Here is a 72,089-nt window from a genome sequence, read left to right as displayed (position 1 = left end):
CCAACACACCTTTTTATCTTCCCAATTTGTATGGACAATGGAAGGTGGTGAAGTTGTAGGGTTTGACATCTCTATACAAGTCCCAGGATCGCAAGAAACTTCATATATTCATAATTGGGTGCTTGGGTTTTCTTCTCATGGCTCGTACATCACACTCCATCGTGGAACTCGAGGGTAAGTTCTTTTTAATGGGGAAATTTGATACAGAAAAAGGACTCCTGGGATTCTGATCATATTCCTCATCTACATCAATATTGGTTAATTTAGGGTTCTTAAGATATTTTCCATAGTTTTATTACTTTTTTTATTTGTTTTGTTAATTAGGATATTTATTATTATTGATAGTGTGATGGTGCGAAAAACAGTTGAAAAAGGCAGCAAGAGAGATTAAGGTTAATTGCCGAGTTGAAAGGTTGCATGGGCATGCCTTATAATGTAGAAGTCTTCTGTCCATGCAATGTTATATGGACTGTAGTGCTTTTGTTTCTTTTCAGATTAGGACTTGTCTCCTATATGTAGGGACATGATATGATAGGACTATTGTCATAAGACTTTTGACATTATTCTTGAAATTTAAAACACTTGATGTGTCTTGGATTCTATACCTAGATTGGATTCTTGTTGAATCTAGACAAGATTTGGGTTGAATTTTGGAATTTCTTTTGGAGTTTGGTTGTGAATCAACCCTTGCTTTTTTCTATGAATTTCGTACGTGAAACAAATCCTATTTTTACATTTTCACTGCCGTGTCATACATAGTGTGTTCACCAAGGCATAATTTGAGATTGAAGGAAATGAACGAAATACTCTAATGGAAAAGAAAATAAGAATAGGGTTTTCTGTCTATCATGTTTGGTTTAAATCTGGAAAGAAAATAAAAGATACACAAAACAAATTGTTTGATCGGGGAAATAATACAAAGGAAAGAATAGGATCATGTGTCAGATACATTTTTGTCCATAACTTAACAAAGTCAAATTGTGAACATATTTTAACAATTTAACTCTTTTTTTTCTTTTCTTTTGGCATTTATCCTTTGATTCTCATGAAAATTGTATCAAATAATGATATGCCAAAATGAATCAAACATTTTTTTATCTTTCTAATTAGACAAGATGAAGAACTAAAAAAACTATTAAAATTTTTAAAAAATCCTAGAATAACAAATATTTTATATCCAATAGTTTCATGTATTGCTTAGTAAGGTTTAGTGTAGTATGGAGATTGTGTTAAATAAAGTTACATGAATCATAAATAAAGAAAAAAGGAACTTCTAAGGAATCATAAATAATATTATTCGTCTCTGACTCTTTTCATTTCATTTTTGCTCATTATACATGGAAATACTATATAATTAAAGCTAATCCTTCTTTCCCAAATCCAATCGCTTCATTTTTCTCCTAAAAATTGAATTAAACAACAAACATCTTTTCTTTTCTTCTCTTCCTTTATAGTCAATTACAATTTATTAGCCTCCTACATAAAAGAAATCTTTTATTTGCTCAGACAACAAAGCATAAATCAATCATAACTACCGTAAAAAATTACGGCGGCTTACATTTTTGTACGCCAGTTTCGTTAGTTACCTCCTTGCATTTTCTTGCATGTTGACATTCACCGTCAATTTCGAACACATACATATACTGCTCTGAAATTTTGAAAGGTATAATAGGTAATCACTTGCAACCATATTTACAGCGTCCACTTTCTTAGAAATCACAAATTCTAATTAAGAAGAACCCAATTTTTGGCAGATATAACTTTACATACAGCTAAGGATACATACATATATAATAATCTAGTATGTATAGGAATTCATAAACAAATGGTCTTAGAAATCACAACAGTCATTTCAAGAGTACAAAATGTGATTTTTTTTTTTGTTTGGAAGAAAAGCAACAAAAGTAGAAGAAGTTGGTTGGAGACCTACAATGACAATCTCTACCAAGATATAGAGACCAACAGCACAACTGGCCTGCACAGGGTGCTCATGAAGAACTATAAGCTCCAACGCATCAGAACCAGAATAAATCCATATGGATTCAACCACCACAACAAAATCCTCAGCGGTAGCAAAAAACCCCAGAAAACTCATCTCACAAAGTACGCAGCATGATAAAAAGGCAACAAGTTTCATTTAGTTCAGGGAACAAGACAAATAGAATCTCTTCATCATATGATTCGATGAAATATCTTGAAATTTATGTCGAATTGGTAGGTGTACATATAAGTGAACTTTTTTTTGGTGGGAATCGCTTCATTCAAAAAAAAGAAAAATAATGGGGTTCGGTCTTGAAACAATCCATTGCATTTTACCCTAGACTTGCTAAGTAAATACATTTTGTTATTCGAGAATGAGTCACTAACTAAGTCTCCTGCATGGACTTATATAATATATGGACATATAGACATTTTATCTACATAGTGACCTATTCAGGAATTCATCAAAAAGCCCTTTTAACTCAGCGGTAGAGTAACGCCATGGTAAGGCGTAAGTCATCGGTTCAAATCCGATAAGGGGCTCTGGTTTTTTCATAAAACTCCAGTTTCCAATTGTACACTCATCTTCACAAACAACAACAATACGGCCATAGGCAAACATAGCCACGTACCCTGCCTGACATGCTAACCTCGTCTAACGCAGCCAGCCAATGAAATGTATAAACACTCAACATAACAATCAAAACCAGGAACATCACAAATGGCACAATGATAGCTAGCAAAAGCAGCATGATCTGTGGATCAAGGCGAAGTACTAGCAGACATGGCCAAATGCAAACTGAGGAGAGGAACACAAAGGCAATAATATGTCTAATAACGTCCTGGAAAGCCTGCAAAAAGAGATGAAGAATAATTAAGGATAAAATAAAGAAGATAATATATATATATATATAGGATCACATAATACACCTTGTACTTCGAGAATATCCCTCCTTCGACCTTACCCAAAATTCAAGTTTCCAAAAAGACCAAAAAAAAAAAGGGCCCGGGATTTGCGCTTTCATTTCATCAGCAAAGTTTGATCTCAAGTATCCATACGCTTCTTAGGTACTTGTACATGCCTTCAAGCCAACACCCACAGCAATCTGAGCTTCCCAAAGTATTTATCCTAGCTAGTTCTTCTTTTGAAAGCCATCAAGTGTAATACTAGTTGCCCACGCTCTGGAATTGATTTTGCCACAACAAATACACTAGCATGCAAGTCAACAACTAAATTTCTCAGGACTAAATCTCTTATTGAGTCCAGAGGAGGATGTTAGGGGCCGCTTGGTTTGAGGGGTTTGGCGTGTGGAATGACGACAATTCCAATACTTAGTGCTTGGTACACTGTAATGGCAATTGAAATATTGGAATCATGTCCAATTCATGATTCCTGGCTAAATTGGAAGGTTTTGTGAAATCCCACGTTTGATTCCGAAGCTAATAGATAGTATTTTTTTTTAAATTTCATCTTACTCATTGTTTCACTATCTCTCTTCTATTTCCATCACATTCTCCTATTTGCTTCCTTCCCCATATCAAACCGCCCTTCCCCTTTCCTCTATCCCACTTATTCCAATCTTCTAATTTCTCTCCTACCGGTGTAGCAGGCCTCTTTTTTTTCCAATCTTCCACAGCTGACGACGGCTCTTGAAATGTGAGAGTAATTTTTGTTGGCCAAAGAATCTCATCTTGATTGGTTTTTCAAATTAAGACAAAATTGTTCTCTTTTCTAGTTATAATCTCCATATAACAGTTGTTGTTCATTTTTTTCTTTGGGGGTTGTATGGCTGCAATGGAGGACGAGTTAAGGTGGTGGAGTGAGGGGCTGCAAAAACCCACTCTCTCTTTCTTTCTTTCTTTCTTTTTTTTTTTAAGTTGTTTAGAAACTAGATCTAATGATCTTCAAGTTACAAGTGGAGTTTATGAAAATAGATTTTGTGATCTTGAAGTCCAAGAAAAATACCAGTTGATCCATTAATGGTTACTATGAAGTTCTGCAATTCGGTTAAGAAGGATGTTCTGCAATTGGATTAAGAACAAAAAGGAGAGAACAAAAAGAAATTAAAAAATGATAAAATATTTAAATTTTAATGTAATATCCATTCCTGACAAATATCTACAAGCGCTTGTTATTGTATTGATATCTTGACCAAAACCCAATCAAAATTCATACTAATTTTTTATATATGATTCCAATTACAATTCCGATTCCTAAACATGAACCAAGCGGTCCCTTAGATTTGCTATTGATTCATACCCTCGTCAAAGTTCATTTTCATTAATTCATGAATATCATCTAAGAAACAATGAACCTGTATGTAATAAAGGATTATTATTATACTAAAAGTGTATATAAGATGTTATGAAGGAGTTAATGAAGCATTAATTAGAAGAAGAAGAGGAAGAAAGCAAAGGTACCATGGAAGTTGATGCTCTGTAAAATCTGCTGCGAAGGCGAGAGAGAGAGAGCGCGTGTCAGAGTATATGTGAGAGGAAAAGTGTGTGTGTTGGGGGTTAATAGAATATAACGAGAAGATTTAAGTGATGCAGAGGTATTTCCAAATAGTACGTGTGCGCGGCTCGAACGGTTAAAATGTTGGTTTAATAGCACTTTGCCCCCTGAAAATGGGGTAATAATAATTTAACCCTAAGTTCAGAGAAATGGGGATTATGCAGTTGCCGGGTACATAATTCATTATCAATAATAAATTATAATTGATACTAGATCTTCCCCATAGACTAGTTACTCAATCAATAATAAATTATCATTAATTGATTTTTCACTAATAATAAATTGGCATTACTTTATCTTTCCGGGTAAACTTATTCTACCATAGGTCTTTTGTAGAAAAATAGATTTAACTTCTTCTTCTTCTTTTTTCTTTCAATGTAAGTGGGAGGTCTTGAGTCTTGAAACCAGCAGGATCTGGATCTCTCATTTACACGTACTACTCAACTCATTCATTTCCTAAGAAAATAGATTTAACTTATTATAAATAAAAACATAAATATATTGACAATAAGTCTCCTTAATTCCTCTAATTATATATTTTCTTTAGAACTTTATAATTATTTATCCCTTTAATTAGTTAGAAAATATCTTATTATTAATGTTATGTGGTCATGTGGGCACATAGAATTCTAACATTCTCTCACTTGCATCATAGTACAAAATTAACTTTGTGGATAAATGATCACATAAACAATACTAAATTAATGAATAGTGTAAGGTGACAATAAATTATGTCTATCCTACACAGTCTCATTAGAATGGATCATAGAGCTTATGTATCAATTTGATGAGGATATTTCCTTTCATACCTCACAATTCTAAACACTTTAATGTAAATAAACGAGGAAAAAATGGACAGAACAAAAGTTACATATAGACCAAATAAATTTACTGTCGCCAATTTAGATGAAAATTGATTCACTAATATTTTTTTTTCTTCTGATCAAAATGTGATTAGTAAAAATATATTAATAAGATAACAAGCTGTTATACATCACCTTCAATTTGCAATCAATATGCTAATTTGATGTATGTTTTTTATTTGGAGTAGAAAAATGCTGGAACGGTGATTATGCCCTTGAAACATAACTAGGGGGCTCAAAGAGCATCCTACTATTTAGAACGGTGTCTGTGTTTAATCAAAAACTATTTACTCTTGACCATTAAATCATTATAAATCAGGGTAGGAAAATTGTACAAAACGTCTTCCACATTTTTATTGTTTGAATTTTTTGCTCCCCAGAATTAAGAACGATCCAATTTCTATCCTCCACAAAATTAAAACCCATCAAAACAGTCCTAAATCCAAATTTGCTCCACGCAAAAAAGGGTAAATACTAAATAGTAATAGAAGTACCAGAATCAAACGGACCCTACCTAGTATACGCAATTAGTCCTGCACTAGGAGGCGGTGTTAATGCCCAAGATTTGCTTAAGTCGAGAACTTGGTTTTAGGTGGGAATAATAATTAATACAGCAGTTAAAATGGTCTTCCCAAATAATGTTTATTAAATACTATGAATTAGGAAACACATTATAGAATATATATAAATTACATTCCAAAGTACATATAGTCCAATTTTACTAAAAATAGAAAAAGAACGAAAGAACTTAGTGCCAAGATTGGAACAAAATCAGCTTTCAAGGCTCCAATAACTAACTACTCAAAAGAAGAATAGGCTAAGCTGCATCCATATCTGCCAATCCTATTTGCAGCCTTCTCTCAATCATTGATCGCTTAACGTAGACATGCGAGACGGTTGTACAAGTACTTGATACGCTTTGTAGCACAATGCTTTTTCAAGAGACGTACGTGTTTGGGATCCACCAGTAGTTGTGAGATAGAGTCATGAGCGAGCAACGAGTTTGTGATAAGTATATAATTGGGAGATTCGCTCTTGATGAACCTGTTATTCATGTCGGCCCTCCATGCTCTCATAGTTATCAGATCTAGGAGAGTAGTACGTGCTCGGATCTAGGGGTGCTGTCGAGTCGAGTCGAACTCGAGTAGTGCACTACTCGAGCTTGACTCGAGGCAAAATAACTAAGCTCGAGCTCGAGCTCGAGCTCGACATCAATTTATGGAACTCGAGCTCGAGCTCGACATCAATTTATGGAACTCGAGCTCGAACTCGAGCTCGAGTTTAATTAAATGTAATTAATTCAAATCAAGCTCAATCGAGCTTATTCAAGCTCAATCGAGCCTAATCCAAAAATTAATATTTTATATATAATTTTAAATAAAGGATATTATTGACATTTCACAATAATAAAAATTAAAATATATATTATAAAAAGCTCGATAGAGCTCGTCGAGCTCTCGAGTATTATATTTCCAAGATCGAGCTCGACTCGATAGTTCTAACGAGCAGCTTGAGATCGAGATTGGTCAACCGAGTTCGAGCTTGAGCTGCTGACCAAGTAGCTCGCGAGCTCGAGCCGAGCTACTTGGTTCAGCTCCAGCCCTACTCGGATCAATCAATATAAATATCAACTCCATCAGACTACGTACAACACCACTTATTGTGAAAAATTTTGAACCTACGTACTAAAGTATTGGAGCTCCAGATCGAGGACGAGTAGAAATATATCTGTGAGCCTGATCGAGGTCAACAAAGAGGAATTCGTCTATGATCCCAACCAACTAGGAAGAAGAGCCCATATATGGCATTGGCTCCGCCAAATTCATCTCCTATCAAATTAGAGGTTTCGCAAGTTATCCTCCTAGGACGAGAAATAATAATTTTGATGAGACTATTATTGTTGAAAATGTTTCCCCGTGAATATTTTTCATCAATTTAGTCGTTTTTGTTTGGACAGGAGATTATTTGCCCAAATTTATTTGCTTACATCATCATTACGATTTCCAATACACATTTTTATCTTTCCAATTACCTTTTTATCTCACATACATCACATCACAAAAAGTGCTACAGTAATTATTTCAAATAATATTTCAAATAATCTCCTATCCAAACAATTGTTTTTCTACAGCAAGAAAATATTATTATTAGTCTTCATGGGAAAATTATTTTTAATAAATTTTCTCACATTGACAATTTAATTTCCTGTGAAGACTGAGAAAGTTGAATACCTTATCAACCCGATTGGAAGAATTGTGCCTGTTTCTTCTCATCATGCATGACTCGTACATCACACTCCTTCGTGGAACTCGAGGGTAAGTTCTTTTTAATGGGGAAATTTGATACAGAAAAAGGACGTACTCCTGGGATTCTCATATTCCTCATCTACATCAATATTGGTTAATTTAGGGTTCTTAAGATATTTTCCATAGTTTTATTACTTTTTTTATTTGTTTTGTTAGGATATTTATTCTTATTGTAAGTGTGATGGTGCGAAAAATAGTTGAAAAAGGAAGCAAGAGAGATTGAGGTTAATTGCCGAGTTGAAAGGTTGCATGGGCATGTCTTATAATGTAGAAGTCTTCTGTCCATGCGATGTTATAGGGACTGTAGTGTGGCATAAGACATGGCCACGTTTTATGGAGCAAAGTTCTCTAATTAGAAGCAAAAGATCCTGTGACTGCTACAAAGTATTTTTATTTTTCTTTTAGGGTTTTGGTGTGCTTTTGTTTCCTTTCAGATTAGGACTTGTCTCCTATATGTAGGGATATGATAGGACTATTGTTATAAGACTTTGACATTATTCTTGAAATTTAAAACACTTGATGTGTCTTGGATTCTATACCTAGATTGGATTCTTGTTGAATCTAGACAAGATTTGGGTTGAATTTTGGAATTTCTTTTGGAGTTTGGTTGTGAATCAACCCTTGCTTTTTTCTATGAATTTCGTACGTGAAACAAATCCTATTTTTACATTTCCACTACCGTGTCATATATAGTGTGTTCACCAAGGCATAATTTGAGATTGAAGGAAATGAACGAAATACTCTAATGGAAAAGAAAATAAGAATAGGGTTTTCTGTCTATCATGTTTGGTTTAAATCTGGAAAGAAAATAAAAGATACACAAAACAAATTGTTTGATCGGGGAAACAATACAAAGGAAAGAATAGGATCATGTGTCAGATACATTTTTGTCCATAACTTAACAAAGTCAAATTGTGAACATATTTTAACAATTTAACTTTTTTTTTCTTTCTTTTGGTGTTTATCCTTTGATTCTCATGAAAATTGTATCAAATAATGATATGCCAAAATGAATCAAACATTTTTTTGTCTTTCTAATTAGACAAGACGAAGAACTAAAAAAACTATTAAAATTTTTAAAAAAATCCTAAAATAACAAATATTTTATATCCAATAGTTTCATGTATTGCTTAGTAAGGTTTAGTGTAGTATGGAGATTGTGTTAAATAAAGTTACATGAATCATAAATAAAGAAAAAAGGAACTTCTAAGGAAATCATAAATAATATTATTCGTCTCTGACTCCTTTCATTTCATTTTTGCTCATTATACATGGAAATACTATATAATTAAAGCTAATCCTTCCTTCCCAAATTCAATCGCTTCATTTTTCTCCTAAAAAATGAATTAAACAACAAACATCTTTTCTTTGCTTCTCTTCCTTTATAGTCAATTACAGTTTATTAGCCTCCTACATAAAAGAAATCTTTTATTTGCTCAGACAACAAAGCACAAATCAATCATAACTACCCTAAAAAATTACGGCTGCTTACATTTTTGTACGCCGGTTTCGTTAGTTACCTCCTTGCATTTTCTTGCATGTTGACATTCACCGTCAATTTCGAACACATACATATACTGCTCTGAAATTTCGAAAGGTATAATAGGTAATCACTTGCAAACATATTTACAGCGTCCACTTTCTTCTATGCATACCTATAAATAATATTGTATATTTATAATACATCAAAATTGTCGTTGCCTTCAGTCTGGTTCATATTTGTTTCAATCAGTTCTAGATCACTTGAAATTAAAAGATGAACTTAAGAAAGATCATTGAAAATAGTATAGGAAGACAGAGATTTGAAACAGCATTACATTCGGATTAAACTGATAAAGTTGTCATACTTTTGCAAACGGTTATCCATAGTATAATTGGATGCAACACTCGGTAACCAGCAGGTAAGAAATAAGAACAGATCAAGGTACTATTTGCTAGTCCAAAAAATAGTAGTAAACAGTTGACTATTATCCACCAACAGTAACCGGAGCAATTAACAGTTGAGTGCTAAAATATTCGGCAACTTTCCAGCCAGCCAAGGGTTTGGAATTAACCTCGCATCATCGCCATGCCGATCCACCAGTTGTCCTCCTTCTATCAGTAGCCGCCTCCAGTAGTTCACCAATGATGGGAGGGGTTGAGCAAAGGCCAAGCATCCACGAAACGCAGTGGGATCAGTACCAACACACTGCGAAAAGCCAACAATCTCACATTTAAAGTCAAATCACAAATTCTAATTAAGAAGAACCTAGTTTTTGGCAGATATAATTTTACATGCAGCTAAGGATACATACATGTATAATAACCTAGTATGTATAGGAATTCATAAACAAATGGTCTTAGAAATCACAACAGCCATTTCAAGAGTAGAAAATGTGATTTTTTTTTTGTTTGGGAGAAAAGCAACAAAAGTAGAAGAAGTTGGTTGGAGACCTACAATGACAGTCTCTACCAAGATATAGAGACCAGCAACACAACTGGCCTGCACAGGGTGCTCATGAAGAACTATAAGCTCCAACGCAACAGAACCAGAATAAATCCATATGGATTCAACCTCAACACCAAAATCCTCAACAAGTTGCATGAATCATAAATAAAGAAAAAAGGAACTTCTAAGGATATCATAAATAATATTATTCGTCTTTGACTCCTTTCATTTTATTTTTGCTCATTATACATGGAAATACTATATAATTAAAGCTAATCCTTCCTTCCCAAATCCAATCGCTTCATTTTTCTCCTAAAAAATGAATTAAACAACAAACATCTTTTCTTTTCTTCTCTTCCTTTATAGTCAATTACAATTTATTAGCCTTCTACATAAATGAAATCTTTTATTTGCTCGGACAACAAAGCACAAATCAATCTTGAAGAGAGATACTATGAAAGTCAAGATGACTATGAGTACCATTAATAAGATAAGCCTAATCAAAATATTACAAGAGAACATGAAAGCAATTGAGTTTACGAGCATTGATAAAGCAATTGAGTTTAGATAAAGCAATTGATTGATGAATTATTAAAACTCAGTCTGACAGAGAAAACTGATTAAATGCCTCGATACATTGGCTGTGACATAGAAGAAGATGAAGAGAATAAATGCAAGCAGAGTTAGGAAAATCCAAAGCAAAAGCCAATCGAAGAAGAAGATGGAGAGAATAAATGCAGTTAGAGATGGGGAAATCCAAAATAAGAGCCAATCCAAGGTTTGATTATGCTCCAAAAATCTCAAAAATCTAAGAGAAGCAATCACAACACGAATCACAGAAAATGCCTAAAACACCTCAGTACATGGGGACGTAACATAAAAGAAAATGAGGAGAATAAAAGCAAACACGGCTAGGAAAACCCAAAGCAAAAGTCAACCAGGGTTTGATTATACTCCAAAAATCTCATAAATCCAAGAGAAGCAATCACAACATCAAGAACCACGATCATAGTACATTTTAATCTCCATATTGCCTACAGAAACATAATATTACTTTAGACCCAAATTTGTAGATACAAAACAAAAATCAAAACAACAAAAGAGTATTTTTTAGTGGTACAGTTATAAGACCAAAAAAAATTCACGTTAATGAGATAACAAGAAAAACTAGGAAAATTTATCGATTTGATGATGAATTTGGTAGGTAGTAATAATACTAGCTAGCATGAGTGAGTGTACTTGTGTGTGAGTTGGAATATGTGAGTCTACGATAGGTGTATGGGCATAGATTTGTTTGATGTCAACCGTTGATCGGGAAGCTTTAAGATCATGAGGCTGTTTTTTCTGTTAATTCTTTCTCTTTAGGGGCCTCTTTTGTTTTTCCCATCCCTTTCATGGATTTTTGTGTCCTTTCACCTAATTTGCATAGATTTTTTGAGCATTTCATTCGTTTTTTCTTGTGCCCCAATTATATGAGCGCATATTCATCATGCTATTAAAAGTAGAAAATACATGTGAACAATACCATAAGTTTTAGGGATAATTATAGAAATTTCTCTTGAGGTTTTTAATAATTTCATCTAGTACCCTCTTGTTTTAAATATTACACTTATCTTCTCTATTACTGGCAAATTATCACACTAAGCCTCACTTAAGACTCAGTTTACACTAAGCCTCTTGTTTTGAAGCTTTTTCTTTTCTTTCTTTTTTCTTTTAGTGCCTTATTGTCTTGTATAGTCTTCTTTTCTAATCAATAAAAAAGTTAATTATTGCTCAAAACAAAAAAGAAAGTTTAAGTACCATGCAAATTTATTCATTACATTTTGTTTTTCTTTTTTTTTTCTTTCTCTTCTGATTTTTGGCTAGTAGCTTGTGATTATTGTGGTGGTAATACAGATGGCAAAAATGGGTATTATGGTGTTGGTGGTGGTAATAGTTCTAACATTTAAACGAAAGGCATTGAGGTAGTTCTTCTCTTCTCTTCTCTTCCTTTGTGTAGCAAAACCGTACTTGAAATTTGAGCTATTCATAGGGTTGTTACCCAAACAACAATAATAGGGAAGGTAATTCTAATATTCAAAATTGAAGGGGTGTTATGCAAAATTCACATAAACATTAAGGGAAGTTTCTAAAATCATCACTTAAAAAATTTTGAAGCACACTATTGCATTTGAGAAGTTATGTTTTTGGAAATATGAAAACAGATTCATCCAATAACCTTAAACACTTGAATTCTCATTTTGGTTTCTAAATTGTAAGTTGGGATACTTTAGTTTCTAAACTATTTCTTGATTTCCTTTTGGTCCCTAAACTATAAATTAGGGCATTTTAGTCTCTAAATTATGCTCCAATTCTTATTTTGATTCCTAAACTCCTTTTTTCTTTCTAAATTTGGAATTCTTTTTTTTTTTGCTACAGTTGCTTCTCACTTGACTAGTCTTCCATTAATTTTGGGTATTTCATTAGTGATTGTACTTAAATGGCACGAGTTTTACAGTTTAGAGACTAAAATGCCTAAATGTATAGTTTAGGAATTGAAGTGAGCATTGGGGTATAGTTAAAGGGTGCAAAATAAAATTTATCCCTTATTATTGGGTACAAATGAATATGCAAGTAAGACACTGAATAAGAAAATCTAGTGCGGGTTAGAATGATAAATATTAGTATCTCAGTTAAAGGCAAGCTTCTTCCAGGGGAACATTCTTACGTTGGCCCGAGGACCCTGCCGCTGAATTGTGACACAAAGCATGCGTAAGGCCATAGCCGAGTATCTATTGCCACATCCACAAACATTTTTTGCACGAGCTCAAACCCATTGCCGACAATTTCAATCAAAAGAACTGGAAGCATACATAGAAGTAATAAAGATTGAAACAACTCAACTAATATCATAAAATTAAGCAAGCAGAAGGAAATTATAACTGATTCTAATTATCATCGTGCCATGTATTAATGAATTTTAATAGACACAGCAATGCCAAGACGAAGTTATATCAAAGAATAACACTATGACATCAATCCTTTTCTTTTTTTTTTCTCTCTTTTTTTGGTCAACTGTTAAGCTTTTATCTGTAGGTTCAAGGGACAATTACAAAAGTAATCAATGAACTGAAAACTGTCCAAGTATCATTTTATGCTGCTTTTGTTAACCTACAATGAGAGCACTACGTATCATTATATCACTTACGTATCATTATATCACTTAGAGTCCCTTCTTCCGTGATGAACTGTTGGCACCCGTCCTACATTTTGTCTCTGGGGACCGAGGAGAAAGGAGGCTCGGCGGGAAGAGGGGTGTGCCATGAGAGAAGCAAGGGTGCGTTTAATAAAACTGAAATTTGAAAATTGAAGTGTGAAATCTGAAATTTGAAATTTGAATCAATTAAATTATTAAATATTAAATCTAATACATTTGAGTGCATATTACATTCAATAATAAGTGAATAGTTTATCATTTAATGCTGTCGTCGTGTCGAGTGAACTGAAAACTGTCGAGTATCATTTTATGCTGCTTTTATTAAGCTACAGTGAGAGCACTGTAGGAAAACTACGTACCATTATATCACTTAGAGTGAGTTTAATAAAACTGAAATCTGAAAATTGAAGTATGAAATCTGAAATTTGAAATTTGAATCCATTAAATTATTGAATTGTTAAATATTTAGTTTAATACATTTGAGTGTATATCACATTCAGTATAAAGTAAATAGTTTATTATTTAATTTTGGGAGCAAATTTTGTTTAGAAAATTCAGTGCCACTTAATTAATTCAAATGTTCAATTTTTGGTTATCAAACTGAATATGTTAAGATCTGAATCCATTAAATTTAAGTGCTAAATTGAGTTATCAAACAGGGTCTTAGTTTCATTAATAAGGTGAATAACTACCTCAAAAAAAAAAAAGGTTAATAAGTAATTTAGCCAAATCATGACTATAGAAATTCTTACCCTTTTAACAAAAGAGAACGTACAAAGCCAAAAGGACTTGTGCAAAAGTTTGATGGTCTTCAATTATAACATTAATGGTATACAATAGACATATCACTAATGCCTTTGTTTCTCTTGTCAATCACCAATTTACAATCAGATAGCATTTTTTCAACCCATACCTACATAAAATACATGCATTAAACCATAAAGCAACAAAATAGCTCATCTTCCCAAAATCAAATCAAATTCTTACCTCGGCTCACAAATAGCTAGCTCATCTTCCCGATTTATTTCCACATCCCAGCCCAATTAGAAAACCTCTAAGGTTTGAAGGCCGGCCCAATAATTTAAAAAAAAAAACCACACCCACAAAAATAAATAAATAAATAAAAGCAATCAAAAATTTTTTTCTCCTCTATCTTTGTTGGCTAAATCCAGTATAATTTTTCTGCAAAAAAAAAAAAAAAACCCAGTATAAATTTATGAAATTTCCAGACCAGCCTAATAGGAGAGGTCCACTACTGGAATATACTTGTATGTTTTTAGGCCTTGCCCATTATCTATATCTATATAAATTTGAGAAGGGATTTTTAGCAACAAGCATTCACAAACCTTCCCACTCTCAACTCTATTTTTCTAGCATTTTATATTTAATTTATTTCGTAAAAAATATCATAGGCACATTACACCCCCACGTTTCCCTCAAACAAGAAGTTAACTCCAACTAACACTCCCACGTTTCCCTCAAACAAGAAGTTAACTCCCACTAACACTTCTTACACACCTTACTCCAACTAACACTCCCCACCCACCTTCCTACTACAATAAACATTTTCGCAGATCATCTCCATGAAGGCAAGGTATACTGGTTTCAAAATCTATATCTATATGTATTCAGGAAGGGATTTTTAGCAGAAACCCTCTCAATGCCTTCTAAACTTGTCATACTTTTTTCTAGATTTGTGTATTTATTTTAATACATAAAAAAAGTAGTGGGTTATAACCCACCTTATCACCAATCAATATTCTCACTATCCCACTATCACCTTATCACCAATCAATATTCCCACTATCTCACTCTCACTATCCCACTATCTTAACTCATATTTTTGTATTTATTTTAATACATAAAACAGTAGTGGGTTATAACCCACCTTATCACCAATCAATATTCCCACTATCCCACTATCTTAACTCATCCTACAATTACTCATACAAATTCTTCTTTTACTGATCGACTTAATTAACTTATCGAGTTAAATCCCTCACCCTCTCTCTCAGTTTCTTATTTGTTTTGGGTTCTCTATTGATTTTGTAAATGTATTGATTTTGTTTCTTTTGTGAGCAGTAGTTGAAGATATTATGTGCAGAGACTCCAGCAGAAATCAACCTTCTTGCGGCCAGCTTAATTTTCCAGGTCAGTCCCCTCTGCCTTTTAAGTATGTTTTGCTTTTGCTTTATTTTTTGTCATGAATGATATTGCATTGATTTTCTGATCATCCATTATTTCTGAAAACTTTTTACAAAATCTTATGAACGGTTGTTTGCTTATTGTTACACTGTAAAGCAAAGATAAAAAGGTATTACTTGCTTATATAATTACGGATGGTATAGGTTCATAATTGAGAGTTCTACTATTTCTAACATAAATTGTATATTATAAAAATTTATTTGTTTGTATTACTGAAATTTTTTAAATTATTTTTTATTGCACATTTATCACATAAAATAGGTGTTACGATAGTTATTTTCATAATTTTATTACAAAAATGATCGTGCATGAAATAAAAAAAGATTTTTTTATAATTTTAAAAAATAATTAAAAATGGTTTATAATTGAACAAAAATAATTCAGATACTACTAATAACTAAGGCACTATACGCCCATTATTAAAATTGGATTAATTTTTAATTTCGTCAGAAATCCTTTTGGCAAAATTGCATTCTAGCCTTTCTTTTCTTTATCAATAATGACAATTACAACTACGTGATTCATCTATCTAGCAACAGCACAATTTAACTCATGGAATAAATAGTTCATTGCTTAAAGTATTTAAACGAAAGGTTAGAGTCAAGTCCTACTTAACACTTGCAAGTAATATATTACAATTAGAAAAAAGAAAATGATTCAAGAGAAGCAAAAAACTCACCAAGCCCCTGACATATGTGCAATCGTCAAGGCACTTTTGAGCATTTAAAACTGCATTCCTTAATTCAGGTAACCACTTCTCTGTAATTGTTTTCATTTGATTACAATGCAATTCTATTAAATTCTATTGATGCTATTTCTATATTAATTATTGTATTTTTTCGGTTAACAGTTCTCATACAATATATCACTATTTACACATAAAATAAATACATAAACTATTGATTTTTAATTTAATATATATTTTATTTCTAGATCAAAGAAATGAAAAATCTAACTGTACTCAAGATCGCCAGGCATCCACATCACCAATGATTTTGCGTGATCATGGTAAATATACAACTTCTTATATCGTCATACTCATCTTACATACACATTTTTTGGCTGCACTATTTTGCTAAATCAACTATAGATATAATACAATACAATTGTATTACAATTGTTCGATTACAATACAATTGTATTACATTCTATTGATGCTATTTATAGACAACTTAGCAATTTTATAGATTAGCAATTTATTTTATTTTATAGATTACCAATTACTACATGTACCAAAATATTTTTATATAGGGATTACTTCATTAACTATGGGTGCTAATAACAATTTAATTGGTGCGTATTTTTCATTTGATTACAACACAATTGTATTAAATTCTATTGATGCTATTCTATATTAATTATTGTATTTTTTTGTTAATAATTCTCATACAATGATAAAAAAAATTCTCATACAACCGAAAAAAGACGGTTCTTGAATGATATATACATTATATTATATTTCAAACTATTGTTAAACAGATATTATATTTTAATTTTATTAGTAAAGTTTTTTCACCTTTATTTGTTCACCATTTTATTTTTTTTCAATAATGTCAACACTGTGCATAGCACGGGTATTCCCACTAGTTGTAAATTAACTGCAAAGATAAGACTAATAATCAGTCACATACTACAACATAAAAGACAAATTTTAAAATAAAAATAGAGAATCGTAACCACTCCAATAATAAGATAAGAATAAGATGATGAAAACTTAGCAGTGGCGAAAGCGGCTGTGCAAAGCCAATGGGCATACTGAAAGCGGTGGCTGTAATCTCCGGCGGTGACACCAACAACAACGTAAGGGGCTCTATCCAATTCCTCCAAGACTTCAATGGTATCCCCCCCCCCTCTCTCTCTGTGCCTCTTCTTCTTCACTTTCAGAATCTATTAAGTACAGTAGTATTATTCTGTCTACATAGCCTCGGTTGATTGATTGATTATATGTAAGTCGTAACTAAACCATGAAGCAGGGGGCGCGGCGACCCTTGTGAAAGGAAGAATAACAGGCCTGACTCCAGGCCTCCATGGCTTCCATATTCATGCTCTTGGTGACACCACCAATGGCTGCAATTCCACTGGTACGTACCACTCCCTTCTTACTATGCTACTGCTATCTCCCCTCTCCCCCTATTTCACTATCTCCTTATATGGGTCCCCACCCCCTAATTCAAACGGGGCGTATGCAATATATGTAGAAGAGTTGAATACTTCGTTTGTCTAAAGCTAATTTCTGATTTGAAGTTAAACCATCTGATTTTTCACATGTTACTCTGCAGCTTTAGTTCATTTTATTATGAAAGACTGCACCTTTCTCTCTCTTTTTTTTTTTCGGTAGCTAAATATATTTACTCAGCATTCCTGCATAGCATATAGGATTAAGTTGTGTAGAGTAGCTAAGCCTTAGGTACAGTGTGAGGCAGTCACCTGGGATATCTGAAATGGTTGCTTTCCCCCTTATTGCTGAGGATTCCCAGCCTTTCTTAATTTCACAAAAAGTTGTCTTGAAAATCTGACCATTTTGTGCTCAAGTTCCAAGGTTTTTAATTTGGGCCCTTGCTCCCGGATATGTTTACAGAATAAGGTTCTCATTCTGCAAGGTTCTACGTGTGATAACGATATTATAGGTGACAAAAGATTCATGGGATTAAGGGCCTGGAATAAGTTTGCTTCAGAGATTTGTAATAAGTTTTTCTTCTGTTGCTCTTACGTTTCAAAGAGCCATAATACTTGATTGAGAGAAAGGACAAACAGATACACTGTTTAGAAGGATGCTTAGTCACCCCCAAATAAAGGTATCCTTTCTATTAATTAGTTATGTTTGAGGCTGTTGGCGCAGTTGGCTTGACAAGGAGTATGGTTGCTTTGTGACTGAATATGTAGTGTATGAGTTTAGAATTCTCCTGTTTTATGTATGGCTATCTTTTTGTGCAACTAAAGCTGCTAAATAACCAGAAAGAGATGTAATGTGGAGCTGGTTATTATGTTCTCTCATCAGGTTTGTTTAGCTGCTAAATAGCGACTCTTTAAAAGTCTGATATCTGCCCATTTTGTAATGTCAGGGCCTCATTTTAACCCACTGAAAAAGGATCATGGAGCACCATCTGATCAAAATCGTCATGCCGGTGATTTGGGGAATATTATTGCTGGTGCAGATGGTGTGTCATGAAAGACTTGTATCTTTGGAAATGGTATTAGCTAGTCAAACAGGTTTCCTTTTCTTTCTTTCTTTTTTTAAATTTATTTTCTTGCTTTGCAGGGGTTGCTGAGATCTCAATCAAAGACATTCAGGTATAGTATTAGCAAGTTGTTCTGCTGTTTAACAAAATATGAACTTGTTTCCTTTATCTATCTTTAGATATCTGTGGCTCATCTCCTAGTTTTCAAGTGATGCTAAGAGTTGAAATGTATCAGTTAACTTACATAGTGAGGTCTTATTGATGTTAAGTAGGGAACTTGTCATATAATCCTTTAAAAGCAATGTATAAGAAATGGTTGTCTCTAGTTCAGGATTGTTCTCTTTTTTTCTTTTGTCCTTTAATTTTAATATCTTTTAGCTTTTCTTGTTGATAGATTCCACTTAGTGGTCCACACTCCATCTTGGGGCGGGGGGTTGTTGTGCATGCTGATCCGGATGATCTGGGAAAAGGTATGTTTATTTGGATTAGGGTGTAGAAGGTGATAACTTAATGATTAAACACTAAATAGTAGTTTTGCAGTTCTGTGTTAACTGTGAAAGATGAATCTCCCTTGCAGTTCTTCTTGTTGAAAAATTTGATCTGCTGATAAAAGTATAAAACTTTTGCTATTGAAGTGTCTATGTCTTTCAGTCCTTGTCACAAGTTAATTAATATGTGATAGTTTCAGTTCATTGGATTCAGTAAAAAAGGTTTATTTACAACTTGGAATTATTGTGTTGTAGCTAATAATTGAAGCATACAACAGGTGGACATGAACTTAGCAGGACTACTGGAAATGCTGGTGCGAGGGTTGGTTGTGGTAATTGCACTTGCTCCTCCCATTTTTCTACTAGCTTTTTTTACCTTGTATCATCAAATTCTCTTCCCCCCCCCCCCCCCTGCAGTTTTCTCTGAGCCAGTCATTCTTTCCTCCGCGTGTATGGTATGGTGGCTCAAAATTTGATTTTATGCTGTGCAGGGATTATTGGGATTCAGTCATCGGTCTAGGATGGATTCCTTGCATCCAACAATAACAATAGAGTTGCTTGTTTTGTAATTTTCGCATGTAGTGTGAGAAGTAAATGGTACAATAGTTATCTATGCTCGCTCCCCATTTGCCCAAGCGGTCATCCTTTCCGTTTCTGAAGATGTTATAGAGCTGCTTGATTGTTCAATTCATTGGTCCATCCAAATGGGAAAAATAATAACAGGAATTGTAATTAACCCTTCAAAATAGTTTTTGGCAAACTTATGATTTTACTAGCTATTGTTATTCTCCAGTGTATTCGTGAACACACAACCAAAGGCAATTTGGAGATAAATGCTTTGAAAGAACTGCTACTTCTGCACCTTGAGGAATGATGCCATGCTGTGTGTAATGTCACATTAGCTGCTGTGTCAATAGTCAATAGTAATGGGACCACGGGCAGGAACGGTTGCAGGTGCATCGTTCCTAGCAGTTTTGTGCATTTTGCATATCGCGTAACTTTGTTTGCACACGGCGTAATTTTATTTGCATAACGTGTAATTTTAGAACAAATTTTTATGGGCTTCATACACGTTGTTAAAAACGAAGTACAAGAAGTGATCTGAATCGTATAATTTTTTTGGGCCAAATCCTGACAGTCTGTTCAGGGACGGTCCTTCTTATCACCATCCTGCCCCGTCTCGATAGTAATGCATGATTATGGAAGCTAGACTGGCTCCCATTTTGAGTGACTGGACAACGGAAGGTAGAGCTTGTTTGGATTGGTATGTTTTAGAGTTTTTGTAAAAAAAAAAAAAGAAGATATATTATAATAATTTGAATTTAATATATATGAGATAAAAAAATGATTGAAAAATGTGTTTACGAAAAAGATAAATATTTTTTTTAAAAAGAAAATAACTTTTCAAACAAGATATCAAATATTTTTTAATCAGTATGAAAAGTACCAACACCCAAGTCACTCCAAACTTACTCCCTTATTTTGAGTTTTCAAACTTTCAATTTCTTGCGGCGGGTGGCTCTGACCGCCTTCACTGCATGCCTCGCAACCCAATAATCTTTCTTTCGATGAGTTAATTATTAGGGTTAATTACATTTTGTCCTCCGAACTTGACCCTTTATAATACGTTGCCCCTCTAAAATTTAAATATATATGTTTTGCCCTCTTCATTCACTAGTCATCCAGCTAATTAAAAATGTATATTCATAGCCCTTTCACCAACTTCAGTTGTTATATTCAACTAATCAATAGATTCAAGTTCCAATAACGATGATGAGATCTGTCCAAATACACCCAAAACCCAAAAAAAAAAAAAAAAATTTCAAATCTAACAACCAAATCTGAAATAAATTCTGATTAGACAACAAAATAAAGATAAAAACAGAAAATTCTCACTAGGAATTTCCCAGGAGAAACAAAAAATTCTCAGTAGAAATTCCCAGGAGAAATTTGTGAGCCTCCCTTGTTAATTTTTTATTCCTAAAGTCAATATACGATCTACAACCTTCTTTCTCCTATGGTATCATTCATTATATTAGTGTTGTAACCATACCTTTACATTCTGATATATAGAGTATGTTGTTTGTGTTGCAGGTCATTATGTTTCTATTAATATCAATGATATTGAGAGAAAAACCTGACGTGCTGATCAGTATATTACCTATTTTGAGGGATGACTTGAAGAAAAATGGTCAAAATAAGCTTCCAGCGTTCATATGGATGATTATGCAGGTAAATATATAAATGACAAATATATAATTTGCATTTCTTTTTCATTTCATAGTATTTTGTCAGCACCAAATGCAAAACAAAAGAAAAATAAAAAGAACTAAAATGAAAGGATGCTTTATTAGATAAAAGGATATTTGAGTCTTGATATTTTGAGCGTAAGCATTATTGTTGTCTTAGTTTTTCTTATCTCCATCGTACCCTTAGTAATTGATGATTGAACATTCATATTGTGCCCTTATTGTTTAATGATTAGTAAAGTCACTATATCATATATGTTGGTTTAAAACTATTAATGAGAAGACAAAAGGTTAAATTGACAATTAAGTTCACTATATTTATTAACATATTGATGAAGAAAAAAATGCAAGAATGTTTCAAAACATACTATCACAAAAATTCTACAAGTTTTGAAACTGATAAATATTTATTATATCCAAAATTTTAACTACAATTAACCTTTCACAATTGTGCTTATATTAATGCACATTTTCTCCCATCATCCTCACTTCTTAATGTCTTAAACTATGAAAAGCCATGACCAAAATATTGCTCGGAAAAGTTCTTCTCAAAATTGTCTGAAATTGTGATTTAAAAATTAGTCTTTTAAGAAATATGTTAGTGGGAAAGAAAGGACCATTGCTTAATTTTTGTTGATGAAACTTTATTGTTGTGAGGCAGGAATGCGCAACGGATCTTCTGTCCCACACTCTGTGTCATTCTCTGTCCCACTTTTTATTATATTACTATTTCTCCTTTATAAATATCATGTTTTAGTTCTTTTTTATTTCCTTAAGATCCAATAACTATTAATTCAGTAATACACAAAATTTAACAAACTCAAAAAATCAAAATGCATAAAAAATGATATCTTTTATGCATTTTCTGCTGTATTTTTTAATTTTCTATTATATATTGCTTTTTTGAAGCTGTTGTATTTATTTTTTACTGAATTAATAGTTATTGAATCATAAGGAAACAAAAAGAACTAAAACATGATGTTTATGAAGGAGAAATAGCAATATAATAAAAAATGGGACAGAGAATGGCACAGAGTGTGGGACAGAAGATCCGTTGCGGCATGAAAGCTTGCTTTTTTTTTTTTTGAACATGGGAAGGCAATAGTCATTATAAAAACCAAAAATCAATCCCCATGATCAATCTAATAGAATGCTCCAATCTAAAACAGTCAATTAATTTTCACTATTGCTCAAACTCCTTAATGTGAAAATGGGCAATAAAATGGTGCTATTAACCATTAATTGATCCATTCATACCCCATAAAATGACTTAAATCAAGATTTGGTGAAGATTAAAGTTACAAAAAGATTTTTCAAGTTGCATTAGAAAGAAAGCTCAATTACAAAAAGGAAAACTATTGTTAGATTGGAATTGGAAATTGGTTCTTAAAGCAAATGAATACTTGGATATACTTTAAAGTGTTCCCAAAGAATGTTAAGGTATTATTTGGACTCCACCTCAAATTTTAATAGAAATATACAAGTTTAGCCCTAAAAGATTCTTATAAACTTTGCATTGATCTTCAATTGATTCTATTTAGAGTTGGAAGAAGAGATTAGGCTTATAAGATCTCTTTTGCAATAGCTAAAAATGAGCATGATATTTTTTCTAACTCTAATTTATGCACTGTTTTCATAAATTATAGAAAATTTCCTCTTCTTTCTACTGCAACTCCAGCAAAATGGACAATAACTTAGCTAAACTTCCATCTTCAAAGTTTTTATATGGTAGAATGTATGATAAGTGTTTAATTGTTTTTATAAATACATTTTGCTTAACTGCTAATTACTAAATTTTGTTAGTTATAGTTTCTTACAATGTATTATATTTACCATCAGTATCTAGTAAAGAAATTTAGTATATATAAAATGTATATCATCAAAAAATATATCCATGTGCAAAGCAGGTAGCATATTACTGGTAACTCTAAAGATGGAGAAGTAAATATTTAAAACAGTGAGGTCTATTTGTACAGCTTGTAATGTGCTGATGGTGTTTGTAGGCAACACAAAGCTATCAGAAAAAGCAATCAACTTATTTGTCTTCAGTTTGGCTCAAAATCCTGTGTGTTATAAACGATGGGTAAGTCCCTTTCGGTATTATGCAATTTAGTTTTCATCGATTCAAGACTCATGATGATAATTATTCTTTGTTTTGAACACGAAAGAATTTATGAACATAACGTGGAAAAGAGTGTGCTTATCCTAGAAAGACTTGAGAAGCTATGGGTTCACCTGGGTTCTTATGACTATTTACGCGACACTCTCTGGAGATTGATGCAAATGGTTGGTGATCTATTTCCCTTTTTCTTTGGCCATGTGGTTTGGTTGTCATTTAGAACATTATTAAGAATTTGAGGGCAAAATATTAGAATGGTTCTTTAGTTAAAAATTCAGAATAGACCTTAAAACTTTACCATACACTTCTTAGTCCCGTGAACTGTGAAGCTGGATTAGTGTGAACACAGAAAGCAGAAATAGTTCGTAAAATGTAGAGTAGTCCAATTATCATAGAATAAATTTATTGTCATCAAAATCTTTCCTAAAGTTGGCATGTTGCTGAATTCAATCCCATGCATTGGGTACTTGTCTGTAGTGGTAAAATAGTTCATAATTTAGAGTAGCAAGTGTTTGCGGTTTAATTGTATTAAGAGCTTCATAAAATTGACTCGTGAAACTGTTAGTTGAAGCCTTGACAGAGCATGGCCTTTGAACACAGGCGAAGGTTTTCCAAGGGTTTCAGACGAGATTCGAAGAGCTGGAAGTTTGGGAACAGCAAGTATTTGCCAGAGGGGAAAGTCATAAACTTGTTAGACTTGGGCTTTGTATTCCATTGTCATGCATATGCTGAGAAACAAAGTTCAAAATTCGCTAGAATTATGTCATTCCCTTGGTTCTCTAACTTATAGGCCATAAGCCTGTGGGCAAGACCAATAGCTTCCTGCATGACCTTGGAGATGAATAGCGCGCAGCTCCTCTACAAGGTTGCTCATTCATTGTCATAATTTGTATAGTTGTTCAGGAGGACTATCTTGGAGGGTTGTGCTAGCTGATTTAGGACCGGAAAAGTATAAACATGAAGGGTCTGTTTGGTTGAAAGTAAAATGTTTTCCTTGGGAAGTAATTTTCCATGGAAGTAATTTTCCATGAAAATCATTTCCCTTTCATCATTTTCAGGTGTTTGGTTAGTTTATTGAAAATATTTTCTTACTTCATTTTTCTGGTATTTGTTTAACTTTTGAAATATTTTCACTTTTATCTCTATCTTTACTTTTTACACATTATAACTACATGCTTCTTCTCATGCAAAATAAGAAAATTTATCTCATTGTTTAACTTAAAAAAATCTTGGAGAAATGTATATATGAATAAAAAATATCTCCTTAAACAATAAACAAATTGCTGGTCATTTAGTGTCAAATATCAATCACATGCAACGCTTATTGTGACATATATCTTGCACTCTCACTACTGAAAGTTTCTCTAGAAAAGAATATCCCTATTATACATAATTAATTACTAACATAGGATGAGCAGGATGAGGTTTTTTTTTTTTTTTTTTTCGAATATACTAAGGGGAGGTTTGGGTTGGGTTGGGTGGTACAGGGGAGGGAGTGTAAGGAAGAGGTCTTGGGTTCGAGTCCTCCTGTTTACACTTAAAAAAAAAAAATACTACAAGATGTTTTCAGTAAGTTTGGAACATACTACAGGCGGGATGCATGCATTTCGGAAAACAACTTCAGTAAGTTTGGAAGGGAAGTTGTTTTTCATAAGATGAGTGAAAATATTTTACATAGGAAAATGTTTTCAGTAACTTTTGTGCAACCAAACACGGGAAATTAGGAAAATATTTTCACCCGAAACAAACGGACCGAAATGTCTTTTTTATGCTTACATCTAAAGTACAAGGATATATAAGATAAAAGTGTTCGGACTGACGGTATTCTAGCTAGTAAATTAAGGACTCCTGTGATATTCAACATTCTATTAAATAAGTTGATGTTTTACTTGATACGAGGTTGCCAACATTCTGTTAGTATATTTTTCACAGAATGGGAAAGCATTGAATGGTGGGATGGATGTTAAGCGTCAAGCAATATTCAGTAAGGCAGACCAGCATTGCGAGGAGGTGTTAAGAATTGTGGCATCAGCTCTAAGGTGGCACCGTCGTATGGTAAAGATTCTCAAGTTTTGCGGTGTTGCATTCTTATTATGTTGCAACTGTTTTCCCCTGGACGAAATTGCTTCGAGGCCGTAGTCATGGATCAAGTCAAGAATATCAAAATTCTCAAGTGTCTGTCTTTTTTTTTCTTGAATTCCAAATTCTTCCTAGCTATGAGAGTGAGAATGCTGAAATTTTAAGCGTCCAAGAGCTGAATTTTTTCATGCTGTGTTGACCAACTATTGATCCCTTCGTTTGCTTGTGTCATTTTTGGCTTTACCAAGATGTTTTGCGAGGAGGAGAACATTGATTGAAGCTGCTAGTTTCTGAATTCATTATGATGTACCAAATCTGAGCATCCGTTGCTGCCCGCCCCCACTGAGGCTGCTAGCTCTGGTCGTCACATAATTATAGCAAGAATCCTATCATAACATTGGGCCTGTATCTCTGCTTCCTCTGGCTTTGCGGCAAGGTACGTTTTGTTGAGGAAGGTAGCGGCTAGTGGGTAGTGGTTATAGGGTTAATGGTGGTGGAAAATTGAGAGAGTGGCAGAGAGAGGAGGGATTCATTTTGGTGGAAGTTGATTGAGATATCCCACATGGATATTTTGGTCATTTAAATTGAAACCTATGATGTTCAGTCTTTGTTTTTTTTTTTTTTTATGTCCACTCTTTGTTAAATAGTTGCCAATTTCCCTTTTATGAATCTGTTAAGAATTAGGAGCTGTTGGTAAAAAAATATTCAATTACAATCACTGTTCCTTTTTCGTCCTCCTTTATTTTATTTTTTTTCCTCACTCTCTTCGTCTCTTATGGTATTTTTAAAGATTTTTTATTTTTAAGTGTAAATATGAGATACATGGACATGGAAACGTAAACACTGATTCAATACTAAAAAGTAATTAATCATAAACAATAGAATATGACTATCATATCCATTAAATTATTTCGATTAATCATAATTAAATTACAAGTATCAATATAATTAATTTTGAAACTCATTCTCTAGTGTAAAATCCACTTATCAAAAACTCCCTAAACCTTACGAGTATGCCTCTGTGTTTTCAAACTTGGATCGGACCAATTAGTCCAATCGATTGAACTGAGAACCGACGAAGCATTCAGTCCGAGTTACCTCATAAAACTGTCGAATAAGAACTTGGTCAAACTCGGTCAAAAATTGAGTTCAACCGAAAATCAATTAAACCAATAAAAACTTGGTTTTTCTTTTTTTTTTTTCTCCTCCTTCTTCTTCTTCTTGAGCCCGCTTTTGACTTTGCCAGTATATAGTTTTCACCTTTTCGCAAAATCAACCTTCCTTCCATCAACTCATCCTTAACCCGTCAAAAAATCACCTTTAAACATATTTCTCAAACAAGGTCTAATTATAGATCTCACATTAAAAATATGGTAAAAAGACAAAAAGATGGGAAGATGGATAATAGAGAAGTGCGGAAAAAAAATTAAGAATTCAAGTTTCAGATTTGTGACTTTGAGCAGAAAAACCAACAAAGACAAAACTAAAAAAGGAAAAAATGAAAAAGAAAAAGGAAATGAAGAAAAACTCATGCTATTGTAGAGAAGTTGGAATAGGAAGAAGAAACTAGGGAAATGAGGGAGGCTACACCAACATGAGAGAAAACTAGGAAAAGTAAGTTTAGGGTTAAAAGTTGTATGAATTTTACAATTTGATCCCTAGAGTACTAGAAAACTGTTATTACACTTAGAAACATTTTAGAACTTATAACTAAAGCCTAAATTCTTGTATTACTTTTCAAAAAAGCCCTCCAATTTGATTCTAAACTTGTTGAATATGCATTAAATTGTAAATTGCATAAATTTCTACTTAATTATACTACCTTATTTGTATTTTCTTGTAAAGTATCTTAGAAACATCAAATATATATTGAACCTACATTTTTTAGTATTAATATATACATAATATATTAATTTTAAAAATTAAATATATTTATGACATCATGATGATGTCATTTGATTCTTAGATGGGTTTGACCAGAGTCGAATCCATTGACCCCTATCTTGATGGTGACTGGTCCGAATTTCGAAACATAGGTATGCCTTTGTACAGAATCAGATAAGTGGTAGGAAGAACGTAGCCCGTCAAGCAATATTCACCAGGACAGACTAGCATTGTAAGGAAATATAATCCGTCAAATCCTGAATACCCACTGTGTCAGCCAAAAAAAAAAAAAAAGAAAAAAAAAGAAAAAACTAGCATGGTAAGGACCCATAAGGGCGATGCATATTTTCAAGTAGTCTATATTGTACAATTGCAGCATTGCTTTTCTAACACTATCCTGCAACGTTTTTGGTAGGCGCAGATGAAGCAAATTGTCACCCAACTATTTATAATTCTTTTTTTTATCGCTTAAATTTTTATTTAGTTAAAATGGAAATTCAACTAACTAAACCATACTTTTTGTGATAAAAAAGTTTATATTTTCATTAGTTAAGTGACCAATGTATAAGTTTGTACTAGTTGGAGTTACAAAAAATGCACCTCTCTATTAGTTGATTGACAGTTTTAGATAAATAAAAAGTATAGTGACCAAACCATGAAATTTTAAATAATTTAATGACTTTGTGGCCATTTCCTCTTTCTTTCCCAATAACTCTTTCCCATCGAGCTGTGTGAGGTTTCAAGGGGATCGCACCTATTACCCCATTATTGGAAAAAATTCACTTTTCATCCTCAAACTTTGTGACGAAGACACATTTGATCCCCAAACTTTTCGTCAGAACACATTGAGTACATGAATTAACGATTTTTTGCCACATTTAGTCAAAAAACGGGAATTTACTTAATTTGGACGGTGAAGACCACGTGGCCGTTAACAAATGTCCAAATATCAATTTATAACCAACACAAGTCAGACACAAGTCCACACTTGACTCTCTCTCTAATCCACTGCTTTTCTTCTCCAAATTTTCCCCTTTCCCACCGAGTTAATGAAGTGAAAAGCTGCTTGAGATTAGCAGAGTTAATAGAGTGATTCAACAAAGCTTTTCCAATCCAGTATATTTAATATAAATTAAATGATCCAGAGTAAAATACTCATAAATAGCTATTACTTTGTTCGTGTAATAGAGGAAACCCATAGAGAGCTGATATATTATGGGCAATTTCTTTCTTTTTGTTTCAACTTTCACGTATTTAATTTATGTTAAATACAAAACCTACTAGTTTTCCTTTCGTAAAAATATTAGTATATCACTTTTTAAATTTTACTTACAAACATTTATGTATTTAACATAAATTATATGATTCAAAGTAAAATGCATATAAATAGCTAGTACTTTATTCATATAATAGAAGAAACCCGTAAAGAGCTAGTAAAAAGTGAGTAATTTCTTTTTTTACTTTCACGTATTTAATTTATATTAAATACAAAACCTACTAGTTTCCCTTTCGTAATAATATTAGTGTAACACTTTTTGAATTTCACTTATAAACATTTATGTATTTAATATAAATTAAATGATTCAAAGTAAAATGCTCATAGCTGGTACTTTATTCATATAATGGAAGAAACTCGTAAAGAATTGGTATGTTATGGACAATTTTTTTTACTTTCAAATACTTCATTTATATTAAATACAAAACATGCTAGTTTTTCTTTCGTAAAAATATTTGTGTAACGGCTTTTGAATTTTATTTGCAAATATTTATGTATTTAACATAAATTAAATGATTCAGAATAAAATGCCCATAAAAACCTGGTACTTGGTTCATGTAATAGAGAAAAGCCATAAAGAGTTGGTACTTTATGGGATATTTCTTTTTTAAAAAATATTTAATTTATATTAAATAGATAACCTACTAGTTTTTTTTCGTAAGAACTTACTGTAACATTTTTTGAATTTTACTTAAAAATATTTATATATTTATTATAAATTGAATGTTTGAGAGTAAAATGTCCACAAAAAGCTAGCATTTTGAATAGGTAATGCCCATTAAGTAAGAACTTAAAATAATACCAAAATGGACAACTTGTTCAAGGAATTGTGTAACGTCCACAAAAAGCTGACTTTTGTTGGTTATAAATTGATATTTGGACATTTGTTAACGGTCACGTGGTCTTCACCGTCCAAATTGAGTAAATTCCTGTTTTTTGACTAAATGTGGCAAAAAATCGTTAATTCATATACTCAATGTGTTCTGACGAAAAGTTTGGGGACCAAATGTACCTTTGTCACAAAGTTTGAGGATGAAAAGTGGATTTTCCCCCATTATTTGTCCTATAGCTGCAGCTGGCCGCATGACGTAGAGGTCCATGCCCATTTTTTTTTTTTATACTGGAATCCATGTAGGATTACGATTTTACTAGTAAAACTAATTTAGGAGGAAAGGGCACGAAATCTTGATGGTACCAAAAAGAACGAGCACCATAATAATTCGTTTACACAATGGGACACGTCTATTTTTACATGCTTTCTAGCTGGTCCGGGCAGTTTTTCTCATTTAGCAACATGGGAAAGCTAGTCATTGCCCAATCTTCTCCATTTTCTTTTGAGCTGCGAGAAAGAGAATTATTGTGGAAGCTATGAGAAAGAGAATTCTGAGATTTTAATCCTTCATCATTCAAAATTGTAAATGCTTTCCGTCAGTTGTACCACCACAGTGCCCAACCTTTCATCCTTCTTAGCTCAAGTCTATTCCTTCCAAGATGTTATTTCCTTCTCCTTTATCGGCCAAAGAAAATATTTGAGCTTCTCGTTTTTGTTCATTATTAATTTGATTGGTCAATCCAAAGGGCTGGGAACGAGAACAACATGAATCATAAATAAAGAACAACTATCACCATTTTTATCGAATTTGAATTTGTGGTAGATAAATGATTCTAATTACAGTTCCAATTCCGGAACATGAACCAAAGACCCTAAGATTAAGGAGAAAGTAAAAGAAAAAGGGAAAGGAAAAGTCGTTTAAAATGTCCCTTACATTTTTTAAAATGACATTTTTCGTTTCTCAGTATTAAAAGTGTAATTTTACATTCCTTACAAATTTACATTGTCAAATTTTGTCCCTATCTAGATTTTCGACTAGTTTTTGGTTGGAATCCACCACATGCCTTACACATGATCATCTTTTAGGGACAAAATTGTCAAATCAAATTTCACATAATCCGATTTATAATTCCTCACATTTCACAAAAATAAATTTTTTTCATCCCTCATTGATCATATGTACGAATAATTTTTTTTAAATCCATATATATATATCCATTTGATTTCACCTGAACAATACGAATAGTATATAATATATCTCTATTTAATTTCATCTATAACTACAATTAGTTTATTCAGGTGAAATCAAATAGAGATGTATTACATGATATTTGTGTTGTTCAGATAAAATCAAATAGACATATACATGAATTTTTATAATTAAGAAAAAACTATTCGTACACATAATCAATGAGGGATGAAAATTTTTATTTTGTGAAATGTGAGGAATGAAAAAGTTCGTTTTGTGGAAGGTGAGGGATTATAAATCGGATTATGTGAAATGTGATTTGACAATTTTGTACCTAAAAAATGATCATGTGTAAGGCATGTGGTGGATTCCAACCAAAAACTAGTCGAAAATCTAGATAGGGACCAATTTAACCAATGTGAATTTGTAAGGGATGTAAAATTATACTTTTAAAAGTAAGGAACAAAAAAGTTATTTTACAAAATGTGAGGGACATTTTGAATGATTTTTTCAAAGAAAAAAAATGCACCTTTCATCTATATATATATATATATATATATCTATCTGATTTCACTTGAGTAGTATAAATAGCATGTAATAGATTTTTATTCGATTTCACCTACAACTACAATTAACTTGTTCAGGTGAAATCGAACATGATATATTACATGCTATTTGTACTGTTCAGATGAAATCAAATAGATATATATATATATAAGCTTTCAAAAACAAGAAAAGTTATTCATATAAATAATCAATGAGGGATAAAAAATTTTATTTTATAAAATTTGAGGGACAAAAAAAATTTATTTTGTGAAATATGATGGATGAAAAAATTCATTTTGTAAAATGTGAGGGGCTATGGATCAAATTATGTGAAATGTGATTTGATAATTTTGTCCCTAAAAAATGGTCATGTGTAAAGCATGTGGTGGATTCCGATAAAAAAAACTAGTAAAAAACTTAGATAGGGATCAAATTTGACTAATGTAAATCTGTAAGAGACGTAAAATTACACTTTTAAAAGTGAGAGATATAAAAAGGCATTTTATAAAATGTGAAACGATTTTGCCAAACTTTTATGTCAAATTTGCATACATGAGCTGATCACTTGTTATGCTAAATTCCTGATGAATAATGGTTGGCTGTGCAAGTCACGTCTTTATGGTACGGTTAGAGTGAAAATCGATCGATATAAATAAGAAAAGTGGAGAACTAAGGAATTTTATAGGAGAAGCTATTCTACACACACCAAATATGTACAGGAAAAGAGAGATAAAATCAATACTATTAGCAACCAAACGATACAAACAAAACTCTTAACCTGTCATTCTTAACTGAAGACAATAAAAAAAATACTCTATATATAATCCCTATGACTTCATAAATGAGAAACAACGAGCACAAGATATTACCTGTTTGAAAATTCAAACTACCAAAACCGAAGATTGACTACAAAACTTTTAAGATTATTATTAAGCTTGATTTGATATTCAAACAAAAAAAAAAAAAAGAAGAGCCCTGCTCTTAATTTGTTCTTCCATTTTTCCTCTCCTCCTCTCATATAATAAAACCCACAGCCGTAATGTGTTGTATATAATATCCCAAACTCAACTCGTGTTTTGAAGTCTTTTTTTTTTTTCTGACATTTTCTTACGAAAGTAAGAATTTTTGGCAAATAAACCTAACTCCCCACAGTAACTCCAAAAGCCGGTAACTTTTGGAGTCCTGTGAGGGACTTATAAACCTAAACCCCAACCCCCCCATTACCGATGTGGGATAGAAAACCCCACAGGGGTGCCCCGCTGCTAAGAGATAAAGACCCCCCAAGCCCCCTGAGAATGAGTTTTCTTTCTGACATTTTCTTACGAGTCGTGTTTTGAAGTCATACTGCACTCATTTTATATCTTGCGACTGCCATAATCCTATCACCCTTTTCTGTCATGTGATTTCTCAATTTCCAATCTCAACCCATATTCTACTACAAAATGTCAAATCTAAGGAGGGGAAAGATGGCAATAAAGTATTGAAAGGCAGATTTAAAAACATAAAAATATTTGTGAAAAGAAGAAAAATAAAATTAATGTACTTTCAACAAAAACAACATGAACAAAACTCTCAATCCTTCATTCAGGAAGACAATAGCAAAAACATATACTTATCAGTGGGAGAGGAATGAATTGGGTGGTACAAAGGAAAAAAGTGTAAGTGAGAAGTCCCGAATTCGAAAACTCCTACTTAAAAAAAAAAAGAAGACAATAGCAAAACATTTACTTAAAGTCACATGACTTGATAAATAAGAAATAACCAGTACAAAGATTACCTAGTTGAATATGCAGACAACTAAAAACTACTCAACATTGGTATAGAACTTTTTAAAATTAATAAACTTGATTTAATATGCAGACAAAAAAAAGCCCCCTCTACCGGTTGCCTGAACCTATGTGGACCCATAAGCCTTTGACAATGGTCCCAGGCAGACTTGTTGTGATTGTGGTGGTTCTGCCCATGTTCCCACTTTTCACACTAGAAGCATCCTTGACTTTGGGTATCCATCATCCAAGATACAGCTTGTAAGAGAGCAAATTGAATTAGGAAAAAAAAAGTGGGTTATTGTTTGTTGCACCAAAATGGGTAGCGAAGCTGTCTCCCTTGCTTTGGGAACGGTGAAGGATTTGTTAGCTGAAGAAGCCAGATTCTTGAGCGGAGTGGCGGATCAAGTCAAGGAAGTTGAAGTATATTTGATACGGATGCAAAATGTTTCTTGAAAGACGCCGACAAAAGGCAATTGAATGATTCGACTGTCCGTAATTATGTCAGGGAGATCAGGCGTCTTGCTTACAGAACTGAAGATGTCTTGGAGAAGTTTGCCGTTGAAATCGAATCCAGGAGAAGGGGCCACAGCTTCCGTAAGGCTTTCAGAAGATTTTCGTGCCTAATTTCTGAAGGAATATCTCTTCACAGAGTTGGTTCAGAGATAGCTAGCATCAAAGCAGGAATCAACAGCCTCACCACAGATCTGGAAAATTATGGCGTCATTGCATTGAGCAGTACTGAAGACGGTCAAAGTTCCAATGCGAGATTGGATCAGAATCAACAGCGGCTGAGACAAACCTATCCCCATCAAGTTGAGGAATATTTTGTTGGGATGAAAGATGATATAAGACAGCTTGTGTCCCTCATCACTGATGAGGGAATTAGATCACATCGAGTTATTTCAGTACATGGGATGGGCGGTCTCGGTAAGACCACTCTTGCCAGGAAGATCTACAAGCACATTGAAGTAGAACGTGCTTTCAAACAGTTTGCTTGGGTTTCGGTTACCCAACAGTGCAATACGATGACCGTCTTCCGAGACATTCTGAAGCAGCTTGTCCCGGACCAGAGGAAGGACAGTGTTGGGAAGATGGATGAGAGGGAATTGGTAGGAGAGCTTTATAAAGTGCAGATTGAGACAAAAAGCTTTGTTGTTCTTGATGACCTGTGGAAAATTGAGGACTGGGAGTGTCTCAAAGTAGCATTTCCATTTGCAGAGGCGGATAGCAAAATTTTGATTACAACTCGGAACCAGAAACTCGTAGAAGATGAATTCCTCTATCCACTCAACCTTCTGAACGAGGATGAAGGCTGGGAGTTACTTCAAAAGAGAGCTTTTACCAGAAGAAATGGCGCAGGTTAGCTTTTCTCTAGTGAAGTACATATATCTGACTTGCATTAGTTAAAACAGAATAAAAAGTTTGATACTTATTCCTACAGATTCTATGCCGTTCATACCTGTATGCATTTCTGTTAGCTTTTTTTACACGTAATTCACACTTTTCTCTCTTGCAGATTGTGAAAGTGATCCACTGTTGGAAGCAGTAGGGAGGGCAATTGTTCGCGAGTGTGGAAACCTACCCTTGGCAATCTCTGCAATTGGAGGAGTTCTGAGTCAAAAGACTTCACTCGAGGAGTGGGAGACGGTGAAGAATGATGTGGATTCGTATATAAGGATGAGTGAAGGTGGTAAAGAAGGGTATGGAGCCGTGTTGCAGGTGTTGGCTCTGAGTTATGACGAGCTACCCTACCACTTGAAGCCATGTTTTCTTTACCTGGGGCAATTTCGTGAGGATGAGGACATAGATGCAGAGATGTTGTATCGAATGTGGACAGCAGAAGGGATGGTCTCATCAGATCATCGCGGAAAAGGAGAAACTCTGACAGATATAGCTGAAAGGTACTTGTATGAGATGGCTGGTAGGTCAATGCTTCAGCTGAAGTTCTCGGCATCCAGAAAGGTTGAGTCATGCTACCTTCATGATCTGATGAGGGACTTCTGCCTGGCCCGTGGAAAAGAAGTTGAATTTCTCAAGTTGCTTGATTTTCGAGGAGGAAATGATCCCTTATCGGATTGTTCTACAGAGCGCGACGACAGTACTCCTAGATGTTCCATTCACGTGGAAGATGGTCCGGGTGAAGTTGAGTCTATGATAAGTATGGCACTGGAAGCCAGTGGACAATTGCGTTCTTTAACATTAAGTGGTGGCTCTGGATATCCGAAGGTAAGCATCTCATTTCCTCAAGTAATATGTGATTCAAACAAGTTCAAATATCTGAAGGTTCTCAAATTCGAGGGTTATGATTTCACGGGCAAAGGTTTGCCTAAAGGAATAAAGAAGCTGGTCAATTTGAGGTTCCTCAGTGTAAAGGACAGTATCATGCTTGAACTTCCATCATCCATAGGTCAATTACAGTACCTGGAGACACTTGATATACGAGTCAGTGTAACGATGAGGGTGCCTGATGTCTTGTGCAAATTGAAAGGATTGAAGCATTTGTATTTTTCTCTAACGAAAGAAGGAGATGGACAACTAAGTTTTCTTGGCTTAAGTAAGCTGGAGACTTTAGTTGGCTTTGACGATGATGTCGGAGACTTGAAACATTTGTCAGGGTTGAATAATCTAAGGTTCCTCGGTGCAACTGTGAATATCCGTAAAGAGAAGAACGATCTCCCTCAGATGCTCAATTACTTGAATTCCAACCGACACAATCTACGGGAGGCTCGATTGGTGATTTATGTATTTGATGAAGAAGTAGTGCTTCCTTTTCTAGATCTTTTGTCCTGCCATTGTCTCCACCAATTGAGCATAATCGGGGGAAGGTATGAGTTTCAAAAAGTTAAACCACCCCTTTCCCCCTCGAACCTCAGTGAGTTAAGTTTGCGGCGGTGTTCAATTGAAGGAGATCCAATGAGTTTCTTGGGAAATCTTCCAAACTTGAGGAGCCTGAGATTGGCACTTGTAGAGTTGGTGGAGACAAAAACGATGGTTATTGATGGAAATGCTTTTCCAAAACTCGTATCTCTGCGGATCATTCGTATAAAAAACTTAGAAAAGTGGGTGGTGGCTGAAGGATCCATGCCTAACCTATCTCATCTTGCAATCGAGTTTTGTGAAGCACTGGAGATGATTCCTGATGGGCTGAGGTTTATTACAACACTGAGAAAGTTGGAAATTGAAATGCCTGAAGAATTCATCGTCCGAAGAATTAATGGGATCGATGGGCGTGGAGGACCGGATTGTGACAAAATCCGTCACGTCCCCGTGATTAAAATTGAATCTTATGGAAGCATATTAAAGAATTTACAATTGCCCTTTTCTCTTCTCAACTAATTTGTGTTATAATTCCTCAAGTGGGCATCTATACAGAAAATTTCTCTTTTCTTGTGTATTTGTCCTGCCATAATAAATGGGATAACTACAACGACATGAATAAAGAAGCAGTAAACCACTAAGAAATGAGAGCCAATGAGGATTTCCTTTTTTTTTTTTTTAAAAAAAAAAAAAATTTCTCTCTGTTTTTTCATTGAAAGGAGGTCCGGTTCCATTTAACAATCACTCGATTACTCCAAATATTATCCAGATTCTAATTACTTGTCCAATATTAGTTGGGTGCTCCACAGAGCTAATTAATGTGTCAGGATTCGTAAGTTCATACACATATATAGTGCTAAAAATTTGTATTACTCTTGTGGAAAAAAAGGCAATAATTCTGTTTCGCAACTGGTAGAACGCATCGCATCCTCTTCAACATGGCATTACTGGATGAATTCTGAATTTCAGGATCCAAGAAGGCCTTTTTTGCGAGCATAGCAAATGATAATAACAAAAAGAATAGCGCTGAAAATTCCAGGAGCGCTGAAAATTCCAGGGACGCTGGCCACCTGACTCCCCAGATTAGAATTACCAGAATCAATGCTTGCTCTATCAAACTTGTAAGCAACAAGAATGATAGAAGGTTTTGGTGTACGTCTTAATCCATTGTTATGGTGCAGGGAATCTTCAACAGATCCAATGATGGTTGAAATGACATAAAACCAAGCTGCCAAATGCGAATATATTGCCTTCAAAGGAGATAGCAGAATGGAAAAACAATTAAGAAAACTGGGGCCTTACCAAACCATGGTAGAAATGGCAGAAAACCAGAATGGATATCATGAGAGGTAAAGACTAGGGACTGAATTACTAAAGAAATGTTTCCTCAAGAAATGAACAACGAAGGCAGCACACATTTTTTAGGACAAATTATGGATCCTTGCCCTTTAGACTCCTTGCTAGTATAATTGTGATACTCATTTTCTTGCTTAAGATACATCGGATCTGTTACGTACGTTGTCTCATTCACAGCAAAAATAGTAGTGATACCCTCTTTCAAGCGTTTGCTTAAGAAATGCAACAGCAAAAATTGTGCCTCGGCTGATAAAATTTTCATACAAGCAGGTTTTCAATCTATGAGTAATTATTCGGAAGATGTGATAAGGTTTTAATACGTTTGCCACTTAATAAATGTCGTTAAGCTAAGCACAGTGGAAAAGAGTGAGAGGAGGGGTGTAACTTAACGAAGCTTCTTGATTGATTCGGATTCGTGAGTAGTTCAGATGAAAATTCGAGTCAAGTATGAGTAGGAAAAATTAAAGTACTCGTTGAATTTCATCGAATAGTACATTTCTAATATAATTGTTAATTGTTTATTGTGAAGTTACATTAACAGATAAGATGGTTATAGAATTTACCAAAAATTGAACTTGAAAACTAAATTGAATTCGATTAAGTTTGACTAAACTGGATTGAACTCAATTTGATCAAACTTGAGAAAGGTAGTATAAACTTGAGCTCTATTTTCGAGAAAATTGACAAGTTTGAGTTCGAGTATTTTTATTCGAGTAGAGCTCGACTCTGCCGGTCGGTAGTTCAAGAGTGCATAACAAATTTTGTTCTACGCCAAGTTTAAACAGTCTTAGGATCAACTCAAGTTCACAACTCGAATCCCACCACAAAGACTAATTTGTCCAAACAAATTTCATTACTCAGCCTTCATTTATGGATGAAATTGGAGTATGAACGTATAATTGAACTATACAGTGTATGATGGATAACAAATATTCTGCATTGGGAACATGTTATTTTGTTATTATTATAGGAATAATTTGAATAGATGTAGAATACGTGGGTATTTCAAGGCAATCATCTCAGAGTCAAAATAATTTAGAAGTGAATTAATTCACATGGAAATCCATTCCAGGTCCAGTTTTTCTGCGGCCCACTTATTTGCCTAAAATTTTTTATTGGGCTCATATTTGGGCCATAATCCATCCTTCAGCCGACATCGAATGGTTGTTTCTCCAGCCTTCTTTTTCTCAGCTTTAAGGCCCAGTCCTGACCATCACCGAATCGCAGCAATGCAGAAGAGAGACCAAAGCAAAGCAGGTGGAGGAGCAGGAGGCTCCGCCACGCCGGCGGCGAAGAGAGGCCGTCCTTTCGGGAGCGGAAGCGGCAATGCTGCCACAGCTGCTGGCGCAGCTGGCTCAGCTGATTCTGCAGCTCCCTCTACTCTCCTCGGTCCTCCTCTACAAGTACACTCCGCCTTTGCCGGTCAGTCTACACACGGATAGATTAATAAAGTTTTGATCTTTATTTCATTCTGTCCGAGATTATGGTGAAAATTCCCTTAAATTGTTGTGATTCGTCAATTCTTTCGCAGAGGGGTTTAAGTACCTTCAGGGTTTTAGCTTTTCTGGAATTCGCTGAAAAAAGTTAGGTTTACGAATATCTACAAAAGTTTGCAATCAGTGAAGGACTGTTAGTAAGGTCATTAGGAGAAAAAGATGAACTCAGCTAGCTTGCCTGGAAAAGAGCTTTTTCGAGATTGGTTAGTTTGAAGAAGATTGAATATGGGAATATCAGCTCTTTAAGCTTGATTTGATCTCAAAAAATGGGAATATCAGCTAAAATTTACGAATTAATAAACCAAGTTACTAGAGTTCAAAGCTAGTTTGAGCTTGGTCGAACAATAATCTAGCCAAGCTCGAAAACAATTTTAAACCCGTTATTAATATCAAACTAAGCTTGTATTTTATTGTGTTAGGCTTATTGGGCTCTTTAATATCTTATTTGGTCATAGGTGATGTGATGAAATGCTAATTTATCATAGTGTTTGGGAACTGTGCAAGTCACTTTAGTAGGTTCACAGATAACAGGTGCAAAAGAGAGGATACTTTTAATGATTGAATGTGGAATATAGAAATGAAAATTTGTATAGGCTTGCATTATGCCTAATAAAATGGATTTTGGATGCTTCAGATTTGAGCCCTTATGGATTTGATGGATTCTCATTCACATTACTTCAATTGTTTTCACCAGAGAGCAGAATAACAAAAGGATAGTTCTCGCTCTTCAGAGTGAGTTGACATGGGCATTGAACACTCTCACATTGCTGTCTTTCAAAGAAAAAGATGAAGTTCGTAAAGATGCAACTCCTCTTGCCAAGATTCCTGGTTTGCTCGATCGATGCTTTATTACAAGTTGTATGTCTCTTGTCATTCAGCAAAACTTATGCATATGAGTAATTTCTGTTGCACTGAATTATCTAAATTCGGGCAGATAGATGACTGGCGTGATATATCGATCCTTGCCAAGGGTGCTAGTTAAAACGCCAAGAGTGAGAATGCTAGGTGCAAATTCTGCTGTTACTGGATTTGGGAATGAATATGAGGCCTTGAGCAAAAATGAAGCTGCTCATAGGTTGTTTGGCATGAGTATCTTATGCTTGAAATTGAAAGTCTTATGTTCATAATGATCACATGGACTGGACACCTGATTTGTACAATTTATTTCGCAACAGCTCTGCGGCTGGTTCCAGCAGTAAAGAGGCTTCTGTACAGAAGAATACTAGTATATATATATATATATGTATATGTATCCGAATTAGTAACTGATGATGATGCATTTCACAATTTCTCAAGGCATGACTATTTAATGCAAACTAACTTGTTTATTACAATTTATTTTATAATTTAATTTAAGATTCTTGATTCTTTAATTTAACTTTCATTAGTGGTATGATCATTTGATCAAACTGTAATATGCCTTATCCTTAATATGGGTTCAACAAAAATTCCTTTTATGTTGGTTTTTTAGTTCCATTTATTATTTTTTTTTTATACTTTTCTATATGTTATGATATATAGGTTTACCTATGTGCAATGTAGGTATGAAACCAGAGAATTCTGTCAGGGCTAATTATTTTTAGAATTATGTTTGATTGAAGCACGCCATAATAATTACAGTGGAAGCAGTTTAAAAAAAGAATGTTAGGAACGAATTAGATCAACTTTGAAAGAATGTTACCAATACCATCAATTGGACTTCAAAGCAATGGGAAGAGCACTTAAAGGTACCTAAGTTTATATATCAATTTTAATATTTAAATAATCGGCATACTTTTGAAAATAATTTTTTTTTGTACATAATAATTTTTTTTTGTGCATATCGTTACAGGATAATCCCAAAGCAAGCAAATTTTGTTTTAATCCACTGGAATATCCAAATGAAATGAGGGCATTATTTGATGGTATTGTTTTTTGTCAAAAAGTCAATTGACTTTTACTGATTAAACAAACCTAATCCCAGAGCATACTCCAAAAGCCGGCCATTATTTGATGGTATTGTGGATATCGGAAAAAATGTGTGGGGTCCATCTAAAGAGGGATTACCACGGGATGGTCTTGAAGCTTGTTCACAGACATGTATCAATTTGGAAACGGAGGAAGTTGATGTGGCCTCTCCTTCAACTAAGAAATCAAAACAGGGAATCAAGAGTGAAGGCAAACATCCAAAAAAAACCAATATTGAAAAACTACATGATGTTGATAGCCAGTTGATGAATGTTATTGAGATCCTGGAAAAGTCAGATGGACCAAGTATTCAAGATTGTAGACAACTTCATGGGCAAGCAGTTTTATTTTTCTTGGGATGATGAATAAATTATTTCATTGTCAAATAGTTTTATTTTTCTTGGGATAATGAATAAATTATTTTCTTTTATGTGATTATTTTTTTTTCTTATAAATGGATTACATTATAATATATATGTTAGCTAACTATTCTTACTTTCTTTTTTGTTTTGTCAAATAATAATTGGAAGAAGTGTGCTGTGCAATCTTTTTTAATGATATACTCAATTTGTGCAATCTTTTAAAAGTTGTATTAATATTACTAATCCTAAAAGGAAAACAATTGAGGCGTATTGGAAGAAGACTTGATACAAATTCTATGTTGAGAGGATACGAATACGTAAATGAAATTCTTGATGGAAATCCTGCACACTCTATAGAAATACTACGAATGAGAAAAGAAGTATTTATGAATTTGTGCACTCATTTGCGAAATAAAGGTTGGCTACAAAATAGCCGTTTTATTTCAGTTGAAGAAAAAGTAGCAATGTTTCTTACAACTACGTGGTTAAAAGGAGATATAGCCATTCGACCCATACCATTCATACATATTTTTATGAAGTGCTACAAGCTATGCTACATTTTTCGAAAGAGATGATTGTCCCAAATTTTAATGGAAACCAGCATGCAAGTCAACAGCAACGTCGACTTCTCCAAATATTTCAGGTATTTTCAAATGTAAGTGATCTTTTTTCAAGCTAAATATGTATCTAATTATTGATTTTTTTTGTCCTATTCAAAAGGGTGCTATAGGTGCATTAGATGGAACACTTATACCTGCAATCATACCCGTAGATGAACAAATTCTGTATCGAGGGAGAGGAAAAGGCAAGGGCATGCAAAATGTACTAGCTATTTGTGATTTCAACATGATTTTCACATTCGTTTTGGTGGGTAGGGAAGGTGTAGCGCATGACTCTAGAGTTTTGTCAGAAGCCTTAGCAGACCCAACATGCAACTTTCCTATTCCTCCAGCAGGTTAAATTTTTTTAAACAATAGTATTTTTTTACAGTAGTTTTCATCCACAAACATTTATATTTTGATATATGTTTTTTTGTGCAGATAAATATTATTTATGTGATGCAGCTTATCCGTACACACGTGGCTTTATGACACCATATCGAAATATTAGATATTGGTTGTCTGATTTTCGAAATGCTTCTCGTCCAAGATCAAAAGAAGAACGCTTTAACCAAGCACATGCAAGATTGAGAAATGTAATTGAACGTGCTTTTGGAATATTAAAAATTCGTTTTCCCATTCTCAAAACAATGAAACCATACCCTTTTCCCACACAAAGAAACATTTTGTCATTGTATGCATTGCTCTTCACAATTATTTGCGAAGAATTTCTGCAAATGATTATTGGTTTCAACAATATGATGATGATGATTCCATAATACAAAATGGAGAAGAGGTCGGCGATGACAAGACAAACGAAGAAGTAGGAGAAGGATCCAGATAAGCTGATCAATTATTCATGCATAACCTATGTGAAGAAATTACAAACAATCATTTCTAAATTTTTTAGGTCGAATTTATATGTCATATGAATTATTGGATTGTAATGTTTCTTTTAATGTTTTTCATAATATATTTCTTCTTTTATATTACTTTGATTTAAAAATAAATATTGTCATTTTCATACCTAACAATTTTAAGCTAATTAAATCATAGGTTCTATTTCCTTTTTGGATTAAAAGATAGAAGGGCAAAATTATACAATTTAGCTTATTAAGCATTAAGTTATAAATGTTTATCAAACAGTATAAATAGATTCAGTATTAAGATTCAAATATTCATATATCTCTTTTTAGTGCTTAATATTCAGCAAATTAATTGTTTCAGTATTCAGAATTCAGATTCAGTTTTATCAAACGGAGCCTTAATGAATTTGAGGAGTTACAAAGACCGCTAAGGGAGCTTTTGGAGGCCGATCTCATAATGCCATCCAAGAGCCCGTATGCAGCGCTTATTCTCTTTTAGTTGAAAAAGGACAAAATCTTGCATATATGCAACAACTATCGAGTTCCTAACAAGACGACAGTGAAAAACAAGTATTTTGTTCCCCTAATCATGAACTTGTTCGGCTGCCTTCGATCAAATAAAATTTTTTTCAAACTCGATCTATGCAAGGGTTATTATCAAGTAAGATTCAAGGAAGGAAATGAGCCGAAAATGGTCATCACCACGAGATATGGATTGTATGAGTTCAAAATGATACCGTTCGGTCTAACTAATGCACCAATCAAGTTGTGCATCCTCATCCAAGAGGTGCTAAAGGATTTTCTTGACAAGTTCATCGTGATATATCTCGACAACATAGTCATGTATAGTACTAGTATGGAGGAGCACATTGTGCACTTGAGACAAGTGTTTATTGTGCATTAGGCCAATCAGCTGCACGTGAAAAAGGAGAAATGCGAGTTTGGATTGCCTGAAGTCTATTCTTTAGGTCATATCATGACGGAAGGATCCGGATGAACTTACAAAAGATTAAGGCGATCGTGGATTAGGAGGTACCAATGACGCCAACAGAGTTGCTGTCATTTTTGGCCTAGTAAATTCTATCGTCCATTTATAGAGGGTCATTCAGCTAGTCTTGACTGACTTATTGCAAATAGGAAAGGCATGGAGTTAGACGCCCGCATGCCAAGCTGTACTTGGAGCCTTGCAGGATGCAATGATGAAAAAGTCAGTTTTGGCACTACCAGACTTTGGCAAGCCGTTTGAAGTGTACATCGACGCATCCGGCTTGGTTGTAGGTGGGATTTTAATGTAAGAGAGTCATTTCATTACTTACGAGAGCCACAAGTTAACTGATGTGGAGAAATGGTGGGCGATTCATGAAAAGGAAATCTTTGCAGTCATGTATTGTTTGAGAATATGGGAACATATCATACCATTCAAGATCAAGACAGACAATCAGGTGATGAACTACTATCAATCGTAACCAAAACTCTTAAGCAAGCAATCATGGTAGATGGACTACTTAACTGTAGGCGTAGGCGTGGGATGAGTACTCGCCCTATCCACCATTTGGCTGATCCGATTCGTACCTTACGGGTTAGCCATTTTCTAATCCTTACCCGTTCCGCATATCAGCGGGTACCCTATAACCCGCTGAGATAGAGTCGAATCAATGAGTACCCATCTCACCCCACTTATCATTTAATTTTTAAAAAAAATAATTTATACTAATTTAATTTTATATTTTACACATTCATCTAAAATTTAATAAAGATTTTTTTCTCAAAAAAAGTTTCCCACCAAGAAACAAGCATGCGAAGAGAATACAAGATAAATGAAAAAATTTAAAAGAATTCAAAATCGATAAAAGTTTGAAATAAGTAGCACATTTTTTTAAATATATGTTCCATATTAATTAAACTCTTTTCTATAAAACGTAAGATCATGATCTCTACAAATAAATTTTGTAAATAAACTATAGTCTCTCATATTTGTAATGCAATTTGTTCATTGAAATTATTTATTTAGTTCTAAATTATTATTTTATAATATGTATATAAAAATAAAAAATAAAAAATATATATGTTGGGCGGGTCGGGTACCAACGAATGTTTAATTATGTGACCCTAACCTGCCCCACATCTTAATGGGTACCCGACTCTCTTTTGATCTAATCAAATAATACAAATCGGATATCCTAATTTTTGAATTAGGTAAGATATGGCAGATTTTCGGATAACGGATAATTTTGCCCACCCCTACTTAACGGAATTCAAGTAAGATCTATAGTACAGTTCGGATAAGACTAATGTAGTGGCCGATACCCTTAGCCGCAAGACTACTGTCGCGCCCACTTACATGATCAAGGGGTATCTTTTGCAACATATTAAAGAGGGGTTTCAACAAGATTCGCAAGCCGAAGAGTTCAAGAAGCTAGTCAAAGAAAACAAGACGAAAAGATTTTGGCTTGAGGACAGGGTCCTCTACGCCAAGAACCAGTGCATATATGTGCCGAATTAAAATCAGTTGAGAAGGGACATTCTTAAAAAGTGTCACGATACCCAGTACATTGGTTACTCGGGGACACATCACACGTTGTTTCTTACGCGAGAATGATACCCCTGGCCTAACCTGAGGGACGACGTCGATGTGTGTATGAGAACTTCTCTTGTGTACCAGTAAAACAAGCTAAAAAATAAACTTCCCGATGGACTTCCACAATTATCGTAAGTCTCGGTAAGTGTTATGAGAGAGTGTCTTCACGGACTTTATCGTGGGGCTACCGAGGTCGAAAGTGTGCAAGAGCATAGTTATGATCATGGACCGTTTGTCCAAATATGTGGTGTTCATCTTCGTCACAAAAGAATGCATAGCAGATGTGACAACAGAACTCTTCATAAGACACATCGTCAAGTATTAAAACTTGTCAGCATCTATAGTGAGTGACCAAGACTCACAATTTATGGATAGGTTCTGGACGAAACTCTTCCATTTGTTAAGATTAGAGTTCAACATATTAATAACGATGCATCTACAAACGGATGGGCAAATGAAACAAGTCAATAATCTGTTGAAAGTATACCTCCAATACTATGTGGTTATGAATCAAGCCGACTAAGCAAAATTATTAAATGTTGCCTAATTTTGCTTCAACCTATCACAGAATGAAAGCGCCAACAAAAATCCGATCGAGATCGTGCTAGATTTTCAGTAGATGACTCCCAAGGACATTGTTGGTGGTTACAATGGTCTAAACCCTCTCACGTTTAAGTTTGCTCGGGATTGGCAAGAACGAGCAAAAACAACTAAATTGAAATTGGAGAAGGCTCAACAATGGATGAAGAAAAGGGTTGATCGTAAACATACATTCCGCGAGTTCAAGGAGAGGGACCAAGTGCTGATGGAATTCTACCAATACGAACGCACTCGTGAAGTGCACAAGGGTCTCATAAGACGATATAAAGGACCGTTTATCGTGCTAAAGAAGATTAAAAATGCTACCTATAAATTGGAGTTACCCGAGATTCTATCCTAACTCTACCCAATTTTTCACGTTAGTCCACTCAAGTTGTTCCATAAGGACTCGCACGACTCATCTAGGGGTGTGTCAGTGAGAGTGTTGTGGAAGTAACTAGTTTTCTAATTGATTTTAGTTACTTAAAATAGTAGTCAAGGAATTTTCTATTTTGCTTAGGATTAGAAGTTATTTCCTATTCTGTACAAGTCTAGGAATTAAAATTTTTTTGGTCAAATAATATTCTCTATAAATAGGTGCGTTAGCATACTACAGAGAGACACACAAGAAGCATAAAAGGGTAATATGTAGCCTTATACATGGGATGAAAGAGGATATTTGGAAGATGAAAAATGGTATACAAAGGTTGGATTTTGATTCAAATTGTATTCTTGTATAGAATTTTTCTCTCATAATAAAGAACAGGTTTCTTTCCATGGACGTAGGATCAATGGTGGAGTCGAAATACGTTAAATATTGTGTGTCGCTTATCTTTCATGTTTGTGGTTTGTTTGTAATTAAATTGTTGTGTATTTGATATCTCAATTGTTATTTATTTCGGGCTTGAATCCTAACAGAGAGCACCTGCATGTGTTAGGGACGAGTACGACAAGATCACAAAGAAGATCATAACTGGTCATAATGTCCAACACAAGAACCGCGCGCCAATAAAGGAGTACTTTGTGCATTGGCATTGTCTACCTAAGTCCAAAACAAGTTCGGAACCGACTGCAAAATTATGCTAGTTCAAGGAGCTCATAAGAGGATATGAAACAAGCTAACAACCATCAAAGACGATACTTTGTTCAAGTGAGAGGGGAAAATGATCCGCACATGTCTGTCTCACAATTAGTCAAACATGTACTATTGCCTATAAGAAAAACGAGAAAAATCAAAACCGATAGTAGAGGTATAGTCTAGTAAAAGGAGTGAATGGGAAGCCGTCAAGGCTAGAGCCAATGCTTAGAGATTTCTTGAAATGTTTTGGTAGCATTCCAGAGTGTTTTAAGCAATTCAAAAGTCTTAGCGAATAATTTAAAACTTGTACATAAGTCTCAGCTTGTATAAAATGTTTTAGAGACTGAGTGTAGAGAATTAGTATGTAGAAGTTTCTAAAACTTTATAAAGACTTTTTGGCTTGTCTATAAATAGGCAAAATCCCTTCATTTGTAAACACATTGTATAATCTTTTGAGTGCAATATAAGAGTTTTCCTTAGCCTCCATCCTTTCTCTTCTTACTTCTTTCATTTCCGCACAATCGCGTATGTGAGAGTTAAACTGAACTAGCAATTGTTCATAAGTTAAGTTTTGAAACTTAACTTGTTAGTGTAGCACAGACGTTGTGTTAATAGGGATTTTAGCCAATCCGTGACAATGGGATGGTGATGCATCAATCCTAGCTCAAGTGTTGTAGAACTACACGCAACTAAGATGGCATCCAACACATGATGAAGATCTGTAGCAACTACAAATAGTATCAGAAAACTCATAGTAGACAGCAACACACACGATAGCCAGATGACAGTGATCGCGTCTCCAGACACAACAATGCTATTGAACGCATATATAGTCATCCCGGCTGCCATACATGGAAGCCTCTTCTTTCGGACCTGGTGAATGAAATCTTGTATACGCTCGGACAACAAAGCCATCAGCGAGAGAAATAGAATCGAACTCCCTACGACTAGCAGCAAGATAAAGCTAATGAAACCATGATAAGAAGGGAAACTAACCTGGAGGTAGAATGCTAACCCTATGGGCAAAACTAACAAAAAATACATCAAAACTCAAGCAACAATGTTGCTGATAATATTCTTCATCCTTGCCATTGAAATCACATTGCCTATAAGATTTACAGAGGTGAGATAACCCCAAAATAAAAAAGTACTCCAACTTTGTAGCAATGGTTAATCAAAAAATCATGTGATAATTCATGGAAATGGATGTTTTCTAAATTTTGTGAGTCAAAAAAAATCTGTCGTTCCATATATTTGGATAAACTAACTATAATAGTGAAAACATTTTCAACAAAAATGGCAGATAGCAAAAGTTAGAATCTTACCCAGAAGCAGTGGAGATACCTGATACAAGTAGAGAGAGATGAGGAAAAGGAGGAGAAAAATCCTTTTGAGGAGGAAAAGGGCAGGAGGGAGGGCAAGTGACTATAGATGGAGAACTAGAGTGAGTACGGAGTGATCAGTACATATGTACTGGCTAAGTATTATAGTGATAGGGGTAAAGGGGCAGCAGTTCGTTTCTCACTCCTACGAGTCCCACCTGTTCTTCTATGCCACTGCTTCCATTCTCTTTTTTTTTTTGGTACTTTAGATAACTTGCACCTCCCATAACTATAATGTCATCGATTTTTTTTCCAATAAATAAAATCACCCCATTTGATTTTCTAATAATAAGAAACTATCATTTTTTTCAATAAATAAAACACCTCATTTGATTTTCTAATAATAAAAAACTACTTCAGACATGATTAGATTAGTCTTCAAATGATTATTTATTTATTTATTTAGATTTATCATCATTTAAACGAATGGTTATTCAAAAAAAGTATGTAGGTAAGTATTTTAAAGTTTTTTTTTGAATTACCAGGACTATCATTTTTCTTTTAATGCGCTTATGTAGAACATTCCTTTTTTTTCATTCAATTTGTCTGAAGCATGCAAAGAATTTGTCTTGTTAACTTCTCTAATTATGCTAAAGAGTTGGGGTTTTTTTTAATACAACATTTTTACAACTGATCCTATATTTGGGTGGGTGGGTGGGTGGGTGGGGGGGGAGAAAGAAGGAAATAGGGATGGACCCAATTATGAGAACTAAACTGCCTATGAAAATATTCTAAGAAATTCCGAACCTCTTACCTACATCAAAGGAGGATAAAATCCTAATGGCCAACTGAACACTAAAGAGTTGGTTGAATGAAGAGAATCTATAAAAACTATTTTTAGAGTAGTTGATCATTAGGAGAGTTTTAAAATCCTATTTGGATGTAGGTCAAGGATCCCTTAACCAACATTCTAAAAATCCAAGATTCCCTGGAATGTTCCGCCAGTGAGTGCCAACACAATCGTTTAAGCCAGTGGAGGTTCAGTCCCTGCCGGGTTACTAGTATAGAATAGGAGTAAGTTGAACGAGGAGAATCTATAAAGGAACTCAACATAACTATTGAAACTATGATAATACAAAATCTTTGAACAGATAATTTTGCTTTGCAAAGACTTTTATTGTGCTATATCACCAAGTTGGTGACATGATTAATTTGTTTACGGATGAATCATGTAAAGAAGCTAATTAATAAGATTGTTTTGTTTTGATTAATAATCAGAGTAAACACGTTGAAACTTGGTATTCTCTCACATCATTTCCATCTTTAATTCGTGTCGCGTGTGCGCTCTCCACTTGTGCATTCTATACTCGGAAGAGGAACTAACTAGCTCCATTCTTGAAAAGCAAGAGACCAAATATTTCCGGTTCCCCCATCACATCACAACCCTTTTATTTCGGTGGCGCTACCAACTTCCCTACGATTTCGATATCGCATAACATATGCAGACTGCTCGAGGCTAGCTGAAATTTATTGAGCTGATTAAGGCTCAGAATAAAGGACCTAAAACCAATGTTTTGAAAACCGAACCGGATCGGATCGAACGGTTCGACCGGTTGAACCGTGAACCGGCCATGGCACCGGTCCGGTTTTATGTTAGGATTGACCATGCTAGAAAAACCGGTCAAAAATCGGTCCAACCGTGAAACCGGATTGAACCGATTTTTTCCGATTTTCGAGCTTTCCTCTTTTTTTTTTTTTTTACGTTTTGCAAAATGTAGCTTTCAAGATTCGAACTCATGACCTTTGTAATAGAAGACCAATATAGTAACCATTGCACTATCACATCTTATTAATTTTTTTTATAACTTATTTATATAAAACAAACACTCATATTTCTTTTTTCCATTTTTCTTACAAAATCTCATCCTCTCATGATTCTTTATTTTTAATCTTCAACTCTCTCTCTATCCTTTTTTCTTTTGTCACTCCCTTTTTAATCAAACATCTTTATTTTTAATTTATTGATGTTTTCTTACGTCTTTTAATTTTATTTTTGTCCATTAAATTAAAAAGGTTAAAAAAGAATTATTTTTTTAACCCAAATTATTTAATGCCACAATCACTTACTTTTATCTCATTTTTTGTTTCTTATCAAGTTTGCATTTCTATTTTTGATTCTCTTGACTTCTTTCGAACTCCAAACTTTCTTTTTTAAATTGCAATCTCTAAATCTCAAAACGTAAATTAAAATTTAAGTTCATAATGTCTAAATTCTCATAGATGTGAATTTTGTATAATTTCAAAATATTGTGATATTTTTGGGTTGGATTTAAGATTTTTTGGTAGATATAATTGAAATTGAGATGAAATTTATTTGTTTTAACTTATAATTCAAAAATAAATAATTTATTTTTAAAAATCCAAGTTATTCAAAAATAGTAAACTTTTCATCATGTAAAGTATTAAATTAGTCCATTACTTGTCTCATTTTGTGCATATATATATTTATATAAATTATTTTTAAAAAAATTCATTGAACCAAGGTTGAACCGGTCCGACCGGTTAAATCTCAACCCTTTCACTTCATCGGTTCAATTAACGGTCCGGTTTTTACAACATTGCCTAAAACCACAACCGCGAGACAGGCCCGCCCTTGGTTTAAGTTAACAGACACGCATGCACAAACGAGCAACCTTCATTAGGGCTGTCAACGGGCCGGGTCCGGGCCGGAATTCATTATTCCGGACCCGGACCCGAATTACTATACCGGACCCGATCCGACCCGTTTACCCGATTGGTCTTTTATTCTATGTTCCGGATCCGGGTCGGGTCTACCCGAACAAATTTAGTCAAATTTATAATTTCTAATAAAAATGAGAAAAAAAATATTTGTAAATTAATTTCTAACTAATGCAAAGAAAAAACCAAATAAGAAAAGAAATCAAATTGATTTTACTCAAATACATCACCCTAATCAAATTATATTGATAAATATATATTTTTTAAATTATTAATTCATTTATATCCGGATCCGGGTCTAATACGGGTCGGAATACTATATTCCGTATCCGACCCGTTTTTTGTTTGACAAAACGGATCCGGATCCGAATCCGGGAAACGGAATTAAATCCCTACCCATACCCGCAATAATTTCACGGATCCGGGTCTAGACCCGACCCGTTGACAGGCCTAACCTTCATGCCGGTTGGTTCCCTTTTTAAAACCAAGCATTTTAATGCTACCTTACAATTTTAAAGCTATTGAACTTTACTTTAAACATGAGTTCGTAAAACATCCTGGTTTGAAATGAAATGAAAATCGACAGACTTCTAGGTATCTGGTGAAAAACCAACAGAGCAAATTCCAAGTTTACACAGCAATCCACTCTATTATCATCTCTCCTAGGTAATCAACGATTATAACCCAAAACCAAATCGTAGATGCACTGAAATAGCTTCCAGACAGGTGCAACTTCAGTCCTGCACATTCAGTTGCAAGTTCGAAGCTTCTTGGTTCTTCCCTATCCCCTCAGCCACGTGTTCCGGTATGATGAATTGTCACGTAGAGATGCATCATGCGGCTTGTATTCCATTACATAGCTGGGCGGAAGCTTCAAATGTCGTTTAATTGCATCTCTCAGGGACATCACAGCCTAAAGACTACCCAAGAACAAATTGCAAGACCAATGGTAAAGCAGGTCTCCAGAGATGCAGAAGCTTGAGCTGACTGGTGGTCAGACGCATTGCTGTTCCACAGACTTAATGTGTTCTCGTTGAAACGAATGCTTAATACAGCACCACATATATTATCACCATAATCAAGCTGATCACCAACTAATGCTAGAACCTGCATGCATTTTTACCCCGAATATTAATTAACTACTTGCCACACTGCTAACAGTCACAATAGATCACAATTCCGTCCAGTATAGCATTGTTGCATTCCAGAATACCATAAAAACAGGTTGTCAAACAAGACAATTAAAAAGGCGAATGGAAAGAAATGATGAAACAGCCTTTTCAATCATAATATGCAACTTTTCCTAATTACAACACTTAAGTGATCAATACATCAATACTTAACTGTAAAAATGAAAGTGTGGTGCTAAAATTCAGTTTGTAAATATAGTTACTTAACTGTAATATTTCTTAGTATTATACTTTAAAAATAAAATTTAAGGAGAGAGGAAAAAGTGTAGTGTTTAGATCGATTTTTTTTTTAATCCAAAATTGCATAATAATTAGGTAAAATGCATGATTTCATTGGCCATTATCCACGTATTGTTTGGGTTTCAAATGGGTATTGGATAAAAAATAATTTGCCAAATATTATTTACTTCTATCATCAACACATTTTTTAATTATCTTTTTATTTCACATACGTCACATCAAAAAAATATTAGGGATAATTTCAAAAGCCTCCCTTGACGCTTTTCATAATTTCACCTAGTACCCTTGAAGTTTACAATATTACACTTACCTCCCTTGATCTTATAAAATGACAAAAATAACCTTAATATATTAATATTGTTCATGCAATTAAACAATCCGCTTCTGATACGCCTATGAATACATTTTACACATTTAGACATTAAATGGAAACGAAAAATAAGATTCATTTCTGGAACAACCAATTATGTTCTAAACACAATTTTGAAATCACAAACTATAAAATGCATGCATGCATGCATTAACATGTATTAGATCACAACAGCGAACTTGAAAAATGAAGACCCCAAAATCAAATTCTTACCTCGGCTCACAAATAGCTAGCTCATCTTCCCGATTTATTTCCACATCCCAGCCAATTAGAAAACCTCTGCAGATTGAAGGCCGGCCCAACAATTAAAAAAAAACGCCACACCCACAAAAATAAATAAATAAATAAAAGCAATCAAAACATTTTTTACTCTTCTATCTTTGTTGGCTAAATCCAGTATTGTTTTTTTGCTAAAAAAAACCCAGTATAAATTTATGAAATTTCCAGACCAGCCTAATAGGAGGTCCACTACTAGTATATATATATTTTTGATATAATCCACAGGTATTCGCATCCGTTTTTCAGTCTACGATTAATTCTGTTTGAACCGCGTCGAACCCATTTCAAGGGAAGTTCTTCCAACATTGTCTTTTTCATTTTCATGAATTTTAAATCCGAAACATCGTGATTAAGTGATGCAAGCCTCTTCCGCTTGCATCAACATGCGTTAATCCACTACTCGTATATACTTGTATGTTTTTAGGACTTGCCCATTATTGTAAATTAACTGCAAAGATAAACTAATAATCGGTCACCTACTACAACATAAAAGACAAAATTTTAAAATAAAAAAAGAGAATCGTATAAGTAGAAGTAGAAGAAGAAGAAGAAGACGAGGCTGTGCAAAGCCAATGGGCATAGTGAAGGCGGTGGCTGTAATCTCCGGCGGTGACAGCAACAACAACGTAAGGGGCTCTATCCAATTCCTCCAAGCAATGATGGAGCCAAGGGGGGCAGAGGGGGGCCATGGCCCCTCCTAAGTTTTGAAAAATTTAATTCATAATATGTAAATATATGTATAAGTCAAAGTTGGCCCCCCCTAATTTTTTACAATTTTAGTTTATATTATGAGAGTTTATATATATATATATATATATATATCTGTGTGTGTGTGAATTAGCCACCTTTTGATTTAATTTTTTCTTCAAAAAAAAGTTATTTATTTTTTATTGTACTAATTATTTAACATTCAAAAAATTATATAATTTGATGATCCATCGTATCATATTTACCCAATTTGATGTATTATAATAAAAGACTTAATTCATAATTATCAATGGGCTACAATAAAAATAATTACTTTATTGGTCCATATACAAATATACACCTTAGCCTAATTGATAAAAAAATTTAAAATTAGTGATCTATCTTCTTGTTGACTCATATACAAATATATAGCACAAATTACTTGAAGGCTTGGTGAAGACAAGAAATTGAGTGATATATCCTGTTATTGGCAGATTGATGATATTTGTTCTCACTCTTTCTGTATCAATTGCAACTATAGAATGTACATTTTCAATTGTGAATATAATCAAAACAAAACTCTAAATCAAGATAAAAGATAATTTCTTGAATGATTGTCTAACAATGTATATAAGAAAAAGCATGATCAAAATTTAACACTGATTCAATTATAGATGAATTTAGTTCTATGAAAGAATGTAAAACTCAATTTACTTTTAAAAAAAGAGGTTGAAATTTCAAGGTATGCTAACATAACTTTTATCTTTTATTAATTGAAAATAGTTATATTATATTGTATAGTTATATTTTTATTTTTGCACAAATGACATATTGAAGCATCTTCTCATAATGTACAATTTGGGTAGTTTGTTATGTTATAAGATTTTTAATCAAAGGTTATTTTTTGTCCTAATTTTTGTTATGACTATGCTGCATATTTATGTAATAGACATACCTTCATAATTAAAATTAAAATTTGATATTTTAAGATATCATATATTTAAATAGATGAAAATTATTTTGAACATAACATATTAAGATAATTTTGTTCAGAAAAATTTTGGCCCCCCTCCCAAGAAAAAAATCCTGGCTCCGTTTTATAGTCTATAGAATGGACATTTTCAATTATGAAAATAAAGCTCCAAAACAAGATAAAAGGTCATTTCTTGAATGATTGCCTAACAATGTACATAAAAATAGGAAGTTGTTTGAAAATTTAGCATTGATTCAATTAGAGATGAATTTAGTTCTATGAAAGAACGTAAAACTCAATTTATTTTTAATAAAAGAGGATGAAATTTCAAGGTATATTAACATAACTTTTATCTTTTTTTAATTGAAAATAATTATATTTATATTACATAGTCATATTTTTGTTTTTGCACAGGTAACATATTGGAGCATCTTCTCATAATGTGCAACTTAAGTGGTTTGTTATGTTATAAGATATTTAATCAAATATTATTTCTTATCTTAATTTTAGTTATGACTATGCTACATATTTATGAAATAGACATACCTTTATAATTAAAATTAATATTTGATATTTTAAGATGTCATATATTTAAATAAATAAAAATTAGTTTGAACATAACATATTAAGATAATTTTGTTCGAAAAAATTTTGGCCCCTCCCCAAGGAAAAAATCCTGGCTCCGTCACTGCCTCCAAGACTTCAATAGTATTGGTATGCTATCCCTCTCGCTCTCTCTCTCTCTCTGCCTCTTCTTCTTCACTTTCAGAATCTATTAAGTACTGTAGTATTATTCTGTCTACATAGCCTCAGTTGATTGATTGATTGATTATATGTAAGTCGTAACTAAACCATGAAGCCGGGGGGCGACGACCCTTGTAAAAGAAAGAATAACAGGCCTGACTCCAGGCTTCCATATTCATGCTCTTGGTGACACCACCAATGGCTGCAATTCCACTGGTACCTAGCACTCCCTTCTTACTATGCTACTGCTATCTCCCCTCTCCCCCTATTTCACTATCTCCTTATATGGGTCCCCACCCCCTAATTCAAACGGGGCGTATGCAATATATGTAGAAGAGTTAAATGCTTCGTTTGTCTAAGCCAATTCTGATTTGAAGTTGAACCATCTGATTTTTCACACGTTACTCTGCAGCTTTAGTTCATTTTATTATGAAAGACTGCACCTTTCTCTCTGTTTTTTTTGTCGGTATCTAAATATATTTACTCAACATTCCTGCATAGCATATAGGATTAAGTCGTGTAGAGTTGCTAAGCATTAGGTACAGTGTGAGGCAATTACCTGGGATATCTGAAGCATGCATTCGTTTGGATTCCTTGTTTTTGCTTCTATTTTTAAAAAACTGTTTTTCACATTCCAAATGCTACAGTAAATGTGTATTTCAAAAACAACTCCTCCAAACAATATATCAAAAACAACTCCAAATATACATCTTTAATATGTATATTTCAATTATGTATACTACTAGTTGGGTATTGGGTTAATAATTTTCTACTACTAGTTGGATTATTATCCAGATTTAATATTTATTAAGTTAGATCTATAAATTTAAATTGGATTATTTTCCCTTTATAGGAACGGTTCTTTTGATTTTTGACTAATTTCTTCTAATATTTCGTTATTACTTTATATATATATATATATATATATATATATATATATTATATTTATATAAATTTATAAATATATTTATGCAATTTTGTTTTATAATATATATTAATATATATTAAAGTGTATATTTCAATTATGTATATTAGATATAAATTATATTAATATTAATGTATATTATATATATTATACATTTATAATATTATATATTTATATATTTATTTATACATATTATAAATATTTTATTTTATTTAAAATATATTTTTATATATTTATATAAATATTATATATTATATAAATTATATATAATATAAATATGTAATTATAAATTTATATAAATATTATATATTATATATTATATATTTAATATATATTATATATGTTATATATATTATACATTTATGTAATTATACATTTATAGACATTTATATATATTTATGTATATTTATAATATACATTTATATTATGTATTATGTATAATATAATACATTTATAATACATTTATACATTTATATTAATATACATAATATTAATTATACATTTATACATAATATTAATACATTTATACATTTATATTAATTATATTAATACATTTATACATAATATTAATATATATTTATAATATATTAATTTATACATTTATAATAATATACAATTATTACATTTATAATTATATTTATATTATGTAATATATATAATATAATACATTTATAATACATTTATATATTTTTTTATAATTATATAAATATATTTATTAATAAATATTTATAAATGTATTATAAATGCATAAATGTATATAAATATTTAAACAATATAAATTATAAATTATAAATAATATTAATTATACATTTATACATTTATATAAATTATATTAATACATTTATACATAATATTAATATATATTTATAATTTATAATTTATACATTTATATAATATTCATTTATACATTTATACATTTATATTAATTATACATTTATAAATATATTTATATTAGTATTATATATAATATAATACATTTATATATTTTTATATACATATATAAATATATTTATCTATAAATATTTATAAATGTATTATAAATGCATAAATGTATATAAATATAAACATGCTTCGGAGATTTGTAATAAGTTTTTCTTCTGTTGCTCTTACGTTTCAAAGAGCCATAATACTTGATTAAGAGAATGGACAAACAGATACACTGTTTAGAAGGATGCTTAGTCACCCCCAGATACAGGTATCCTTTCTGTTTGAGGCTGTTGGCGCAGTTGGCTTGCCAAGGAGTATGGTTGCTTTGTGACTGAATATGTAGTGTATGAGCTTAGAATTCTCCTGTTTTATGTATGGCTATCCTTTTTGTGCAACTAAAGCTGCTAAATAACCAGAAAGAGATGTAATGTGGAGCTGGTTATTATGTTCTCTCATCAGGTTCGTTTAGCTGCTAAATAGCGACTCTTTGAAAGTCTGATATCTGCCCATTTTGTAATGTCAGGGCCTCATTTTAACCCACTAAAAAGGGATCATGGAGAACCATCTGATCAAAATCGTCATGCCGGTGATTTGGGGAATATTATTGCTGGTGCAGATGGTGTGTCATGAAAGACTTGTGTCTTTGGAAATGGTATTAGTTAGTCGAACACATTTTCTTTTTTCTTTTTTTTTTTAAATTTATTTTCTTGCTTTGCAGGGGTTGCTGAGATCTCAATCAAAGACATTCAGGTATAGCATTAGCAAGTTGTTCTGCTGTTTAACAAAAGATAAACTTGTTTCCTTTATCTATCTTTAGATAGCTGTGGCTCATGTCCTAGTTTTCAAGCGATGCTAAAAGGTTGAAATGTATCAGTTTCCTTACATAGTGAGGTCTTACTGATGTTAATTAGGGAACTTGACATATAATCCTTTAAGAGCAAAGTATAAGAAATGGTTGTCTCCAATTCAGGATTGTTCTCTTTAATTTTAATATCTTTTAGCTTTTCTTGTTGATAGATTCCACTTAGTAGTCCACACTCCATCTTGGGGCGAGCGGTTGTTGTGCATGCTGATCCGGATGATCTGGGAAAAGGTATGTTTATATGGATTAGGGTGTAGAAGGTGATAACTTAATGATTAAACACTAAATAGTAGTTTTGCAGTCTTGTGTTAACTGTGAAAGAGCATTTTTGACATCTTTTTGCTTGAGTTTCCTTGAAAGTATATGGAGACTTAAAAATAAATTGAATCTCCCTTGCAGTTCTTCTTGTTAAAAAATTTGATCTGCTGATAAAAGTATAAAACTTTTGCTATTGAAGTGTCTGTCTTTCAGTCCTTGTCACAAGTTAATTAATATGTGATAGTTTCAGTTCATTGGATTCAGTAAAAAAGGTTTATTTACAACTTGGAATTATTGTGTTGTAGCTAATAATTGAAGCATACAACAGGTGGACATGAACTTAGCAGGACTACTGGAAATGCTGGTGCGAGGGTTGGTTGTGGTAATTGAACTTGTTCCTCCCATTTTTCTACTAGCTTTTTTTACCTTGTATCATCAAATTCTCTTCCCCCCCACAGTTTTCTTTGAGCCAGTCATTCTTTCCTCCGTGTGTATGGTATATGGTGGCTCAAATTTTGATTTTATGCTGTGCAGGGATTATTGGGATCCAGTCATCCGTCTAGGATGGATTCCTTGCATCCAACAATAACAATAGAGTTGCTTATTTTGTAATTTTCTCATGTTGTGTGAGAAGTAAATGGTACAATAATTAACGGGAGTTGTAATTAACAACTATAACCCTTCATCAAAATTTTTGGCAAATTTATGGTTTTACTAACTGTTGCTATTCTCCAAGGTGTGTGTGTGTGTGTGTGTCAGTATATATATATGTGTGTGTATGTATATATTTATATATTTCAATGTTATTTAGGTTATTTAATAAAAAATTAAAATCACTAAATCGGAGTTGACCGGATGTACTGGAGACACTCCAAATCTGGGGTGTATACTGTGAAATCAGGCTATGATCTAGTTAAGCAGAGGCAGAAGAAACTCCAGAGCGAAAAAGGAAAGCAAGAGGAGTCGAGTACTGAACCTAGGAAGGATAAAGGTTGGAAAGGTCTGTGGAACCTGAACATCAAACATAAGCATAAACATTTTCTCTGGAAATGCTTACAAGGAGCACTCCCGGTTCAAGAAAGCATATTCCACAGAACAAAAATGGGTGATCCTATGAGCAGATGTTGTGGAGATGAAGTGGAAACTCTGGAACACCTGTTCCTTTCCTGCACCAATGCCCAACAGACATGGAAACTAGCACCATTACGGTGGGAACGCCTGAATTGATCTGAGATTTAATTTTTGGAGATGGTGGGATTGCCTTATAGAAGCATGCAAAGTGGAGAATAGAGAGAGGGGGACACTTGGAACTCACAGTCAATATACTTTGGCAAACATGGAAAGCAAGAAACAAATTCATGTTCGAGGGAAAGAGATTGGACAGCAACTCAACCATCAGGAAAGCTCATAAGGATTGGATGGAATACACAGAGGTAAACAAGGAGAATCTGGAGAAAATGGAGGACCAACCAAGACAACAAATGATGAACCAAAGATGGACTCCTCTGCAGTGTGATACAATAAGAATTAACACGGATGCTGCTATGCCTGCAAAGAAGGTCAGAACAGGACTCGGGATAGTGGCAAGAAACTGGAAAGGGGAACTAGTAGAAGTGAGGGCAGTGCAGGAACTAAAGAAAGGATGCAGCAATCAAACAGGCTCTGCTGATGGCAAAAGATGCAGGATAGGCGAAAATTGAATTGCAATCTGACTGTAAAAATGTGGTCAACATGATAAAAGAAAGAAGAACTGAGGACCACACAGTGACAACTATAGTGGAAGACATCATTCAGTTAGCAGATTGTTTTTTGGTTTGCAATTTCAAGTTTGTTAGTAGGAAAAGGAATTGTCTGGGTCATTATGTAGCAACATTTGCGTCAACATTAGTGAAGAATATAATGTGGAAGCTTAGCTTTCCCCTGTGGCTCAAACAGATGGCACAGGATGATCTGATGGGCAGTTGCCCACATTTGTAGAACTTTTGTAGTACCAAGTTTTATTAATACATTATCGTTTTGACCAAAAAAATAAAGAATTTCTAAAACCTGAGCATCAGTTCGTAATGACGCCCTTTTTTATCACCAATTTATTTAATCAGAAGACCACTTATTTCACATAAAATTTTGTTAAACTATCTCCCATATTCGTAATGAGCCCACAAGTAAATTCCAGGTTACTTGCCTAGATTAACTTTAATTCCATAACACACTACCAAAATCCAACAAGATGCAAAATACTTTTCTTCCTTATTGTCACCATCTAAATAGTCAATTTAAACCCCACACTGTGACCTCCTTAGACAACAGTCAAATTTCTGCCTGCAAAGGAACAAAACTCTGCACAGTTCCACTAATTTCTTATTACTCATTGCCTTAAACCATGTAGACTGGTCCAAAAAACAACTCCCAAATGAACCATGGGGTGCAATATGCTTTCTTTTAAATCTTCAAATTATCTAGACCCTGAGTTTTCGTTTCTGATTAACATTTCTTTCTTTTCTGCATTTGTTTCACCAGAGCACTACTTTTCGTTACATAAAACTATTGAGAATAGTCCAACATTATAACAAACCCACAAATAAATTCCAAATAACTCATTTTCGTTACATACAATCCAACATAATCTCAAAATCCAAAAAGATGCAATACATAATTCCTAGTATCCTGATCTCAATATTCAATTTAAATCCTAAAATCCAATGCATTTACATAAGGATCCTATATTTGCAATCAAAGGAACTAAGCTCTACACAATCAAACAGACTTTTTAATAAAATTAGTATGATCTTGTTACTTATTGCGATAAACCCTGTAGAATGGTAAAAAACAACCTCCAAATGAACCTTGGGTGTTATATGCTTTCTAGTAATTCTTGGGATTTTAGAAACTAAGAGCCAGTTAATGAACCTTGGGTATTATATGCTTTCTGGTAATTCTTGGGATTTTAGAAACTAAGAGCCAGTTTCTAGTAGACCTTTTTTTCTTTTCTCCATAACACTACTTATCAACCATAAAACAGTCTGACAATATTCCAGATACATAACAACCCAAACAGATGTAATTAGCCATCATGAGATAGAATCCAACTAAATCTTAGAATCCAACAAGCACATATAAACCATCTGAATATTCAAGTTAAACCCTAAAAGTGCAACACCCTTACATAAGAGTCATATATTTGCCGTAAAGGAACTCAACTCTAGATAAATCTACCAACTTCTTAGTAAAGTTAGTATGTTCTTGTTACACTTTGCCATAAAGGCTGTAGAATGTTAAAAAACAACCTATAATAGAACCTTGTTGCAATACACTTTCTTCTAATTCTTGGGACTTCTAGAACCTAAATATCAGTTTCAAATTGACCTTTTCGTCTTTCCTGCAGAACACTACTATGTTTTTAACAATATTTCAGGTCTTTAACAACCCAAATAGATTCCGAGTAACTCACTTAGATTAAATCAGAGTCCAACAAGATGTGCATGTACTTTATTCCACCTTCCACCCATTTGACTGCTCAAATCAAATGCTAAACTTCAACAACAATGCATAAGAGTCCAATATATGCCAGCAAAGGATGAAACTCTGCACAATTCACCTAAGTTTTTACCAAGCCTAGTATGTTGAGGTTTGCTTACTGCCTTAAACTTAAAACAACCTCTAAATGGACCTTGGAATAGCTTGCTATTGTAAATCTATAGCATTTATAGAAGCTGATTTGAAAATACCATTTTTATTTTATCCATTAATTCCAGCACAATACTACTTATCTACAATAAGTCATTGACAATACTCAAAATTTGTACAAACCCACAGATAAAATACCAAGTAACTCACCTAAATTACATAGAATCCAAAAAGATGCAATACTAGTTCCTCATGTCACCATCTGGACATTCAAGTTAAATCCTAAAGTGCAGTTTCCTTGTCTACAAGTCCTCTAATTGCTTGTAAAAGGACCAAACTCTACACAACACCAGCAAACTTATAATCAAATTCAGTATTTTCTAAAAACTATCTTATGCCTTGTAGAATGGTAAAAAGACAACCTCCAAATGAACCATGCTGCAATATGCTTTCTTGTGATTCTTTAAAATTTCTAAACCTTAAACTTTCAGTTTCTAATTGACCTATTTTTCTTTTCTCCAGTAGACTCATAAAATTCCTTGACAGTATTCTAGATTTTTGATGAATTCAAATAGAATCCAAGTCACTCACCTAGACCAATTAGAGTCCAACAAAATTTTGGAATCCAACAAGATGCACCGTACACTTTGTTTCAATTGTTGCCCATATGAATACTCAAATCAATGCTTAAGCAAACTTATAATCAAACTCAGTATGTTCTAAAAACTAACTTAAGCCTTGTAGAATGGTAAAAAGACAACCTCCAAATGAACCGTGCTGCAACATGCTTTCTTGTGATTCTTTAAAATCTCTAAACCTTTAACTTTCAGTTTCTAATTGACCTATTTTTCTTTTCTCCAGTAGACTATTCATCTACCATAAAATTCCTTGACAGTATTCCAGATTTTTGATGAATTCAAATAGATTCCAAGTCATTCCAGATTTTGGAATCCAACAAGATGCACCATACACTTTGTTTGAACTGTTGCCTATATGAATACTCAAATCAAATGCTTAAGCTAACATCATTGCATATGAGTCCTATACTTGCCGACCAAGGACAAAACTCTGCATGGTTCACCTAACTTCTTACTAAGCCTACTAAGTTCTTGTTACCCTTTGCCTAAAACCTTGTTAAAAAAATCTCCTAAATGGACCTTGGTACAATATGCTTTCTTGTAATCTCTGGAATTTCTAGAAGCTGAGTTTCATATTCGAAATGCCACAATTATTTTCTCCATTTATTTCACCACTGTACTACTTATCAACCATAAAATCATTGTCAGTACTCAAAACTTGTAATAAACCCACATATATTGTTGAAGATATGTGATCTGATATTATGGAAAGATTTGATAATATAAATATTAGGAAAGATTTGATTATAGTATCATATATTAATTAGGTATCATATGATTATAGTATCATATATTAATTAGGTAATAGTATGATTATAGTATCATATGATTATAGTATCCACTTGTGTATATATATATTTGTATATTGTGTAGTCCATAGTGAAATAGAAGAAAAGTATTTTTTCTCTCCATTTTTCTTAGTTTACATGGTATCAGAGCCCGTCTAGGGTTCTGGGAAAAATACCACCTTTGCTTCTTGTCAATTCCAGCCTTAATTGCTGGTTCCTTTCTTATTCTCTCCAGCCTTCATTGCTGTTCCTGTTACTATACATTTTTTTTTCCCCCCTCCTATTCAATCATGGCGGATGCTACATCCTCAACGCGGCAATTGTCTTCAACTATGGAAGAAGAACAAAGTACACGGAACACAACAGAGCTTCAAAACATCCAGGCAGCATATAGACTAAATGGAAAAAATTATTTGAAGTGGTCTCAATTGGTTCGAACATTCCTGAAAGGAAAAGGAAAGTTGAGTCATCTATTGGAAATAACACCGGATAGTGAAACGGCGGGGTTTGAAGCATGGGAACAAGAGGATTCAATGATCATGTCTTGGTTATGGAATTCCATGATTCCTGAAATCAGCGATACATGTATGTTTCTTCCTACAGCAAAGGCAATTTGGGATGCCCTTCATCAGACATATTCCAAGGTTAATGATGCAGCTCTTATCTATGACATCAAGACAAAGACAACTGGAGCAAAACAAGGGACAAAAACAGTGACGGAGTATGCCAATTTTCTGCAAAACCAGTGGCAGGAACTGGATTATTACAGGGCACTTGATTTGAACTGTAGCAAATGTGCAGTGTTTATCAAGAAGTTCATAGAAAGGGATCGAGTTTATGATTTTTTGGCTGGCCTAAACTCTGAATTCGATCTTGTACGAATTCAAATTCTGGGCAGGCCAGAGTTTCCTTCTTTAACAGAAGCAATATCCCAAGTACGTGGAGAAGAAAGTCGCAGGGGTATTATGTTAGAGCTACCTTCAATAGAAAATTCAGCCCTTTTAAGTTCCAAATCTCAGCGGTTGGTACTGAACAAGGTTGCTGCGGACAAGACCAATCAAACAAGTGGGCAAAAGAATCGCGAGGAGTTGTGGTGCACATACTGCAAGAAACCACAACACACCATAGATCAATGCTGGAAACTACATGGGAAACCACCCACTCGTGAATGGGGACAAAAAGGTGGCCAGCAAAGGCAGGCTCATATGTCGGTTCAAGATCCAACTCAAGTGATTGGAGGGTTTAGTATGGAGGAAATTGAGAAGCTTAAAAGTATGTTAGAGACAGTTGACAAACCAGCAACTAACAATTCTCAATCAAGGAATCCGGGTATGTGTTCATTGACACTTTCAGGTAAGGCTCTAGTCTCTTTTGCATTTAGTGTTTTAGGCAATGAGCTTAGGAATGTCTGGATTCTTGACTCTGGTGCTACGGACCATATGACTCATATTTCAAATAAATTCAAAACCTATAATCCCTGTCCTAGCAATAGAAAGATTGTTGTTGCAGATGGTACTACAACCACTGTGGCAGGTATCGGAGATGTCCAAGTTACTCCAAATTTGATTCTTAAAAATGTTCTTCATGTTCCTCGATTATCTACAAATTTGGTTTCTGTAAAAAAACTTGCCAAGGATCTAGCTGGCTCTGTTATATTTGATGAATCCTGTTGTGACTTTCAGGACCGGGGCTCGGGAAAGAGGATTGGACTAGCTAAGGAGCATGATGGACTCTATTACTTGGATACATCAAGTCAACCAGAATTTAGTAAATCTGCCCTGTCCACATTGTCTTCACCCTCCAATAAAGATGTCATCTGGTTACATCATAGACGTCTAGGTCATGTGTCTTTTTCTGCATTAAAAATAATGTTTCCTTCCTTGTTCAAGGGATTTGATGTTCAGTCTTTTCATTGTGATATTTGCGAGTATGCTAAACACACTCGTGTCCCATTTCCTATCAGTAATAAACGATCGTCTTCTCCTTTCTTTTTAATCCATAGTGATATTTGGGGGCCATCAACTATTCCAAACATCTCAGGGTCTAAGTGGTTTGTCACATTTATCGATTGCACAAGAGTCTCTTGGATCTATTTACTCAAAAATAAGTCTGATTTGAGTTATATTTTCCCTGTTTTTCATGCAATGATTCAAAATCAATTTGGCACCAAGGTAAAACACTTTCGTTCAGATAATGCTCGTGATTATTTCAATCAAACCTTGAGTCAGTTTTTCCAAAAGGAAGGAATCATACATGAATCATCCTGTATTGCCACTCCACAACAAAATGGAGTGGCAGAACGGAAAAACCGACATCTTCTTGAGTGCACTAGAGCCTTACTGTTTGAACAAAGTGTGCCAAAAGCATATTGGGGAGAAGCTGTACTCACATCAGCTTATGTCATAAATAGAATTCCTTCCAAGGTCTTGGGGTTTCAAAGTCCACTAGAGAACCTATCCAAATTTTACCCCGATATTCGATCTTCCTTTAATCTCACTTCTCGAGTTTTTGGATGTACTTCCTTTGTTCATGTCCATAGTCATAACCGTGGGAAGTTAGATCCTCGCGCTCTTAAGTGTGTCTTCGTGGGGTACTCATCTACTCAAAAGGGTTACAAATGTTATCATCCACCTACTAGAAAACTCTATGTCTCGGCAGATGTTACATTTGTTGAAAATAAGCCCTATTTCATCACTCCTTATCTTCAGGGGGAGTTAGATACACTTGAAGATAAGGAGTTAAAATTTCCCTCCTTAGAGTTGACCACATCTGAGTCATCCAAATCTGAATTCCAAGAGTCAATTCTTCAATCTGATGTGGTAGAAGAAAAAAAGGAAGACCGTAAAATCTATGACTGGGTCCGGTTTGACCAAGTGTATACAAGGAAAGGAGATCCCATCGTGGTTACAAGGCAAGAACAATCCTCTAAACCAAGCTCCGGGAATGAGGTAACAATGAGTGAATCAAATCTGAATTCTACACCACCGACCGACCATTCTTCCAGCTCTAAATCACCTTGTCCTGAGCCTCTTAGCCCTGACCAGGACCTACATCTACCTATTGCTGTAAGGAAAAAACCCCGAGAATGCACCAAAAGACCCCTATATCCATTGTCTCACTTTGTGTCTTTTGAGAAGTTTTCCCCGAGCCATCAAAGCTTCCTTTCCACCTTAAATACAGTCTCTATTCCTAGCTCATTGTCTGAAGCATTATCAAAGAAAGAATGGAGACTTGCTATGGAAGTAGAAATGGATGCATTAGAGAAGAATGGGACCTGGGAATTAGTTGATTTACCAAAGAACAAGAAAGTAGTGGGCTGTAAATGGGTGTATGCAGTAAAGTTTAAAGCAGATGGGTCCCTAGAACGCTACAAGGCAAGGTTAGTCGCGAAAGGATACACACAGACATATGGAGTAGATTATCGGGAAACATTTGCTCCAGTAGCAAAGATGAATACAGTGAGAATTCTGCTATCCTTGGCTGTTAATTTTGATTGGGAATTACAGCAATACGATGTGAAGAATGCTTTTCTTCATGGAGAGTTAGAAGAGGAGATTTATATGAGCATTCCACCGGGATTCAGTGGGGTTGACAAGAACAAGGTTTGTCGGTTAAAAAAGGCATTATATGGGCTGAAACAATCCCCACGTGCTTGGTTTGGACGATTTGCCAAGGTAATGATAGCTAATGGTTACAAGCAAAGTCAAGGAGATCATACCCTGTTCATCAAGCATTCAGCCTTGGGGGGAGTTACTGTTTTGATTGTATACGTAGATGATATCATAGTGACAGGAAACGATGAAGTAGAGAAGAAAACTTTGAAGTGGCGCCTAGCCAAGGAATTTGAAATAAAGGATTTAGGAAAATTGAAGTATTTTCTAGGAATTGAAGTGGCTCGATCAAGGCAGGGAATTTTTATTTCTCAACAGAAGTATGTTATGGACCTGCTCAAGGAAACAGGCATGACAGCAAGCAAACCAGTTGGAACTCCCATTGAGCAGAATCACAAATTAAGTGAGGCTCATGGAGATACAGCTGTGGACAGAGAGATGTACCAAAGACTTGTTGGGAAACTCATTTATCTCGCACATACTAGGCCAGATATAGCTTACTCAGTCAGTGTTATTAGTCAGTTTATGCATGATCCTAGAGCAGTTCATCTACAAGCAGTTTATCGAGTGCTTCATTACTTAAAGGCACATCCAGGGAAGGGAATTTTATTCAAAAAGGGTCCTGAAATTGATCTGGCAGTTTACACAGATGCAGACTTTGCAGGGTCTCCAGTTGACAGGCGATCAACTTCAGGATATTGTACATTTCTTGGAGGAAACTTAATATCCTGGAGAAGCAAGAAACAAAGTGTGGTAGCAAGGTCAAGTGCTGAAGCAGAGTTCAGGGCTATGGCAGCAGGGGTATGTGAATTATTGTGGGTTAAAATTATCCTAGAAGACTTGAGGATTCAATGGAGCAAACCGATGAAGCTATATTGTGATAACAAATCTGCTATAAGTATAGCTCACAACCCAGTGCAACATGATCGGACGAAGCACATAGAGATAGACAGGCACTTTATTAAAGAGAAGCTAGAAAGTGGACTGATTTGTACTCCATATGTTCCGACAGGACTTCAACTTGCAGATGTGATGACAAAGGGACTGTGTAGCAACATGTTTCATGAAAGTGTTGTCAAGCTGGGAATGGAAGATCTATATTCACCAGCTTGAGGGGGAGTGTTGAAGATATGTGATCTGATATTATGGAAAGATTTGATAATATAAATATTAGGAAAGATTTGATTATAGTATCATATATTAATTAAGTATCATATGATTATAGTATCATATATTAATTAGGTAATAGTATGATTATAGTATCATATGATTATAGTATCCACTTGTGTATATATATATTTGTATATTGTGTAGTCCATAGTGAAATAGAAAAAAAGTATTTTTTCTCTCCATTTTTCTTAGTTTACATATATATCCCAAGAAACTTGGATAGAATCCCTAAAGATGCAATACATAGTTCCTCAGTCACCATCTAGACGTTCAATATAAATCCTAAAGTGCAATGTCCTTGTATATCAATCCTCTAATCGCCTGCAAAGGATCCAAACTCTGCACAACACTAGCAAACTTCTGACTAAACTTTGTCTGTTCTATTTGATCATTGCCTTAATCCTTGTAAAATGGTGAGAAAACTCTGCACTAAGCTCTATTTGATCACTGCCTTAATCCTTGTAACAACACTAGCAAACTTCTAACCACACTTACTATGTTCTATTTAATCATTGCCTTAAGCCTTGTAAAATGGTAAGGGCAAAAAAAACGCCCCAAATTACCTTTTTCTTGCAATTCTTGGGATTTCAGAAACCGAAGGTTGAGTTTCTAATTGACTTTTTTTCTCCTGTACAGTACTTATCTGAAATCTATTGACAATATTTCAGATTTTTAACAAGCCCAAATACATTCCAAGTGTCTCACCAAGATTAAAGAAAGAGAGTCCGACAAAATCCCCAAATCCAATGAGATGCACATATACTTTTTTCAACTGGTGGCCCATTAGAATATTCAAATCAAATGCTAGAGTAGAAAGTCATTAAATGAGAGTCCAATATTTGCATGCAAAGGACAAAGTTCTACACAATTCACCTAACTTCTTACTAAGCCTAGTATGTACTGGTACTCTTTGCTTAAATCTTGTAGAATCGCCAAAGCCAACCTCTAATGGACCCTGTTACATTATGCTTTCTTGTAAATCTCTATAATTTCTAGAAGCTGAGACTCAGATTTGAATACCATCATCATTTTCTCCACTAATTTCACCACAAAATTACTTACCATAATATCATTGACAACACTTAAAAATTAGTAACACGCTCACAGATAAATCCCAAGTAACTCATCTAAATTAGATAGAATCAAGAAGATGCAATACTTAGTTCCTTGAGTCACCATCTGGATTTTCAATTTAAATCCCAAGTAACTCATATGCAAAGGAACCAAACTCAGTACAAAACCAGCAAATTTCTAAGCATAATTGTTTCCTTAGCAGCAAACTTGGTACAAACTGGTAGCTCTCGGCCTTAAGCCTTGAATAATGGTGAAAATACAACCTCCAAATGAACCTTCCTGCAAATGCTTTCTTGTAATCTGTTGAAGATATGTGTAAATATTAGGAAAGATATGATTATAGTATCATGTATTAATTAGGTATCATATAATTATAGTATCATGTATTAATTAGGTATCATATGATTAAAGTATCATATATTAATTAGGTAGTTACACTTGTGTATATATATATGTATATTGTGTAGTCCAAAGGAAGGAAGAAAAGTATTTTTTCTCCCCCTTTTTCTTAGTTTTCATGGTATCAGAGCCCTACCATCAAGGTTAGGGTCTCTGTCCGCTGCCGGAAAATTCAGTAGTCATCATTCGGTTCATCTGGTTCTGTATAGGACACATCTGTGTTCTATTCTTCACTCTTGTTTTAAAGAGTTCAGATCTGTCCTTTTTTGTTTTTATTCTGTTAATTCTGAACCCATGGCAGAAACGAAATCTGTCGTTACGTCTGATGTGGTTCCTGTGATGTCTAAGATCACGGACCACAAACTCAACAATTCTAACTATCTTGATTGGAGCAAAACGGTTCGTCTTTATCTGCGAAGCATTGATAAAGACAATCATCTGACTGATGATCCTCCAAAAGATGGTTCAAGACAGACATGGCTAAGGGAAGATGCTAGATTGTTCCTACAAATACGGAATTCTATTGACAGTGAGGTAATTAGCTTAATTAATCACTGTGAATTTGTTAAGGAGTTAATGGAGTATTTAGAATTTTTGTATTCTGGTAAAGGGAATATTTCTCGCATATATGAGGTGTGTCAAGCCTTTTATCGTGCAGAGAAACAAGATAAGTCCATCATGACTTATTTTATGGATTTTAAGAAAACTTATGAGGAGCTTAATCTGTTGTTACCGTTTAGTTCTGATGTGAAAGTTCAGCAAACTCAACGGGAACAGATGGCAATTATGAGTTTTTTGGCTGGTCTTTCACCTGAATTTGAAGCTGCTAAATCTCAAATTCTTTCCAGTCCTGAGATCTCATCCTTGCAAGATGTGTTTAGTAGGGTGCTTCGCACAGAGAATACCCAGTCTGTTCAGTCCAGCAGTGCTCTTGTTGGTCTTGGAAAGAAGCAATACAAAGGTGGTGGTAAAGGAATTGACACTCGGGGACAGAATGCAGAAGTGGTTGTGTGTTACTATTGTCAAAAGCCGGGCCATATGAAGCGTGATTGTAAGAAATTGCAGTACAGGAACCAGAGAACTCAATCCGCACATATTGCTTCTACCAATGATGCTATTAATCATGAAAAGTCTGTTACGATCTCTGCAGATAAATTTGCTAAATTTTCTCAGTATCAAGAATCATTAAAGTCTTTATCTACTCCCGTAACTGCCATCGCTGAGTCAGGTAAACCAAACACATGCCTTGTGTCCTCGTCCTCCAAATGGGTAATTGGTTCTGGTGCCACAGATCATATGACAGGTAATTCTAGTCTATTTTCTACCTTTCAGCCACACACATCCGCACCTATAGTTACCTTAGCTGATGGGTCAAAATCTCGTGTTCTTGGATCAGGCTCAGTTAACCCCACTCCATTAATCTCATTATCATCTGTCTTAAGTTTGCCTGAGTTGTCTTTTAATCTAATTTCTGTGAGTAAACTTACTCGTGCCCTCAATTGTTCTGCCAAATTCTTTCCTGACTATTGCTTGTTTCGAGATCTTACGACGAAACAGATTATTGGTAAAGGGCATGAATCTGGAGGTCTTTACATTCTTGACACACAGATACCAAAGTCTATAGCTTGTTCTGGAATTGTAACTCCATTTGAAGCACATTGTAGGCTGGGTCATCCTTCTCTCCCATTGTTAAAGATACTTTGTCCACAATTTCAGAGTTTGTCTTTATTAGATTGTGAGTCTTGTCAGTTTGCCAAACATCATCGTGTTAATCTGAGTCCTAGAGTCAATAAACAAGCGGATGCTCCTTTTGCATTAGTTCATTCAGATGTCTGGGAACCTAGTCCAGTCATTTCTAAAACTGGATTCAAGTATTTTGTTACTTTTGTTGATGACCATTCTCGTATGACTTGGTTATATTTAATGAAAAATCAGTCAGAGTTGTTTTCTCATTTTTGTGCTTTTTGTGTTGAGGTCAAGACTCAATTTAAGCGTTCTGTACAAATATTGCGAAGTGACAATGCCAAAGAATATTTATTCGCACCTTTTCAATCTTATATGGTGCAAAATGGCATTATTCATCAAATCTCTTGTGTGGATACACCATCCCAAAACGGGGTTGCAGAACGAAAGAATAGACATTTGCTCGAAACTGCAAGAGCCTTATCATTTCAAATGCATGTTCCTAAACATTTTTGGGCTGATGCAGTGTCCACAGCTTGCTTCCTAATTAATCGTCTGCCTTCATCTGTTCTGAATGGTGGGACTCCTTATCACTCTTTTTCCAAATAGACCTTTGTTTCCCATCGAACCTAAAATCTTTGGGTGTACATGTTTTGTCCGTGACTCTCGTCCCCAAGTCACTAAATTAGACCCCAAATCATTGAAATGTATTTTTCTAGGTTATTCCCGTGTCCAAAAAGGATATAGATGTTATTGTCCTTGTCTCGGCAGGTATATTGTGTCAGTTGATGTTACTTTTCTTGAA

The 72,089-nt window shown here is 34.1% G+C and overlaps 5 protein-coding genes, 1 long non-coding RNA gene and 1 other non-coding gene across 15 annotated transcripts; 6 read left to right on the top strand and 1 right to left on the bottom strand.

Annotated features, from left to right (window-relative positions):
* The first annotated feature begins 2,451 nt into the window (after positions 1–2,451).
* TRNAT-GGU lies at positions 2,452–2,523 on the top strand. Its single transcript has one exon. It is a non-coding gene; the product is annotated as a tRNA-Thr (tRNA).
* Positions 2,524–17,161: 14,638 nt separating this feature from the next.
* LOC113774756 (superoxide dismutase [Cu-Zn] 2-like) lies at positions 17,162–20,007 on the top strand. 6 transcript variants are annotated; one of them, XM_027319368.1, is made up of 8 exons: positions 17,165–17,330; positions 17,464–17,574; positions 18,556–18,651; positions 18,753–18,784; positions 19,067–19,142; positions 19,439–19,492; positions 19,652–19,683; positions 19,787–19,838. In XM_027319368.1, exons 1-7 carry the CDS (start codon positions 17,240–17,242, stop codon positions 19,678–19,680), a joined length of 489 nt encoding a protein of 162 aa, XP_027175169.1. In that variant the 5' UTR covers positions 17,165–17,239; the 3' UTR covers positions 19,681–19,683; positions 19,787–19,838. The 6 variants fall into 6 exon arrangements, with proteins under 6 accessions (XP_027175172.1, XP_027175171.1, XP_027175173.1 ...); XM_027319371.1 differs by lacking the exon at positions 19,067–19,142 and having other exon boundaries at positions 17,162–17,330; positions 19,787–20,007; XM_027319367.1 differs by having other exon boundaries at positions 19,652–20,007.
* Positions 20,008–21,376: 1,369 nt separating this feature from the next.
* LOC113774397 (probable disease resistance protein At1g58390) lies at positions 21,377–36,511 on the top strand. The gene is made up of 7 exons (XM_027318939.1): positions 21,377–21,392; positions 23,413–23,492; positions 24,129–24,188; positions 25,461–25,583; positions 33,195–33,361; positions 33,525–34,462; positions 34,620–36,511. The coding sequence occupies exons 1-7, from the start codon at positions 21,377–21,379 to the stop codon at positions 36,437–36,439; spliced, it is 3,204 nt and encodes a 1,067-aa protein (XP_027174740.1). The 3' UTR covers positions 36,440–36,511.
* A 1,981-nt stretch (positions 36,512–38,492) lies between these two features.
* Positions 38,493–40,067, top strand: LOC113775749 (armadillo repeat-containing protein LFR-like). Of its 4 annotated transcripts, none has more exons than XM_027320746.1 (4): positions 38,493–38,698; positions 39,469–39,600; positions 39,707–39,847; positions 39,948–40,067. In XM_027320746.1, exons 1-3 carry the CDS (start codon positions 38,506–38,508, stop codon positions 39,712–39,714), a joined length of 333 nt encoding a protein of 110 aa, XP_027176547.1. In that variant the 5' UTR covers positions 38,493–38,505; the 3' UTR covers positions 39,715–39,847; positions 39,948–40,067. The 4 variants fall into 4 exon arrangements, 3 of the variants coding, with proteins under 3 accessions (XP_027176547.1, XP_027176545.1, XP_027176546.1); XM_027320744.1 differs by having other exon boundaries at positions 39,469–39,630; positions 39,711–39,847; XM_027320745.1 differs by having other exon boundaries at positions 39,469–39,630.
* Positions 40,068–50,760: 10,693 nt separating this feature from the next.
* LOC113776001 lies at positions 50,761–51,707 on the bottom strand. Its single transcript, XR_003468960.1, has 2 exons — positions 51,298–51,707; positions 50,761–50,796 (listed from the first exon to the last, which is right to left on the bottom strand). It is a non-coding gene; the product is annotated as an uncharacterized LOC113776001 (long non-coding RNA).
* Positions 51,708–51,810: 103 nt separating this feature from the next.
* On the top strand, positions 51,811–58,975 carry LOC113774396 (superoxide dismutase [Cu-Zn] 2-like). Its single transcript, XM_027318938.1, has 7 exons — positions 51,811–51,866; positions 55,441–55,541; positions 57,701–57,796; positions 57,896–57,927; positions 58,195–58,270; positions 58,626–58,679; positions 58,832–58,975. Exons 1-7 carry the CDS (start codon positions 51,811–51,813, stop codon positions 58,858–58,860), a joined length of 444 nt encoding a protein of 147 aa, XP_027174739.1. The 3' UTR covers positions 58,861–58,975.
* Positions 58,976–63,444: 4,469 nt separating this feature from the next.
* Positions 63,445–65,064, top strand: LOC113774395. Its single transcript, XM_027318937.1, has 2 exons — positions 63,445–64,700; positions 65,030–65,064. Exons 1-2 carry the CDS (start codon positions 63,638–63,640, stop codon positions 65,062–65,064), a joined length of 1,098 nt encoding a protein of 365 aa, XP_027174738.1. The 5' UTR covers positions 63,445–63,637.
* The last annotated feature ends 7,025 nt before the right edge of the window (positions 65,065–72,089 follow it).

The sequence above is a fragment of the Coffea eugenioides genome, chromosome 6, assembly GCF_003713205.1.
Source record: "Coffea eugenioides isolate CCC68of chromosome 6, Ceug_1.0, whole genome shotgun sequence".
Taxonomy (NCBI): Eukaryota; Viridiplantae; Streptophyta; class Magnoliopsida; order Gentianales; family Rubiaceae; genus Coffea; species Coffea eugenioides.
This window is presented reverse-complemented; position numbering and strand designations above follow the sequence as displayed.

Bases quoted from the DNA above. Each gene is read 5' to 3' on its own strand.
- LOC113775749 (XM_027320744.1), top strand. From the start codon at position 38,506: ATGCAGAAGAGAGACCAAAGCAAAGCAGGTGGAGGAGCAGGAGGCTCC. The intron at 38,699-39,468 runs GTCAGTCTACAC...TTTTCACCAGAG, and splicing joins AGTACACTCCGCCTTTGCCG to AGCAGAATAACAAAAGGATA. The intron at 39,631-39,710 runs GTATGTCTCTTG...TCGGGCAGATAG, and splicing joins TCGATGCTTTATTACAAGTT to ATGACTGGCGTGATATATCG.
- LOC113774396 (XM_027318938.1), top strand. From the start codon at position 51,811: ATGCAGAAGCTTGAGCTGACTGGTGGTCAGACGCATTGCTGTTCCACA. The intron at 57,797-57,895 runs GTGTGTCATGAA...CTTGCTTTGCAG, and splicing joins TATTATTGCTGGTGCAGATG to GGGTTGCTGAGATCTCAATC. The intron at 58,680-58,831 runs GTAATTGAACTT...TATGCTGTGCAG, and splicing joins TGGTGCGAGGGTTGGTTGTG to GGATTATTGGGATCCAGTCA.
- LOC113774756 (XM_027319367.1), top strand. From the start codon at position 17,240: ATGGGCATACTGAAAGCGGTGGCTGTAATCTCCGGCGGTGACACCAAC. The intron at 18,785-19,066 runs GTATAGTATTAG...TCTTGTTGATAG, and splicing joins TCTCAATCAAAGACATTCAG to ATTCCACTTAGTGGTCCACA. The intron at 19,493-19,651 runs GTAATTGCACTT...TATGCTGTGCAG, and splicing joins TGGTGCGAGGGTTGGTTGTG to GGATTATTGGGATTCAGTCA.
- LOC113774397 (XM_027318939.1), top strand. The intron at 24,189-25,460 runs GTATTTGCCAGA...TATTTTTCACAG, and splicing joins TGGAAGTTTGGGAACAGCAA to AATGGGAAAGCATTGAATGG. The intron at 33,362-33,524 runs GTAAGAGAGCAA...AGGAAGTTGAAG, and splicing joins CATCATCCAAGATACAGCTT to TATATTTGATACGGATGCAA.
- LOC113774395 (XM_027318937.1), top strand. From the start codon at position 63,638: ATGGCGGATGCTACATCCTCAACGCGGCAATTGTCTTCAACTATGGAA. The intron at 64,701-65,029 runs GTAAGGCTCTAG...TGTGACTTTCAG, and splicing joins GTGTTCATTGACACTTTCAG to GACCGGGGCTCGGGAAAGAG.